The sequence below is a fragment of the Tamandua tetradactyla genome, chromosome X (assembly GCF_023851605.1).
Source record: "Tamandua tetradactyla isolate mTamTet1 chromosome X, mTamTet1.pri, whole genome shotgun sequence".
Lineage (NCBI taxonomy): Eukaryota > Metazoa > Chordata > Mammalia > Pilosa > Myrmecophagidae > Tamandua > Tamandua tetradactyla.
This window is the reverse complement of record NC_135353.1, coordinates 71,117,089-71,189,177: the sequence shown is the minus strand read 5'-3', so window position 1 is coordinate 71,189,177 and position 72,089 is coordinate 71,117,089. Positions and strand designations below refer to the sequence as shown.

At 38.0% G+C, this 72,089-nt stretch overlaps 1 protein-coding gene and 1 pseudogene across 2 annotated transcripts; both read right to left on the bottom strand.

The window, feature by feature from the left end:
• Window positions 1–26,834: 26,834 nt before the first annotated feature.
• LOC143671883 (T-complex protein 11-like X-linked protein 2) lies at window positions 26,835–46,586 on the bottom strand (annotated as a pseudogene).
• Window positions 46,587–59,502: 12,916 nt separating this feature from the next.
• Window positions 59,503–62,543, bottom strand: TMSB15A (thymosin beta 15A). Of its 2 annotated transcripts, none has more exons than XM_077145267.1 (3): window positions 62,405–62,543; window positions 60,881–60,985; window positions 59,503–59,935 (listed from the first exon to the last, which is right to left on the bottom strand). In XM_077145267.1, the coding sequence occupies exons 2-3, from the start codon at window positions 60,978–60,980 to the stop codon at window positions 59,898–59,900; spliced, it is 138 nt and encodes a 45-aa protein (XP_077001382.1). In that variant the 5' UTR covers window positions 60,981–60,985; window positions 62,405–62,543; the 3' UTR covers window positions 59,503–59,897. The 2 variants fall into 2 exon arrangements, with proteins under 2 accessions (XP_077001382.1, XP_077001383.1); XM_077145268.1 differs by lacking the exon at window positions 62,405–62,543 and adding an exon at window positions 62,133–62,225.
• Between the last annotated feature and the right edge of the window lie 9,546 nt (window positions 62,544–72,089).

Genomic DNA, 72,089 nt, shown 5'->3' with positions numbered 1-72,089 from the left:
GCAGTGGGGCAAGCATCAGGACCCCTCCAGCCTTGCCTTAGGCTGTGCCTCTGAAGCCATAGCTGGAGGCCCCCAGTGGCACAGGGTGAGTGTGACCCTTAGCACCCCATGGAAGGGTGCCCCCTAAGGAACTTCCTCCAATCAAGGTGGTGAACAGAGATATCAGATTCTGAAGGAGATCTGAAAGCTTCAGAATAGCACAGATCTACTGGTAAGGAAGCTTCCCTTCAGCCTCCTGGTAACAGAAATATGTGCTAAATTCTCTTGCAGTGTGGATTTTAACTTGCAATCCCAGGCCCTGTTGACCCTACAAGAGGCAGCAGAAACTTTTCCAGTTCATCTCTTTGAGGATGCTTACCTCTTCTCTTTACGTGCAGTCTGCTCATCCTTTTCTGGAAGCATGCGCAACTAGCCAGAAGGATCCCAGGTGTTGAAGTACAATCTGCCAAACTCCTACAGCCAGTGTTTCTGTAAGCCTTTCCTGCTTTTCCAGAGAGCATGTGCTTTTTTGGGAGGAAAACACTTAGCTTCTCATAGCTGGAGTTAGAGTTTCTCAGAAGGAATTTTCCTGCTCCATCCTTAATCCCTTGTTGTCTTGTCTTCTTTCTGTTCTTGAGAAAAGGTTGGACTTGGTTTTTAATTTATGCATGAGTCACAATGGCTAAGGCCTTTTTGTACAATGTTAAAGATATTTTTCTATTAAGTAATGACCAGAAAACCTGAATCTCTGACAGAGTTGAGCTTCTCCATATTACAAGGACCAGATGTTCTCATTTTGATTAAGGTGAATTTTTCTTACTTTGTAAAAATGTCTTGTTAGTAAAATTTCAAGGATGATACCAGAGACCCTCCCTGCAGCCATGATAATATCCGCGGTGTCTGAGCGCTGTCTCTGGGCAGTATATGCATATTGCCAAGTTACTTTGCTCTTCTTTTGTTTTTTTAAAAAGAAGATTGAAGATTGCATGGCTTTCCTCTGTAATAGAAGTAATTGTAAGGGAAATAAATGTAGAAATGAGACTGAACTATAACCCAGGCAGGCAACTGCACATGTCTTCACCTCAAGTTACAGTTAAACAACTTTATCTCTGACAATGTACAGATAAAAATGGCTAATTAGACCTTTTGGCCTGGGTCTTGGTTAAAGATAAGCTACAGACATCATGGCACCTTCACCAGGAGAGGAGTATTCCCTCCTCTGGAATGCTTTGTGATACATTCATCAATAAGGAGACCATGTGCCCGTACGAGGAACTAGCCCCTCCTAAGTGCTGCACAAGAGCACTCCAACTCCTGGAATAGCCCAGATAAATATTGGTCCTTGCCCAGGCAGACTTTGGAACTTTCACCCAGGAGCGTACACTCTACCTGGGACCCTGAGGACTGACCAGGACTCTGATTAGCTGAAGTCTGAGACTTCCCCAGTCAGAAGTATCAGATGTGGGGACATTTCCCAGTTTGATGAGAATCTTTCTCTTTCTCTCTCTCTCTTGCTTTCACTTTTACAGTCTGCTGGCCTGGTTTAAAAGCGCCATATGTTTGCTTGTTTACTATACTTGATTATGTTGATGAATGCATTGTTTTATATAATAATTTTGAATTAAAAAGCAGAATATCCAAGGAAAAGCCTTTTAAATAAAAAAAATTGTTCATCAAATTATGCCTTCCACTCTTGAATATTACCTACATGAAACAGTAGTATATGAAACAACACAATTCCTAAGACCTCTGAGTTATTTTCAGATAAAAGACTCTAAGGTTGACTTCAATTCACTAATTATTTTGAAGATATCAAATTTTCTGATTAACGGAGAAAAAGATATTTATTTGTTGTTGTAGAGCTTTTTGTACTAATTACAATTTTTATCATGTGTATATTTCATTTTACTTAAATTATAGGGTAAAAAAAATTAAGAGACGGCCACTTCACTCAGTTGCATGGAATGGGGCATGTCTAGCATGCAAATCTCTATCCACCAGATTAATCTCATCTTTATCATGACATCAAGTTATTGAGTGGACTGTGCCTGACAACTAGTTTCTAGCTTATCAAAAACTTCATTTGGGTTTGAAATAGAAAATATTCAAGACTTGATATTCTAGTTACTTCCTGTAAATGTCTATCAATGTTATCTAGAAATTCTAAACTGTAGAATTTAACATTTTATTCTTATTTGTAAATCAAGGTGTCTAGTAATCTATACTTTGGAATTTTTTATAATTCTTTGTGGAGACATAATAGAAATAATTTTTCAATGAAAAAATTAAAACAGATTACTACTGCATACAGAGATCATACTTTTTAGTATGCACTAACATTAAATTTATATTTATACATTATGTTTGAAATTTAAATGAGAAAATTGTGGGATGCTTGTGCCTCCAATGAAGTAAATATGAGCATATAAAAACCTTGCCTTACTGCAGCTGGAAGTAGTTTAAAAGATTTCCAGAGAAATGAGAAATGCTACTCAAAGATTTTAGAGTTTGTGCATGGTAAAAATGATTAGTGATAGGGGACTACTACTTGTAATGTGTCAGTTAACTGAATTCAAAGACAAGTACTATTGTTGAATAAACAAATTTTAATCCTTTAGAAAAACTTTTACTGTTCCACATTGACTCATATTTATGCAGATGTTAAAGTATAACATCTTACCATGGAATGTATTTTTAAATAAAACAAAAAAATAATTTTAACAGTTTTATTGAGGCATAATTAAAATACAATGAACTGCTTATATTTAAGGTGGTCAACTGAATACATTTTGACATGTATGCCCATGAAGCCATAGTCAAAATCAAGGTAGTGAACAGATCCATCAACTAAAAAAGTTTCCTCTTGCTCTTTTTTAAATCCTCCCCACTCCCTCACACATACCTCTCCCATCCCCAGACAACCAATGATTTGCTTTCTGTAACTTCAGATAAGTTTGAATTTTTTAAAGCTTTATATTAATGGAATCATATAATGTGTATTTTCCTTCTGGATTATTTAATTCAGTATAATTACTTTGAGATTCATCCATGTTGTTAAATGTATCCTTAGTTTGCTCCTTTTTATTCCTATGTGGTCCTGCAGAAATTGTTTTTCCATTCACCAAGTGATGGATGTTTCAGTTTTTTCCAATTTTTGACTATTATGAAAAAAGCTGCTCTGAAAACTCATGTAGAAGTCTTTGGATGAGCTTATGCTTTCATTTCTCTTGGATAATTATGTAGGAGTGGAATGGCTAGCTTGTGTTTTAGGGGTAAGTTTAACTTTTTAGGAAACTGTCAAATAGTTCTTCAAGGCAGTCTGTAGCATCTTAGATTCCCACCCAACCCATAATTATTGAGGTTCTACTATGTTCTTGGCACTGTTGCAGATGCTTGGGAAATAGCACTGGACAAAGCAGACAAATATTCAAGTTCTCAAATTTATCTCCCAGATGCATACTCTGAGATGAGGATCTTTATGCTGGATGTTTATTTGGGAGTTTCCTTGGTATCAATGCCTGGAGAATGGAGGGAGAGAGAGCATGATTAGGCCAAAATAAAAGTCAACCTACATTGCAGGCCTAATGACATCATTCACCAACTCCATGGAAAGGAATTCTGTGGCAGAAATGACTCACCAGAGTTGGCTTTGGGCCAAAATGGCTTTTATATCCTGCTCCATCAGTTGTTGAATGTGTACCACCACAGGAAGTGCATTACCTTTTGCAAGAAAGATCTCTACCTTGAAGGAATTGACGTCTGAAGGTTGTCTACTGACGTCAACCCCAGCAGGAAGGCCAACAAGACCTTCTTTGAAAAGGGATGTAGGCAGCAGTTCACTGTGTCCATCACATTTTACAATTTGCACTGATTAGATCTAATTCTCCACATACGTTCAGGGAGTGTCTTCTCCAGGATCCAGTTTTTCTGTTACTGAGGGAAACCTAGAAGATGGTTACTGGAAGGAACTGTAGCTCTGATGGCTGTAGTTAGTCTCTTGGTCACAACTAGCTATATCCTTCTTCCACTATCTACTCTGGATTCCCCTCAATCAGAGCTCTTAAGTCTTATGATCTTAATGGCTTACTGGGTGTCATTGTCCAGACCCTCATACTTCATCTTGCCCTTCTCTCATTTGGATTGTTCTATTGTTTTATTACTGTCACAACTAGCCAGGGGAATATCAAAAAACACTCAATGGATCATTTGGGGCCAAATATATTCCTCTAGACCTACAGTGGTTAATGGAATCCCTAGCCTGTCCTGATGACCATGGAAGGCCATTACCCCTGCCAGGATGGTGACTCCTTCCTCTGCTGGATGGCTAAGGGATACAAAGTGTGCAAAGTGCTCAGATGGCATTTTTTATGTCTCTGATGGAAGTGCTCCTCCTTTGGGTCCCAACACCTGTATCCTTGCAGAGCCCAGATTTCTATGGACCAGACACACTCACTTCTCCAAGTGGTTCAATTGCATGATGGTAAGAAGGGCCATTCATGCTTATACCTCATTTCTGGCATCCACTTATTATTATGTTTGAAGACACAGAATGCTATAAAGGTCTTTAACTCAAGGTGTATACTGATGCCTAGAGGATGATTCCAAATTCTACTAAAATATTCCTTCCAAAGGAGTTTCAGCTGGACCTTTAGCAGTCTTTTACAATGCTGTAGACAGGCAGGTTCTGGGTGGTGTTTGTTCATGGATCTTTTTCTGTACCTCATTGCTGCACAGTAGATATGTAGGTATGATGTGATATTTTGTGGGAATACATGACACTGAATCAAAGACTCTAAGTTCTGGGATAGAAGTGATGGCTGAGTCCTTGAAGGCAAACTAATATGTGGAATATATGTCTACTTCTCCAAAAGGAACCATCGGTACTTCCGTTGTGAAGAATTCCAATTTTCAACTTATCCTCACATTTTGAGCTCACTATCAGCCTAATTCTGGAAGACTGGACATTCAGCAGCACATAGCTATATATCATTAGTCCCAGACATAGCCTTCATCTCTGCCACCATGGCCACCCTGTGCACATTTCCATCAATATGGATAATTGAAGATATTAAAAACTTATTCTGTGTCTTGAAAAGCAAGGGTCCAAACCTTAGATGTGGCTTTCCAGTGGTGAAACCTTGGGAAAATTACTTTAATTCTCTGTTCCTCAGACACAACTTCCAAGAGAAATACTTGAATCCTCTCTCTCCCTCACCACACACCTGACTCCATCAGCAACTCTAGCTGACTCTATTTTCAGAGTGCATCCTCTTTCTAACCCCTTTGCACCACCTCCATTGCTGAGATCCTGGTCCATGCCACTGTAACATCTCACCAGCATTACTGCAATAGTTCTCCACTTATTATTGCTCCCAATGTCTCTGCTTTGTTGCTCTCTTCGGTCTGTGCTCCAGAGAGCATTCAGAGTGCGCATTAGTAGTACAATAGCAGGAGAACCAGGACTGTGTCTGTCAAGTTCACTCGTTATCACAGTGTCTGGCATATCATTGGTAAACAATAAATATTTTTCAAATAAATAAATGTATGCTAAGTTGTGACTCTGTCAAGCAGAGTCTAGGATAAGGGACTTTGTAGGATGAAAAAGCAAGCTCAGGTGTCTCTGAAGCATTGGTTTTGTTTGAGCCCATGAAAACCATGCTTGGAGAATTGGGCAGAAAGGACCTAATAATTGAGGTCTTCTGCTGTCTTGCATATAAATGTGTAGCAGATATTCTATACTAAATTCCCCTTCTTCTTTACTAAGAGAATCTCAGATTTATTTGGGGCAGTAATGTGCCCAAGTGCAAGACTTCATTTCCAGCCCTTTAGCAGCTAGTTGTGGCAACATGACTAACTTCTGAATAATAAGATGAGTGCAAGTGTTGAGCGGTAATCCTGAGACAGCAGTTTAAAAGGGAGATGCATTGTTCTCCTGTAATATTCAGATCAAGGTATTTCTTACACCATTGGTTAAAGGTTCTAAATTCTCACAGCTCATTAGAATTAACTGATGAGCCTTAAAGGTACTGATGCCTGAACCCCACCCCTAAGGATTCTTATTCATTTGGCCTGTGGTTGAGTCAGGGCACCCCAAGGCATTCTAGTGGACATTTGGAATTGAAAACTACATTACTAGGAGAATAAGTTTTGCATCCTATAGGGCAGGCTGAGAGTGATGAAACCAGCACCATTGACAAGGCTCTCCACCACCACCACATCTCCCTCTTTCCACTGCTCTAAAACTTCATATCTACTGCCTTCCTTTTATATACCCATGTCTCCATAGATGGACCCAGAGATTGTTCCACCTCTTAATACTGTTATAAATTCAAGGTCAGTGCTCTTTTGATGCAAAGCTGCCTGAGCCCCATTCCTTCCTTCCCTGCCAAGAAAAAGTCCAGAGGGGCTCACAGTCTCTCTTTTTCCTTGTTAGGCTGATCCAACACAGCTTTCCTGAGCTGCCATATGTCCTTTAAATTCAATTAGAAAAGGGCAAAAGCCATGAACAGACATTCCACTGATGAAACTATATAGATAGCAAACAGGTACATGAAAAGATATTCAATATCATTAGCCATCCCAGAAATGGAAATTAAAACCACAATATCATACATGTCAAAACAAGTACAATAAAAACAATTTGTAACAATATCAAATGCATAAATTGGGCCAGTTATATATTGCTGGTGGGAATATAAATTGGTATAGCCACTCTCAAAAGCAATTAAGCTGTTTCTTTCAAAACCAAACATGCATTTATGGAGAAGGAGACCAGTTCAGTGGTTGACAGGGTTTAGGCATGGGGTCCAGGAAGACAGTGGGTATAGGTTTAAGGTATAGCATAAAGGAAACTTGTCATGATAAAACAGTTTTGTATCTTTTGTGGTGCTGGTTAGATGAATCTATATGTTTGATAAATGTGCATAGAATTACGAACAAACAGACACTCTTAACATATAGGAGTTCATGAAAGCTGAGATCTCATAACGCCTTCTGGATTGTGCCAATTCTGATTTCATGGTTTTGATATGGTACTATCGTAATGCCAGATGTTATCTTTGGGTATATTGGAACTTCCTTATACATTTATTTTGTTTGGGTTTTGTTTTTTCTGACTTCAATGTCCAATACACAATAGTTCACTACAGAAAAAAATTGGGTTTATGGAAAAGCAAAGCTAGAGGGGCTGCAGACTTCCCACAGCAGACCTCAGCAGCCACATACACCTGGAGGATACCTTGTGTAGCAAGCAACCGTGCTGCAGATGTGTGTGTTTATGAACAGGAGGGTTTCAGCAAATACATGAATGGAATTGATTTTCTTCAAACCGATTATTTGGGCTACTTTAGACACAGACCACAGATTTTGCTCTGCTGTTTTCTTAATGAAATTGCAGAATGTGCCACAGAAACAGTCCAGTCCAGATCCATTGTACAGAAGAGGATGGCTAGATTTGGGACAGTGGGGCCATCATAAGCCTTCCAGGGAGAACAGTTTCCACTGTGATTTTAAAGGAGATCCTTAGTTAGTTGTCAATATTTTAAAAATCTCTATTACTGAATTTATTTAAAAAGTTGACAGAAGCCTGGTACCTATGGATGGCTTTCCCAGGAGCAATGATTAGGCATTACCTGTTGTTTCTCACTTGAATCTTCTCTGGTTCCAGCAGGCATCAGAGATGTGACCTCCAGACCATATATTGATCTTCTTCCTTTGGTGAGCCCCTGGTGGGTGACTGCCCACCCCTACCCTCTTTGACAGCAGCTTCTGGGCTGTGGCAGCCCACAAAGCTCTCTCACAAATGGATCTTTCTGTCTGCATCCAATGGGGATAAGATGCATTCTCAGACAAGCAGTGTGGATCTCATTGGTTTCCAATTGTTATAGATATACAAAATTGCAATGGCTGTGCAAGTCTCCCATCACACACATACATTTTTGCAACTTCTTGTAAATCAATAATTATTTCAAAATAAAAAGTTTAAAAAAACAGCGCTTGTGGGAACAATGGGGCTAGGGTAAAAACACCCAAAAATTTAGTTACTGACACATTAAAAATAAGATAAGAACCTAATAAAAATGTTAGTGCAGATTTGACTTCTTAAATGATTAAGAAATACATAAATACTACAATAAATATGGCACTTTCCTTGACAAAGACATGAAGTTTGCTTGTAGAAGATGGTACAGGAAAGTTGCAGCTTTGAATTACTATAAAATGATAGAAAGGATGCTATCTGAATTGGACCAAAAGTTCTAGTACTAGACGTGGATTTGGTGTGGTTCATACCACACACTGTGTAGTGGGAGCTGGTGCACATCTAATTTATATGCATGCATGTATTTTGTGTATTCTTATGCAGATTGGTCCAGTTTTTAATTTTGATGAAGTCCAATATACCTATTTTTTTCTTTTAACATGTGTTTTTGGTGGCATATCTAAGAAATCATTGCATCCCCAAGGTTCTATAGATTTACTTGTATGTATTCTTGAAAGAGTTTTATATTTTTAATCATTTCATTTATGTGTATGATCCACTTTGAGATTCTTTTTTCTTCAGGTGTTGTCTGTGGAAGTTTGTTCTTTTATGCAATTTTATTAAGATATTTGCATACCATATAATGATTCAAAATGTATCATCAGGGGTAATATCATCATATAGTTGTGCATTTATCACCACGATCAATTTTTGAATATTTTTATTACTCCAAAAAAATTAAGAATGAAAATAAAAAAGAACAGCTAAAACATCCATATCCCCTTCCCCCCTGTTATTTATTTATTTATTGTCTTTATTTTCTTACTCAAAGTCCATATATTGGATATAGGGAGTGTCAGTCAAAAGGTTTTCATGGTCACACATTCACCCACTAAAAGATATATAATTAAACAATTATCTTCAAAAATCAAGGCTATTGGATTACAGTTCAACAGTTTCAGGTATTTCCCTCTAGCTATTTCAATATATCAAAAACTGAAAAAGGGTATCAATATACTGCATAAGAATAATCTCCAGAATGACCTCTTGACTCAATTTTAAATATTTCAGCCACTAAACTTTGTTTCATTTGTCTTCCTCCTTTTGGTCAAGAAGTTTTTATCAATCCCATGATGCCAGAGTGAGACTCATCACCAGAAGTCATGTCTCACATTGCCAGGGAGATTTACAGTCCTGGGAGTCATGTCCCACGTAGGGGGGAGGGCAGTAGGTTCACCTGCTTAGTTGGCTGAGAGAGAAAGGTCACAACTGAACAACAACAAAAAATAGGTTCTCTGGTGGTGGCACTTAGGCATAACCATAAGCAGGCAATTTCAGTTTGCTAAAGCTACCGAAATGCAATACACCAGAAATGGATTTGCTTTTATAAAGGGGATTTATTTAGTTACAAATCTACAATTCCTCAGAGGAAAGGCAGCTAGCTTTCATCTGGGTAACTCTGTCACATGGGAAGGCACACAGAGATGTCTGCTGGCCTTCTTTTCAAGCTTCTGGTTTCAAATAGCTTTCCATGGGGTGTTTCCTCATAGATTCTAGTACAGAGAAGTGGAGTGCCACTGCGTTTGAAAGCACCAAACATGTTGGAATGGCTTTTGAAATGGATAAGGGGAAGATTCTGGAAGAAGTGTGAGGATCTTGATAGAGAAAGGCTAGATTGCTTAGAAAAGACTGGTGGTAGAAATATCGACTCTAAAACATTTGCAATGAGGCCGTAGACAGAAATGAGGAATATGCCACTACAAATTGGAAGGAAGGTGACTCTTGTTTTAAGGTGGCAGAGAATTTGGCAAAATTGAGTCCTGGTGCTGGATAGAAGGGAGAATTTGAATATGATGATCTCAGATACTCAGCTGAAGGGATTTCCAAACTAAAGGTGGAAAATGCAGCCTGATTTCTCCTTGCAACTTATAGTAAAAGGTAACAAGAAAGGGATAGGCTGAGAACTGAACTTCTGGGTAGAAAGAAACTAGAAACTGATCATCTAGAAAATACTGGGTTCCAGAAAGTGAGACACCAGAGAATAGGGCCCCATGTAAGTATTTAACCAAACATGAAACCAGTCAGCCATTACAGGGCAAGCCAAGATTGGAGACGGAGTTACTCAGAAAGCCCTAGTGTCTGATGGCTTTGATCTCTATATGCTACATGCCAAATCAATAAAATTTTTGCCTGTATATATGGAACCACTGCCATTCTGGATGAAAAGGGACAGAAAAGAGATAGATTGAAGGAGGAATGGCTAAAGTCTGAGGTCAGGAAAGCTTGGGCCAGGAGGGTGGATCCACCATCCATGTGGAGGGGATGAGTTTGCCTCATAGATAGAGGGCAGGCCTTTGGTTGCCTCAATGTTCAGAAGCATTCTGGTGTTCCAGGCCTCAGAGAGAGTGGGAGCACAGTCCTGGGGGAATGGGGGGAGCCTGACTGCCGCACCATATTTCTGGAGGGGTTGAGCATAAGCATGTGCCACAGAGATGGCAGGCAATCTGGATGCCTCCTAGATGTTTGAGGAAGGTGGTGCTTGGAAAAAGTGGTCTCTCCAATGTTCCCCAATGTTGAAACTCTGATCCTAGTGCTTGGAGAGAGCAGGGCCACAGCGTAAGCCCTTGGAAAAGGTGGGACTGCTGCGTTCTCAAGCCCTTGGATGAGTGACTCTCAGACTAAAATCTACTGGAGTTTGTCCTTCAGGTTTTCAGAATTGCCAGTTATTTCCTCTCTCAGCATCTGTGGGCCTTCACTTAGCTCCTCTGGGACACAACCCTGGGTTCTGGCTTATTTACCATTTCACGGGAAGGTATATGGTGACATCTGCTGGGCTCTGCCTATATCTAGGCATCTACTTTCTCTGTCAGTATTACAAGCATCTCCAAATATCCATGTTTCTGTCAGGTTCAAAGCAGTTGTTCTCCAAGCATCTGCATCAGAGTTTTCTCCACTTTTTTTCCCTTTTAAAGGACTCTAGTAAACAAATCAAGGCCCACCTTGAATGGGTGGAGTCACATCTCCATCTAATCAAAAGGTCTCACCCACAATTGGATGTGCCATATCTCCATGGAAACAACCCAACCAAAGTTTCACACCCTATACAATAGGTCTGTCCACACATTCTTGGATCAGGATTAAATCATGACTTTTCTGGTGTATATAATAATTTCAAGCTGGCACAAATGCTGAGAGAGGAAGCAACTGGCATCAGAATCTGGAAGCAATGGAACCAGGAACAAGGGCCAGTAGATGCCAGCCATGTGTTTTCCCATGTTACAAACATTGACGTCTCTTGAGTGAGGGTAACATTTGCTAGAACCTTAACTTGGACATTTTCATGGCCTATGAACTGCAAATTTCAACTTAATAAATTCCCTTTTTAAAAGCCATTATATGGCCCTGGCACCTGGGGATCAACAAAGCCACCCTGACAAAAAGTGGGCAAAGAAGTGTAACAAATAATGTATCAATGGCTGAGAAAGTTCAAATAGAGTCAAGAGGCTACATTGGGGGTCACTCTTATGCATGCTTCAGTTAGACATTGCTACCTATCATAACTTGCCAAATCACAACCAAAACCATTCCTGCCAATCCTAAGGAATACCTAGGGCATTATATAAGATTCTACAAAGGTTCCATGCACCAGGGCAACTTTCCAGAAAACTTACAACCTCTAGATGGGTCCTTGGTCCAGATAAGTCCTGAAATGCTGAGGGGCCAGCCTTTTCAGAATAACAACTAGTTCTATCCCTCTAGCCCATATTATTGACACCCTCCTTCCAACATGAAGAAAAAATGGGCATAGCCCAAATACCCCTGAGGAGTGGGAGAAAGATCAAGGGAGATGGTGGAGTTATACAGAGAAGGTTAGGTTTAACAAATGAGTATGAGCACTGAATCATTATACTGATATTTCTTTTAGCCTCCAGTACCTGAGAGCAGCTAGAAATAAAAACCTAAAATTGTGGAATTGTAACCTGTACCAAACTCTGAAATCTGTTCTACCACTAATTGCTGTGATGTATCTTGAAATTTGTTGCTTTTATGTATATATGTAATTTAAAGAGAAGGAGCAGTATAACAGAGAAGAAAGGATTTAACAAATCAGTATGACTGCTAAATCATTATACTGATATTTCTATTGGTCTCCAGTGTTTTGGAGTAGCTAGAAGAAAAACTGAAAAATCTTGGATCTGTAAATCATACCAAACTTGAAAATCTGTTCTACAAATCTGTTAAAATGTACTGGGAAATTTATTTTTTTGTATATATGCTATATTTCATATTAAAAAACAGTAAAAAAAAAAAAGCCATTACATTTCTGGTATATTGCATTCCAGCAAGTTTAAAAATTACAACAGGTCTGGTGACCCTGTTTTCCTTCCAATTTTCCCCATGGAAGTGTGATCATTTATTCTATGACTGTTCCCTCTTTGTATACTGGAAGCAGATAACTTGCTCTAAGTTCACATGACCATAACCAGAAAAAAATTTGCTTCAGACAGGCCATGACTGTAACAAATTTTGATGAAATGTTGTGCTAATTTTTAGTTTGTACTATTACTGAAATGACTTGAGGCTTTGGTGATATTGTGATGAATGTATTTTATATATGGAAAGAATAAGTGCATTGGACACAGGACAGATGAGCATCATTAGATGAAAAATGTCTTATTGTTTTCTATTTAGAGATAAAGTATGGTTTAAGGTGATGTGTATAGCTGCCACATTGACAAGCAGTGGGCACTGTGATACTTAGGGTCAGGTGTAAACTTGACCAGGTGATGGTGCCCTGCTGTTCTGTTGCTGTGGTCTTAAATCATTAGCATGTGAACTTCATCTATGGCTGATTATTGACTAAGGGGAGTGCCTCCCCAAATGAATGACATTTAATTTAATCAGCTGGAGGTTTAAAAAGAGAAGTCAGAAGAGAGTTGAAGAGCTCAGACCCAACATATACCCAGATGTTTGGAGATGCAGAGAGGTAATGCACCAGGGAAAGCATTTTGAATTCTGAAGCTGGGAGAGATGACCAGCAGACATGACTGTGTCCTTTCCATGTGACATAGGAACCCAGATGAAAGCTAGCTTCCTTTCCTCTGAAGGACTGTAAATTTGTAACTAAATAAATCCATTTTATAAAAGCCAATCCACTTCTGGTGTACTGTATTCCAGCAGCTTTAACAAACTAAAACATAGACTTAGTTTCTCCTTTGCAGGAATAAGTTTCATAAAGGCAAGCCCCAAGATCAAGTGCCTGGCCCACCAAATTGGCAGTCCCTAATGCTTGCAAGAATATCAGGTTTTTCCTAGGAGGGGAAGTTTAATATTTCCACCTTTCCCCCCAGTTCCTCAAGGGGACTTTGCAAATACATTTTTATCTTCTGCCCAGATCACTCTGGATGTTTCAGGACATTGCACTAGCCTGTACATAGTGACAAGATCTCATTCTTTATTCAAAGTTCCATGTAATTATGGTGTTTGAAGAAGATGACCATATAAGTTAAATGAGATAGTGTGCTATTGAAAATATAAATTTTGCATCAAATAATTGAGATTCCTTTTTAGTCTGGTGTGAAGTATGAATCCATTTCATTCTCTTAATTATAGAGAACCTGTTTTCCCATCATGATTTGTTGAAAAGACTATTCTTTAATTCCCTTGGAAGACACTCCAAAACATACTGAACAAGAATGATGACAGCTCCAAAGGTTTGTTCCTCCAATGAAGCAATGATTAAGCCAGCAAAATTGTCAGAATAAATTTTCAGACATCTGGAATCTAATGAAACACAAGAAACCAGGAGAATGTCTAATAAATAAAGAAACCACTAAATTTCTATGGCATTTCTACTTATCCACTTACCATACTGTATTCTTCAGCTTGGAGTTATCAGTGAGGATGATGGCCTGCATTCCTAGTGTGGTTTGTTGGTATTAGAGGGGTAATACAGATCTTGTTCTCAAAGAATTGAGGTTGTACATTTGACCTTGTGCTCAGAGCTGGAGCAGCTTCCCAGGTGGTATTTGTCAAAATCATTTAAAGGCATCGACTACTCAAAGCTGCCTCGGGCAAGGGAAAAGAGACAGGAAAAATAGCACACAGAATAAAACGTCTAGGATTGGAAGATTCTGGGAAACACGGAGATACAGGAAGTAAAAAGGGCTTTGAAAAACTCCACAGTACACTAGATAATGCATAATGTCACCTGTATGCTCAGAGCTACTGTTCTAGTTTGTTAGCTGCCAGAATGCAATATACCAGAAACGGAACGACTTTTAAAAAGGGGAATTTAATAAGTTGCTAGTTTACAATTCTAAGGCTGAGAAAATGTCTCAATTAAAACAAGTCTATAGAAATGTCCAATTTAAGGCATCCAGGGAAAGATACCTTAAAACAAGTCTTATAGAAATGTCCAATCAAAGGCATCTAGGAAAAGATACCTTGGTTCAAGAAGGCCAATGAAGTTCATGTTTCTCTCTCAGCTGGAAGGGCACATAGCAAACATGGCAGTATCTGCTGGCTTTCTCATGGCTCCAGTAAAAAGTACTCTCTCCAAAATGTTTCCTCTCTTAAAGGATTCCAGTAAGCAACTCCACCTTCAATAAGTAGAGACACATGTCCATGGAAATCATCTAATCAAAAGTTACCACCCACAATTGGGTGGGTCACACTCCATGGGAACAATCAAAATGTTCCCACACAACAATACTGAATGAGGATTAAAGGACATGGCTTTTCTGGGGTCCATCACAGATTCAAACTGCCACATTCCACCCTTTGGACCCCAAAAAGACATGCTCTTTCCAAATGCAAAATACATTCATTCCATAGCAGTATTAGAAAACCTTAAACCATTTCAGTAATCATACAAATACAATACAAAGTTAGAAAGATTAAAATCTCATCAAAGTTAGTTACAGGTACGGTCTGTCCTAAGGCAAAATTCTCCTCTGGCTCTGGACCTGTAAAACTCACAGCAAGTTATTTACTCCCAACAGACAAAAGAGGAACATTCATAGGATACATATACCCTTTTCCATAGGGAGGAAGGAACACAGGGGTCACAGGACCCATACAGTTTAGAAAACCTGCGGGGCAAAGCACATAAGATTTCAAAGTCCAAGAGTCATTTATCTTTGGGGCTTCTGAAAGTGGCAGCCCCACCCTTTTCAAGGGCCTACACAGAGGCCTGCCTATTTCTGAATGCAACTTCGGGGGACATTGGGGAGACCATGTTTTTCTCGGCTCCACCCTCTCCAAGCATTGAGGCTACACCAAGGATCTCTGCCTTCTCCGGGGCACATGCTCAATCCCTCCATGTGGTGGCAGCCAGGCTCTCCCCAAATCCCAAGGAATGTGCTTCACCCTCTCCAAGGCCTGAGGTGGCAAGATTCTTCCACTGCAATAAGGCGGAAGGTCCATCCTCTGCCTCTGGGGCAAACTCACCCTCTCCACATGCTTGGGTGGGTCTGCTCTCCTGGCCCAAGGCTTCTTGACTTCAGACCTCAGCCTCCGTGGCATTACCTCTGAAGTTATTTTTCCTCCAACATGTACCTTCTCTGAGCCCCCCAGTCCAGACTGGCAACAGCTCTGTTTATACAGGTCCCACAGCACTCTCATTGGCTTTCTATGCAGTAGCCTTGGATCATGCCCATCAGACATAAGGAGTTTCCATAAATCCTTCTGGATAACTCCATGTCCAATCCTGGCTTTCTCTAAAATGGCTGACTGGTTTTACATTTAGCCAAGACCTCATGTGGGGCGCTATTCTCTGAGGCCTCCCTTCCTTAAAGACCAGAATTTTCCAGAATATCAATTTCTAGTTTCTTTGTACCCAAGAGTTCAGTTCTCAGCTTATCTCTTTCCTGTAGCATTTCATTATAGACTGTGAGGAGAAACCAGGCTGCACTTTCGACATTTAATTTGGAGATCTCTTCTGCTAAATATCCAAGTTCATGGCTTTTAAAATCTGCCTTCCAGACAAAGCCACTAGTCAATTTTGCCAGATCATCTGCCATTTTAAAACAAGGCTCACTTTCCTTCCAGTCTACAATAACACCTGCCTCATCTCTGTCTAAGGCTTTATCAGAAGTATCTTTAGAGTGCACATTTCTACCAACAGCCTCTTCAAAGCATTCTAGGCCTTCTCTATCAAGCTCCTCACAACTTCTCCCAAATCTTCCCCTTATCCATTTAAAAAGCCATTCCAACATGTTTGGTATCTGCAATCCACAGCGGCTCCCCACTCCTGGTACCAAAATCTGTTCTAGTTTGCTGGCTGCCAGAATGCAATATACCAGAAATGGAATGGCTTTTTAAAAGGGGAATTTAATAAGTTGCTAGTTTACAATTCTAAGGCTGAGAAAATGTCCTAATTAAAACAAATCTATAGAAATGTCCAATTTAAGGCATCCAGGGAAAGATACCTTAAAACAAGTCTTATAGAAATGTCCAAGCAAAGGTATCCAGGGAAAGATACATTTGTTCAAGAAGGCCAATGAAGTTTATGTTTCTCTCTCAGCTGGAAGGGCACATGGTGAACAGGGCAGCATCTGCCAGCTTTCTCATGGCTCTACAAAAAGTACTCTCTCCAAAATATTTCCTCTTTTAAAGGATTCCAGTAAGCAACTCCACCTTCAATGGGTGGAGACACATGTCCATGGAAATCATCTAATCAAAACTTGCCACCCACAATTGGGTGGGTCACATCTCCATGGGAACAATCAAAATGCTCCCATCCAGCAATATTGAATGAGGATTAAAGGGCATGGCTTTTCTGGGGTCCACCACAGATTCAAACCAGCACAGCTACTTCTGAAAATCACTGAGAAGACCCTAAGCTTTCACCTCTGGCTGCTTTTTATCCTCCATTTAAGCAGAAGGTATAGTCTAAGGCAGAATTGAAAGCAACATGAATGAATATTGAAGAAGTGCCCAACTCAGAGCCAATCTGTAAAGAGATGGAGAGTATTTTATTCTGTTTTAGCCTTTGGGGTCCAGTCATTTAAGGAATATCTGTGCCAAAATAATAAAATAAAAAGATTGTGGGAAAATGGCACAGGAAGAAAGTCTAGGAATCAGTCCCTCCACCAGAGCCATTAAACAGGCAGGAATATCTGAATCAACTATTTTGAAACTCTAGAGTACAGTAGACCACTGTAAAGCAGCCAGAGAAGAGCAGGAGGAAGAAGCTGTTAAATTATAGCAATTATCAGTAAATTGCTTTCAATGCATTACTGGTGCCCATTTCCCTCTCTCACGGCAGGCAGCAGTGAGGGCTGGACCCTGGAATCACTTATGTGGAAAGGGACATAAAAATCTACTTCTCCAAGATCTGTAGTGGGCATAAGTCAATCACTGATCATGGCTTTTAATTAGCAACTTCAGCTTACTGGGGGTTGGCTCTGAGGGTAGCTATTGTTCCAACCCACCTGGACCAAGGCATATAAAGATGGTACACTTCCTCAGAATTGCAAAGTACTATAGATGTGCTGCATTTGCTGAGCAGGCAAGGAAAGCACAGCTTTGGGGAGCCATGGGAAAAGATCCTGACACCCTTCCTGGCCCATCTGTCACTCCCTCTCCAGGGCAGTATGGAGCAGGCCAGCATTCCTTTTGTGGGTCCCTGGTCTTGTTGCAACTGGGCGAGATTGAATTGGGAAACTCCTCTTTGACTTGCCAGACTCCCAGAATTTGCCCTCCAGGCAGAAGCAGTCTGAGACAATTAAATGAGTGTAAGAAACAACAGGTAGACAGCCTGAGGCGAAGGCTGGTTAGCTTTAAACACCTGGGAGTGAAAAATTTCCATGAGGGTTTCAACAGTAGACTGGAGCTCATGGAAGAAAGACAAAACAATTGAAATGAGGCAGGCTGGCACAGAAAAAAAATAATTGCAAAAAGCAAAAAGAGCCTAAGATAACTCTGGAATCTAGGATGGTTAAATTCATATGTCAAACTGGCCAGGTTATAGAATCCAGTTGTTTGGTCAAGCAATCACTGGCCTGATTGTTACTGTGAGAATATTTCATGGGTTTAAATCATCAGTAAATTTGTTACATCTATGGCTAATAACATCTACAATCAAATGAGACTGCCTTCAACAATGAGAGAATTCTCACCACACAGTTGAAAGCCTTAAAAGGAGAAGTGAGGATTTTACAGTCAGAATGGAAAATTTCCATCTCTACACTAACCTGCCAGCTTCTGCTGGGGAATTCATCAAAAATCTTCATCAGAGTCTTCAGCTTGCAGCCTGCCCTACTGAATTTGGACTTGCCCACTTCACATAAGGGCAATTCATATAAAGTTGTATAAAAAATTCATATAGGTGAGGTAATTCATACAAAAAAACTCACCTTTACATTATGTATAGGTATGTGTGTATATATACACATATATAAAATTTGTTGGATCTGTTTCCCTAGAGGATCCTGATTAATACAGATTTTGGTACTGGGAGTGGTTCTTGACTGAGAGAATCTTAAGTATAAGATTTCTGAGTTGGTTCTGGGGTTTTTGGAATTTGTTCTAAAACCTGATTTACCATTGCTAAGAGGGAAATTTTATAGTTCTAAATGATTATATTAAAAATGAAGATATCAGATCAGAAACCAAACCTCAAAACTGGAAGAACTAGAAAAAGAGGATAAAATTAAACACAAAACAAGGAGAAAGAAAATGGTATAGAGAATGAAAAAGCAATAAAGAGAATCAACAAAACCAAGTTTCCTCTTTGAAAAGATCAATAGAATTGACAAATCTCTAGCTAGACTGACAAAAAAAGAGGTCACAAATGACTAAAATGAGAAATGAAAAAGGGGACATTATTGCCAACCCCCCTGAAATAAAAAGTAGTATGAGGATACTATGAACAACTGCATGCTAACAAATTAGAGAACCTAGATGAAATGGACAAATTCCTAGAAACACACAACCTACCTATACTGACTCAAGAAGAAATAGAAAATCTCCACAAACAAATAACGAGTAAAAGATTGAACTAGTCATAAAACACCTTCCAACAAAGAAAAGTCCAGGACCAAATGCCTTCACAGGGGAATTCGACCAAGTATTCCAAGAAAAATTAACACCAACCATGCTCAAACACTTCCAAAAAACTGAAGAGGAGGGAACACTCTCTGATTCTATGAAGAGGAAATCATCCTCATACCAAAGCCAGACAAAGATAATACAGGAAAAGAAAATTACAGGATATATCTTGTGAACATACATGCAAAAAACCTCAACAAAACACCAGCAAACTTAATCCAACAGTACATTAAAATAATTATATCCAATGATCAAGTGATATTTACACCTAGTACGCAAGGGTAATTCAACATAAGAAAATCAAATGATGTAGTAAAAAAAGTGCATTAACACAATAAAGGGGAAAACACATGATCATCTAGACCATTGTAGAAAAAGCATTGGAAAAAACCCAGTGCCACTTATGGTAAAAAGACTTGTAACATTAAGAATAGAAGGAAACATCTGCAATATGATAAAAGGAATTTATGAAAAAAACACAATTAACATCATCCTCAGTGGTGAAAGACTGAGAGCTTTCCCTCTAAGTTGTGGAACAAGACAAGGATGCCCACTGTCATGTTATTAAATACTGTACTGCAAGGTGTACCAAAAAAGTTAGGCAAGGAAAAGAAATAAAAGGCATCCAAATTGGAAAAGAAGAAGTAAAACTTTCACTATTTGCAGATAATATTATGTGTGCCAGTTTAAACATATTATGTACCCCAGAAAAGCCATGTTCTAATCCTGATACCACCATGTAGGATCAGTCATTTCTTTTAATCCTGATTCAATACTGTAGTGTGAAACTTTCTATTAGATTATCTCCACAGAGATGTGGCACACCCAATTCTGGGTGTGACCTTTAGATTAGGTGGGTCTACCCATTCCAGGTGGGTCTTGATTAGCTTATTGAAATCCTTTAAAAGAAGAAACATTTTTGAGAAAGTCAGAAATGACAGAAGCCTCAGAGCCAACAGAGGGAGCAGATATAGATGCCTGGATAACAGTTGCTTCAGAGAACATAGACACGAATGTTTGGAGATGCTTGGAGTCCAGCAGACATCACTATGAGATGTTAAGCGAGCCAGAACCTGGAGAGAGCCAAGGGAAGCCAAGAGATGAAAGCCAGCTCCAGAGAAGCAAAGTGAGGAATACCCACAGGAACAGAGGCTGAGAGCAATGGAGCCCAGGAACAAGGGACCAGTAGATGCCAGTCATGTGACTTCCCACCTGCAAAGGTGTTGTAAACACATCAACCTTCCTTGAATTAAGATATCTTTCCCTGGATGCCTTAGTTTGGACATTTTTATAGGCTTCAAACTGCAAACTTGTAACTTATTAAATTCCCCTTTTTAAAAGCCATTCCAGTTCTGGTATATCACATTCTGGCAGCTTGCAAACTAAAACATTATCCTATATATAGAAAGTTCAAAAAAACTACCACAAAGCTACTAGAGCTAATAACTGAATTCAGTAAAATGGCAAAATAAAAGATCAACATGCAAAATCAGTAGTGTTTCTACACATTAGCAAGGATCAATCAGAGGAGGAACTCAAGAAAAAACATCCATTTACAATAGCATTGAAAAGAATCAAATATCTAGAAAAAATATATAATCAAGGATATAAGCAAACTATACACAGAAAACTACAAAACATTGCTAAAAGAAAATTTTATAAGTCCTAAATAAATGGAAGGACACTCTATGGCCATGGATTGGAAAACTAAATATCATTAAGCTGTTAATTCTTCCCAAATGATTTACAGATTCAATGCATTCTTAATAAAAATTCCAAGAACCTAATTTGCACAAGTGGAAAAGCCAATTATCAGCTTTATTTGGAAGGGTAAGGGGCACCAAATAGCCAAAAAAATCTCAAAAAAACAAAGTTGAAGGACTCACACTTTCTGAATTTAAAGCTTATTACAAAGCTACAGTGGCCAAAAAAGCATGCTACTGGAACAAGGCTAGATATAGTAATGAATGGAACTGATTTGAAAGTTAAGGAATAGACTCTTATATCCTTGGCCAGCTGATTTTTTTTCCTTTTTTTTTTTTTTTGCATGGACAGGCACCGGGAATTGAACCTGGGTCTCTGGCATGGCAGGTGAGAATTCTGTCACTGAGCCACCGTTGCATTGCCCTGGCCAGCTGATTTTTGACAAAGCTGCCACATTCACTCAATTGAGAAAGAATAGTCTCCAAAACAAATGGTGCTGGAAAAACTGGATATCCACATGGAAAAGAATGTAAGAGGGACCCTACCTCACATCATATACAAAAACCAACTCAAAATGGATGAAAAACATAACTCTAGAAACAAGGACTATAAAACTCTTAGAAGAAAATATAGGGAAGTATCGTCAAGATCTTGCCTTAGGTGATGAATTCTTAGACTTTAACACCCAAAGTACAAGCAACAAAAGAAAATAGATAAATGGGGCTTCCTCAAAATTAAAAACTTTTAGGCATCAAAGGATTTTGTCCTGAAAGTGAAAAGACAACCTCCTCAATAGGAGAAAATATTTGGAAAACACATATTGGATAAGGTTGTGTTTTTTTTTTTGACAGGCAGGCACCGGGAATCAAACCCGGGTCCTCTGGCATCACAGGCAAGCATTCTTGCCTGCTGAACCACTGTGGCCCACCCTGGATAAGGTTTTAATATCCAGAATATGTAAGAAATTCTACAACTCAACAACAAACAGACAATCCAATTTAAAAATGGGGAAAATACTTCAATATACATTTTTCTAAATAGGATATACAAATGGCTAAAAAGCACATGAAAAGATGCTCAACTAGCTATTGGGGAAATACAAATGAAAACCATAAGATATCATTTCACACCCACTAGAATGGCTACTAGTAAAAAAAAATACAGAAAATTACAACTATTGGAGAAGATGTAGAGAAATAGGAACACTCATTCATTGCTGGTGGCATATAAAAGGGAGCAACTGCTGTGGAAGACAGTTTGGTAGTTCCTCAGAAAGCTAAGTACAGAACCACCATATGGCCTGGCAATCCCATCACTAAACATATGCCCTAAAGAATTGAAAGCAGGGACTCAAACAAATATTTGCACACCAATGCTCACAGCAGCATTAATCATAATTACCAAAAAATGAAAGCAATCCAAATGTCCATCAAATGATGACTGAATAAACAAAATGTGGTATAAATGTACCATGGAATACTATTTAACTGCAAAAAGGAATAAAGCCTTGATACATGTGAAAACATGTATGGAACTTGAAGACATTATGCTGAGTGAAATAAGTCAAACACAAAAGGATCAATACTGTATGACTTCACTCATCCAAGCTAATTAGAATAAGAAAACTCATGGAGTTAGAATCTAGAATACAGGTTATGAGGGGCTGAATTGGGTATAGAGAATGAGGAGTTAATGCTCAATTTGTACAAAATTTCTATTTAGGTTGACTGTAATGTTTTGGAACTGGATGGTGATGATTTTAGCAAATTACAGTGAGTGTAATTACCTGCACAGAATTACATATGTGAATGTGATTAAAAGGGGAAATTTTAGGTTATATATATATATTAATAGAATAAAAATTAAAATATAAAACATTGGACTGTATAATACAATGTACCCTGTGGAAGACAATGGACTGAGGTTAACAGCATAAGAATAGGAATCTTAGTTCATGAACTATAACGCACATACAACACTAATACAAAATCGTACTAATATGGTGATATATGGGGAAAATACAGGCAATGTAAACTATGGACTGTAGTTAATAGCACAATTTTAATATTCTTTCATCAATTCTAATGAAGGTACCACACTAATATAGGTGTCAACAATAGAGGTTATATGGGAATGCTGTACTTTTTACATGATTTTTCTGTAGAACTACAACTTTTATAATTAAAAAAAATTTTAAATATGAACATTATACTGGAAGTTCTAGGCAAAGGAATTGTGCAAGAAAAAGAAATAAAAGGCATCCAAATTTGAAAGGAAGAAGTATAATTTTCCCTATTTTCAGATGACATGATCCTGAAAAATATACAGCAAAGTTCTCAGAGCTCAAAAATGAATTCATCAAAGTGGTGGAGCAGAATATCAACAGCTAAAAATCTGTAGTGATTATATACACTAGCAATGAACAAACAAGGAAAATTCAAGAAGAAAATTTCATTTACTATAAGAGAATCAAATATCTAGGATCGTCTCTAACCAGGGAGTCAAAGGATACAAATAACAATTAATTACTGCTAAGAGAAACCAAAGAAGACCTAAAGTCAAAGGACATTCTATATGCATAGATTGGAAGACTAAATATTGTTAAGATGTCAGTTCTATCCAAAGCAATTTACAGATTCAACACAATCTCAATCAAAATTCCAACAACCTTCTTTGCAAAAATGGAAAACCCAAACATCAAATTCATATGGAAGGGTAAGGGGCCACAAATAACCAAAACCATCTTGAAAAAGAACAAAGTTGGAGGACTAACACTTCCTGATCTTAAAATCTAATACAAAGGCACAGTAATCAAAACAGCATGGAACTGGCACAAGAACAGATATATAGAAAAACAGAATCAAATTAAGAGCTCAAAAATCAACTCTCAAACATTTATAGCCAGCTGATTTTTGTCAAGGGAGCAAAGACCACTCAGCTGGGAAGAGACAGTCTCTTCAATAAATAGACCTTGGGAAAACTGGATCTCCACTTGAAAAATAATTAAAGTTGACACCTACCTCACACCATATACAAAAATCAACTCAAAATGGACTAAAGACCTAAATATATGACTTCTACAAGAAAATGTGGGGAAGCATCTTCAGGACTTTGTGTTAGGCAACGGTTTCTTAGACTTTACACCCAAAGCGCCTGCAACAAAAGAACAAATAGACGAATGGAACCTTATCAAAATTAAAAACTTTTAGGGGGTTGTTCTAGTTTGCTAGCTGCCAGAATGCAATATACCAGGAATGGAATAGCTTTTTAAAAGGCAAATTTAATAAGTTAAATAGAAAGTTAAGGCTCAAAATTTGTAATTACAGAAATTCTTTGGGTAATGGATGGTGGTGACTGTAGCACAACATTGTGAACACAACAGCACTGAAATCTATACCGGTATATGATAAAAGGGGAAATATTTGATTGAATATATGTTAGGAGAGTAAAAATTTAAAAAAGAAAATCCACAGGACTACAGTATACACACCTAATGTCTTAGGTTAAACCATAGACATTAATTAATAGTACAATTATAAAAATGTGTTATCATCAATTATAACAAACGTTACAATTATTGTTCTCGTAAACCATGTAATCTTCCTATTCCCTATCCCCACCCAATACCCTGGCAACCTATATTCTAGATTCTGACTCTATGAGTTTGCTTACTCTAATTGTTTCAAATCAGTGAGATGATATATTTGTCCAATTGTGTTTGGATTATTTCACTCAGCATGATATCTTCAAGGTTCATCCATGTTGTAACATGTATCAGGATTTCATTCATTTTTCTTGCTGAATAATATTCCATTGTATGCATGACTGTTCTGTAAACTCACAACTTCAAAAACACTTCCCCCAATAAAGTATTAAAAATAAAATCACTGATTTTATCCAATATATAATTTTAGAAAAGAAAAATAAACACAAAAATTAAATGATTTTCCCTTACTCACTCATCCAGAGGAGAAAAACAACCCCCCCCAAAAAACCCAAAAAAACAGGTTCTTACTTCCAATTAGATCTTGTTGCTATTATTGCACACAGCACTAATACTGGAAAAGTAGATTGGAGCCAAACTGCCACTGATTAAATTAAATGATATATACAAAAAGCCTAAAAGAGTGCCTGGCACACATGTGTTCATATAAGCATTAGCTATTACTATATGTGTTTTCATATACATAAAGCATCTATGGGAGGATATACACAAAAAACTGATAATAGTGGTTTCCTCTGAGTAGGGGAAATAAGACATATGGGTAAGAGAGAAACTGATTTTTCACTGTATGGGACACTGTCTTTGTTACCCACATATGTGTGTATATACATATATGCATATATATATATAATCCCTAGCAGTGGAGAGGATTGAGTAGAGATATTTTTCCTTCATTAGAATCAGAATTTCTCTCTACTCTGTGTGGAAGCACAAGAGAATCAACTCAAGATCCCTATGAAAACTATAATGCCATATTTTAATTATAAAGTGCAAAGTAAAGTTTCTTTTCATCCCGATGTCTGGATCCAGTAACATTTCTCCAAAGGATCCCCTCAGAGCATATATGACTCTAAGATAATCAGTCTCGCAAAATTAACATTTAAAAAAATCTATATTAATATGCGAAAATCAAACTAAAAATCCAAAACTCCCTCCCTATTATTTAATAACTAAACCAATTTTACCAGCCATCTTTCCTGAAATTATCTGGTCACCAATATTAGAACCTTGAATAATTCATTCCCCAGGTTTTCTATGTACTTCACTTCCAGTCAAAGTAAAAGTATCACTCTGTTCACCTAGTTGTATCATCCATCTGGGATAAAACCTTTTAAAAAGGTAAAGTAATTAGGAGGTTAGCCTGGGACTAATATTACTCCAATCCTCTTTCCTTGAGTTAAATATGTTATGCTCATTTCATTCCATCCTCTGGAACATTGAGAAATTATTTTTCACCCAGTTATGTTATCCCATAAGTGAATTTCTATTTTTCCTTGTCCATAACAAACCAGTGTCAAATCCAAACTAAAATTTTCCTCATTTCCTAGATTGTTGTGGGTCTGCTGAAGTTGGCCTGAGAATGATAGGGGTGAATCTTGATCATCTCAGAAAACAAGTTGACGTCCTTTCTAAACAACTCTCATTTGTGATGCCAACTGAGCTGACAACTATTCCCTAGCAGTCAAAGTCCCAGACTGGAGTAGGAAGAAAGATGGTGGTTGCCCCACCCTTGAATTCCCACATCACTTCTGCCAGGGGGAATGGGGTGTTCTAAATCTAGAGACGTGGGAAAATGAGATCCATTCAACTATAGAAAAGGACCAGGGATGAATTTGATCCAAGTCGCTCACTGACCTAACTTTTTGAGTTTGGTGACATTTTCAGAGACTGAAAGCCTGACTCCTGGACCACTTGGAGAGAGACAGAGAGAGATAGAGAGAGGGGGGTGAGAGAGAGAGAGAGAGAGAAAGAGAGATCATGGAGGTTGAGACTTGTCCTCAGCTGAGTTCTTATTAGCAGACAATACCAACTTTCAATAACTCTCAGGTTTTCATGCCATTTTAAACCTTACTCCAGAACAGGGGGATGGGATTCTTATTATTGCTGCATCTTTAAAATTACAGACAATTCAGTACTGGAAATGGGGTTCTATTTTCTCTCTTCATCAGTAGTGGTTCAGTGAATTTCTGACTTGTAGAAACGCTTATTTTCACACCCTGGATAATTCCACAAAGAATTTTCGTTGCACTCAAAAGAAATGATGTGCCACTGAAGAAAATAAATGCTCCACCTGTGTGCAGTGGCTGCTCAAACTTGCATATTGAAGCAGGGAAAACCGAAAACACACTAGTTTTTCAGATAATTTGGAGATAAGAGCACAAAACATGGTATTAGTTTCAGCACAAGAGGAACAGAAGTTTTCTTACAGTTCAGAAGTTTATTAGTGAAGGAGGTTTAGCCACTTGGTTTTTACATGCTTGATTCCTATAGCCCTGTGTCCTGGTGACAGAAAGGAGAAGGGCTAGCTACTCTGCGGGCCACAGGTTATGTCATCCCAGTATGCTGAATTCCTCTCTCCTTGGTCCAACATGCCATGGCTGAGATCTGGCATTATCAGAAAGATTCCACTTGTGTTTCTTGTGCCTGAGATTATGGGATGATATTTCTTAGGATCTTATCATAGTAGGGGCCAAATACCTGCTGATTGTGATTCATCAGATTGACAAACTTCCACGCCAGTTCTTCCAATTCCCTCTCAATGAGAATAAGGCCTCCAGGGAAGTCTAGCAGAGACTCCTGCATGCCGGGAATTAAACAGCATTTGAGTAACAAATGGATTCATTGATCTGTAAGCAGAGAAAAGCCATGAAAAAGAAGAAATGTAATTTCAGGAGAAAATTCACAATGCCCTTGAACTCTCTGTTTACCAAATTTTTAAGTGAACTGATATATCCACTGACCTACCCACTCATTTGGGTGAACTGTATAAATAAAGATTTTTAATTTTGGTTTGTTTTGAAGGATGGAGTGCTATTAAGCTACTAAAGGTAAAGCACAGTCAAAAAGTGGTGATCTAGTTAAATTTATGGTTGTTCCTAAGATTACTTTACGTGGCTATAAGTGAGATTCTGTTTTGCATTTGACCTAAGGAGAAGATCCTAGATAACATACCTGAAATTGTTCTAATGGTATATGTTGCAGCCAATCACCTAGTTCACGCCCATACACTCAAACAAGATTATATTAATATGCTAAGGTTAGAAAGCAAGCTGGTCAGGTTCACTGCTTCCTTTCCAGCATGGACGATGTCCTCCAGCTTAACTCAGAATTAGTTCTTTGGAAGAGAAGAGAGGCCCAGAATAAGGTAGAGAAAAAGTTTCTGATTCTAAGTTTCGGATAAAGGTTATAGAATGCCAAGGGGTGACTTAGCACAGTTCTTAGTACAGTGGCCCACATCTATAATTTAAATATGGCATTGGTTTGAAAGGATTATATGCCCTAGAAAAAGCCATGTTTCAAGCCCAATCCAGTTTTGAGGGAGCAACCATTTCTTTTAATCCCTATTCTGTACCATAGTTTGGAAACTTGATTAGATTATCTCTATAGAGATGTGGCACACCCAATTGTGAGTATTAACCTTTTGATTAGATGGAGATAAGTGGGTCTTAATTAGTTTACTGTAATCCTTTAAAAGAAGAAGCACTGTGGAAAAAGCTTGAGAGCCACGAGAACCATGAGAGCCCATGCAGCCAGAGATTTTAGAGCTGAAGAAGGAAAATGCCCCGGGGAGCTTTCTGAAACAAGAAGCCTAGAAAGCTAGCAGATGTCGCCATGTTTGCCACGTGCCCTTTCAGTTGAGAATGAAACCCTGAACGTCATCAGACTTCTTGAGTGAAGGTAACCTCTTGATAGTGCCTTAATTTGGACATTTCTATAGACTTGCTTTAATTTGGACATTCTCACAACTTTAGAACTGTAAACTTGCAACTTAATAAATTCCCCCTTTAAAAGCCATTCTATTTCTGGTATATTGCATTATGGGAGCTAGAACACTAAAACCTATACCCTAGGGGAAGATCCATCTCAGAACTTTTCAAACTGAAAAAGATATAATTTGATCCTGCAGGTTATAAATGAGGAAACTAAAACTGAAAGTTTTGCCCACTACTCAGACTTTTACATTTTTAAATGGTTCAGTAACTGACTTCCAGAATTGGCTCTACCTGCCTACCCCTCACCCTCTTGCCACCCCTCCCCACCAACACCCTGGGAACTCTTACCAATGATGTTACAAACACAGTTCTCCTTTCTTGGCAATGTTCTGGAGTTCACCTCTAAAAGATGCTGTGTAGTCACTGTTCATGGTAGTGATGCCCATGTCCTTGAGTTCTTGATGGATTTCATAAGACACCTGGTCACTCACAGTCAGCATAGCCTTTTCAGGTCTAGGCAATGAATGACATAAAGCTGGTACAAGAATGGCCCTGGCATGGAGACAAAGCCCAGAAAGCACCATACCATAGGGAGCTTACTCAAGGGAGATTTCCAGTCCCCTAACAGACTGTAGGACAATATTATACTGTATATAATACTCACTATATACAAATGAGTCTCTATATAATTATGTGGATTTCAGTATACTGGTGTTATATTTATCTGGGAGTTGATCAGTTATATTGATTTACTATCCACTGTGTGCAAAGCTGTTACACCATAGTAAAAAGAGGAATTAGAAGTTTAGGTCCCTTAAAAATAGTAGACAGCAGGACCCAAAAAACAAGCTCAATACTTTTATTATTATCCTCAATGTATCAACTAATTCACATGTAAAGTACCATATACTACTTCAAAGAAAACAAGATAAACTGGACAAGGTTTCTGCTCCATCCTTGAATTTATTAGTTTTATAAACTTTACTTAAATATTTATTTTAAGACTTTCTTGGATATTTTCCCTGTTGTTTTTCTTACTTCACCAATTAAATGGCAAACATTTTTAAGGTACCTAAACTTCTAATTCTTCTTTTTACTATGGTGTGACAGCTTTGCACACAGTGGATAGTAAATCAATATAACTGATCAACTGCCAGATAAATATAACACCAGTACACTGAAATCCACATAATTATATAGAGACTCATTCGTAGCAAATAAAAATATGAACTATTTATAGCATACTAACCTCCACACCCCCATTTTGGAAATAAGTTTTATTTTTATCTCTCCCAAGTCTCAACATAGCTAATCAGAAGAAAGTCTTTGCCAATGTGTCCCAAGGGCCTTTGTGTGGTTTGTGGTCAAGAATAAGAAATAACACATTACTGGCTTATGCCCAAATACCACATATTATTTTTCACTCTAAGAAAAAGATATAAAGCTTACCTGGAGTTAAAGTTCTCTGTCAGTGTCTTAATTATGCATTTCAATTTATCCACAAACTCACATGAGCTAAATAAAATATTACCAGAGAAACTTCTGGCCACTAGTAAGATTGAGGCCAGAATGGTTAACTGGTGTATCTGTGATTGCATCTCCTGCAGCTGGATTCTGTCCATCAACAGAATCTGGTGAGAGAGGGAAGAGTGGGATGTCAGAAGAGAAGGGTTCTGAAAGAAAGGTTGAATACAGAGTAATGAGACAATGCCCTGACACATATTCCTACCTCAGAGAACTCTTCATTTTCAGGATCCCAGAGTAGGAGGTTCAGGTAGACTTCATAGAGCACCATTGTAGGACTGGGGGTTCTGAGGAGTTAGCTGTACAATGTGCAGGTGCACAGGCCATGGTGGAGGAGCTAGGAGGGTCAGGATAACTTGGAGATGGTGTGGTAAGGTCTACTGCTGATTTGGTTAGCCATTTGGTGGTATACTTGCAGAGATCTATGACAGAGAAGAGAAATGTAAGTATCTTCAAACTCTAAGGATTAAAATTTAAGACACATTCTTGGCTAATAAAGAAACGCTTTTGCAAATCTTTCTAGCTTAGATACATGCTCTTTCTTCATACCCCTTACCCAAGAAAGAAACTTTCTATTAAAAAAATAAAAAGTATTCTCTAGTATTGTAAGAAGGTGCACCCAAGATTAAATCTCCCTTCTCCTGCCATCAAACTTTAAACATACTGGGCTGTTTATCAAGGAGTTCCTGGAATTTAGCTCTTTCATACTGTGCAGAATGTTCCTGCAAGTAGGGCCAAAGGCTCTGGATAGTGTAGTTCACCATGTCCATTTTCATAAGGTCCAGGACACGGAAGACACCTCTGTCATAGCATATTTACACTATGGGCTTTCTTATATGTCCTTAATCATGTTGAGAAAGTTGCCTTCTATTTCTATTTTTTAAAGTGCTTTTATCAACAAATGGCACCGGATTTTTTCAAACACCTTTTGTGCCTCAATGGAGTTGATCATGTATTTTTCCCTTCATTTTGTTAATGGTGTATTGCATTAATTGATTTTCTCATGTTGAACTGCCTTTAAATACCAGGGATAAAACCCACTTGATCATGGTGTATAATTCTTCTAATTTGCTGTTAGATTCTATTTTCAAGTATTTTCTAGAGTATTGCTGCATCTATATAACATTTATGATCAATTCAACTTTGACAAGCACAAAAAAGGCCGCTCAATGGGTGAAAGAATATACTTTTAAACAAATGGTCTGTCAAAACTGGATAGCAATATGAAAAGCATAAAATAGGACCCTCAACCTCACACCATTTACAAAAATTAACTGCAAATGCACAAAGACCTAAATGTAAGACTAAATGCAAATACAAAACTTTCAGAAGAAATAATAAGTGTAAATTTTCATGAATTTAGATTAGACAATAGAATTTTTTAGATATGACACCCAAAACACACGCAACCCAAAATACATAAATCGGACTTCATTAAAATTAATACTTTTGTACGTCAAATAATACAATTAAGAAAGTAAAAATGCAAGCCATGGTAAAGGAGAAAAAAAATTTGCAGGCCATATTATAACGAACTTTCATCTGGCATACATAAATAACTCTTATGCTCAACAATAAAAAGGCAATGCAATTAAAACTAGCCAAAGGTTATAAGGTTGAATGCCTGGAGAAGATTGCAGACTAGGGAGTTCCAGGATTCATTCCTTCCTCCAAAACAGCTAGCAAACAGGTAGAAACTCTCTGAAACAACTGTCCTGGGGCTCCAGGGGCCTACAGAAGAACACTGTACAGCATTCAAGGAAAAGCAGGAGGAGTAACATGAGAAACTATGGTAAAGAACTGTGAGTAGTTTGTTCTGAGCAGGGACTGCTGGCAAATATCACCCACTCTAGTGGCAGGCTACCTTGGAATCCAGTCCCTGGCTAGCTCTGAGGGACAAAAAGTTACATAAAAATCTTCTTTCCCATGAAGAGGGGTTGGCATGGCTGATCAGTAATCACAGCTTTTAAGTAGTGAAGTCTAATTGCTTGGTTCTATCTCTGAGCTACTGTTTCAACCCACCCAGAGCAAAGGTGGAGACAGCCATTGTTTTAGGCCTGTCCTGACAAGGGTGGAGGAAGTGGAGGTTTAAAGACACAGTGCCTCCTTAGGGTTGTAGGGGAATGGTTTCCTGAAGGGTGCCATATGCTGGCAGCCCAGAAAAGTGAAGCTCTGCGGAGCACCTAAAAGGCTTTGATATCTTTCCTGACCCTCTTCCCAGGACCCCTTGTTGCTTAGCTGAGCCTCTTTTTTGAGTTCCTGGTCCTGTCTTGGCTGGAAAATACTGACTTGGAAATGTTCTCTCTGAGGTGACCCTTCCCACAGAATTTGTTCTCCATAAAGCAACTAAAGACATTGAAGGGAGAGTAAGAAAAAAACCTAAATAGGGAAAACAAAAACAAACAAAACAGATAAAGATTCCTGGATAAGAAACAGAGGAAAGGAAGCATTCTCCGGGAGCTAAAACAATTACAGAAAGTGCAATCTTAAAAGTTATATCACATATCCAGAACAAGAATAAGATGAAGAAGAGCTAGAAAAAATCTGATCAGTTAAGCACGAGCAATTCTAAAGGTCTAGAATAAAATGAAACATGTGTCAAAGAAGAGCTTTAACACAAAGCCAATAAAAAATGAAACCCTAGGCAAGAGAGAGAAACTGGCATTCAGAGTAAACTCATCATGATATTTGAATGCCTAGGCATCAGCAAAAAATTACAAGTCATACTAAGCAAAAGAAATATATGGACCAGTGGAAAAAAACAAACTGCAACTATGGAGGATGTAGAAAATTTTGTTCAACTAATCAAAGATTTTCAAACAAATCTCCTAAATCAATTCAAGTACATCAAGGAAAATATAGCTAAAGAGATAAAGGGTATTGATCTAGTTTGCTAACTTCTGGAATGCAATATACCAGAAGAAGAACAGCTTTTTAAAAGGGGAATTTATTATGTTGCACATTTACAATTCTAAAGCCATGAAAATGTCCAAATAAATCAAGTCTATAGAAATGTCCAATCTAAGGTGCCCAGGGAATGATACCTTGGTTCAAGAAGGCTGCAGAAGTTTAGGGTTTCTCTCTTAACTGGAAAGTCATATGGCAAACATGGCAATGTCTGCTAACTTTCTTGTCAGGCTTCTTGTTTCATGAAGCTCCCCCAGGGGCGTTTTCCTTCTTCATCTCCAAAGGTCCCTGCCTGCATGGGCTCTTATGGTTCTTCTGGCTCTTCTCTCTTTCCAAAAAATGTTTCCTCTTTTAAAGGTTCCAGAAAATTAATCAAGACGCTAGTGGAATGGGGGGAGTTACATCTCCCTCTAATCAAAGGGTCATACCCACAATTGGGTGTTTCAGATCTCTGCAGAGATAATCTAATCAAATTTCAACCTACAGTGCTGAATAGGTATTAAAAGAAATGGCTGCTTCCACAAGATGGATCAGGATTAAAACAGGGCTTTTCTAGGGTACATAATCCTTTCAAACTGGCACAGACACCAAGAAGATACCAGTTGAACATAAAAAGGAATTTGACAATATGGAAAAAGGCATAATAGTAGAGATTAAAATACCCTAGGGGCATGCATCAGAAAATTTGAAATGCAGAAGAAATAATCAGCAAACTAGAAGACAAGGCAATTAAAATCTTGCAGGGAGAAGATCAGATAGATAAAAGAATGGAACAAATGAAAGGGTCTCAGAGAAATGAATTACTGTACAAAGAACACAAACATACATGTCATGGGTATCCCAGAAGGAGAAGAGAAGGGAAAAGTAGCAGAAACAATATTTGAGGAAATAATGACACAAAATTTCCAAATCTTATGAAAGACATAAATATACATGTCTAAGAACCCAACATATTCCAAACAGAAGAAATCTCAATTGAAGTACTCCAAGACACATATTAATCAAAATGCCAAATGCCAAGGATAAAGAGAGAATACTGAAAGCAGCAGGAGAAAAGTGATTTGTCACATACAGGGGAACCTCAATAAGACTAAGTGCTGATTTCTCATCAGAAACCATGGAGGCAAGGAGGCAGTGGTATGATCTATTTAAGATATTGAAAGAGAAAAACTGCCAGCAGGGAATTCTTTATCTTGGCAAATGTGTCCTTCAAAAATGAGGGAGAAGGTGGGCAATGGTGGCACAGTGGCAGAAGTCTCATCTGCTGTGCCAGAGACCTGGGTTCGATTCTCAGAGCCTGCGCATGCAAAACAAAAAGAAAAAAAATGAGTGAGATTTAAAAATATTCACACATAGAAATGGAGAGTTCATCAACAAAAGAGCTTTTCTATAAGAATTGCTAAAGGGAGATATGAAGGCTGAAAAGAAAAAGCAGGAGAGAAAGAGTCTTGGAGTAAAGTCTAGAAGTGAAGATTGTCAGTAAGGGTAAAAATCAGACAAAAATAAAACACACACATAAAAATCAAAGGATAAAATATTTATAGTAAGTACTGTCTTTACATTGAACCATAATCCCCTTCCTCCAGATTTTCTTACTCCTGCGCTCCTTCTGTGACCTTTAGTGGTAACTGTTTCTGCCACTTTTGCATATGTCCCAAGTTTGACAGAGGACTTATCCCATAACCAGAAAATCTCTTTCCTGTGACTGTCCCCCAGCTCACAGGAAATAGTCATAGCAGACAGTTGATTTGAAGAATGACCCTGGAGAACACCTGGAGAAGGAAGGGAAGAAAGGAGGTAGAGGGGCTGTTCTTGCCCATAAGGGCATGGCCTAGAAATTGCATATATCACTTTCACTCATATCCCATAGGTGGAATTCAGTCATATGCCATACTGATGTGCAGGGGAAGCCAGAAAACATAAATTTTAACTGGACATCCATTGATTAAGCTAAAATTTTGGAGCTCTCTTCCCAAATGAAGTGAGAACAATCAGTGCGGCCAACCATCAACTTCTGCCAATCATTTTTGCTGAGATTTATGAGAAGATTGAAATGACATCTGTTGTCACATATGCCTCTCTTCAAAAGGGATCAAAGTTTTAAGTTGGTGGTTTTCATCTGGCATTAGTCTTAACTACAGGAATGATTTGTTGCTTGGTAGACACAAAATAACACTCAATAGCAATCAACACCTATCCAACAGAGATTTCGGATCCCATCACCTGAAATCCTCCCAGAGAGATTTGAGCCTTTATTTTATAAAAGGCTCCCACAGGTGAGGCTATCATACCCTCCCTGCAAAGCATTTTACCAAGCAGAATGATTTCCTAAAGTCTAACTCGATACCTCTTGAGGCTTATTTCTATTTGATTCTGTTTTAGAGGGAGATGGAGCATAGGTAGGCCCAACAAACAAAAATAAAAGAGAAGGAACAGGAGAAAGGGAAGGAAGAAAGTGCATAGAGAGAAGAAAAGGGAGGAACTTTCCAGAATGTTTTTTTTTTTTTACATGGGCAGGCTCCAAGAATCGAACCCAGGTGTCAGGCACAGCAGGTGAGAATTCTGCCACTGAGTCACTGCTGCATCACCCCAGAATGTATTTTAATTGTTCATTTACTTGGATGTTTTCTACATTTGAATGTAAACTCTGTGGTGGCAGGAATCCAAGGTCTCTCTTTTATGTGTTGTACCCAGTGTTAGCAAAGTGCCTGATAATCGATCACAACTCAAAAACAGCTGTTAAGTTGATTGATTTAGGAGACAGATACATAGATATGGCCACTTTGCTTGCCATTTATGCACCCAAACCATGTTACTTATTATAATGGAGACACCAGTTTACAAGGATAAGCCTTCAAGCATTTATTGCTGACTTGAGCTGCGTCCTTTGTGTGAAGGACAAAATATGTATGTGGTCAGCTTGGGTTTCAGGTCTGCTATCAAAAATAAGCCTACTTCTTATTGAAATCTAACAAGAGACCTGAAGAGAAGTAGGAGAGAGCAGTAGCTGAGAAAATGCCTGAGGTCTTACATAGCTTGTGCAAGCAGAATTATGAGCACAAACAGCCTTAAGAGTACAGGAATTAGCAGCAATGCCCAGTCTCCAGGGTTCTGGATAGGGAACTATTTAAAGCTAAGAAATGTGAGATTTCCACCTGTTCTAGTTTGCTAGCTGCCAGAATGCAACACCAGAGATGGATTGGCTTTCAATCCATCAAAAGGGGATTTATTTAGTTAACATATAGTTCTTCAGAGGAAAGGCAGCTTTCAACTGAGGTTCCTTCTTATGTGGGAAGGCACAGGATGATCTCTGCTGGCCCTCTCTCCAGGCCTCTGGGTTCCAACAACTTTTCCTGGGGTGATTCCTTTCTGCATCGCCAAAGGCCTGGGCTGAGCTGCGAGTGCTGAGATGAGGTATGCTGAGCTGTTTTGGCTGTGCTACATTGAGCTCTCTCATTTAAGCACCAGCCAATTAAATCAAACATCATTTATTGCAGCAGGCATGCCTCCTAGCTGACTGCAGATGTAATCAGCAACAGATGATGTTCACATGCCATTGGCTCATGTCTACAGCAATAGAACTAGGCACCTTCACATGACCAAGTTGACATTTGAATCTGACTACCACACCACCTTCAAAAGGTGCCCCAATTTTTGTTGTGCAGACCCTCTTTAGCGCCAGTATTCTGGCAAACTCCCTGGATTGATTTCATAGTGGAGGCAGCAATGGTGTTATGGTCAACCTGTCATCACTGTTCCCTGAAAGGGGTGGGGATAGTGATGGAGGGTGCTGATGTTAATCTCTCCCTACTCCTTCTTTTCTCTGCTAGGCCACCAGAAAAGACTGAACAGATGGATTTTCATGGCCTCAGTTTACCTTTTGCCAGGGTAGCTGAGAACACTGAGGCTATCTACTCAAAGAGAAGCCAGCTGATCTAACAAAAGGGGTTGTGGAGCCAAAATAAGGTATGGAGACAGAGACCCTTGCTTCACCAGAATCACATCCTTTTCCCACTATGTTGGAATTGCTGGATAAAATACAGGATTCCCCAATTTTTCTCTGAATTACATGCATTTCAGATAAACAAAAAAATACTCTTTAGAGTTTGATCCAAATATTTCATGGAATATACTAAGAGTTTATTCATTATTTATTTTCAATTTATATTTTTATTCACTGAAAATAGAAATCCTATACTATTCTCCTTTAGATCATTTGCTTACACTCCCTGAAACATTGTTTTCTCTCCTGCATTGGAAAACAGAAAAAAAAAAAATCCCTCTTCCCTTTGCCCTGTTTCTTAGAATGACACAGGACATCATAGAAGGAAGAGTATTTTAAACCTTTAGGGTGAAAAAGCAATGCAACTAAGGTAAAACAAGCAGCAGCTTCCTCCAGTTGAGTTAATCTAGAAATGTTGTCCCCGGAGTTCAGAAAGTGAGAAGTTTGGTTTTGAAGTGTCATGGGGCTCCTGGCCTATACAAGACAGCTACTGAAACCACCATTCCGGAAGGCTATTGACTCACTCTCTTGTCCAATTACCCAACGCGACAACTTTTTCACATGCTGTAATGGTTAGGTTCTGGTGTCAGCTTGGTCTGGTCAGGCCCAGTTGTCTGGTCAGGAAGCAGTGGCCTGATCATTGCTGCAAAGATGTTTTGTGGCTGGTTGATAAACCAGAAGGCTGGTGTATTAAATCATCGTCAATTGCATCTGTGGCTGATTTTATCTGCAATCAACTAAGGCATGTTCCCCACCAATGACATAATCCAATCAGTTGAAGACTTTCAAGGAAGATATTTAATTTTTATTTTTATTCAGTTTTTTCGGAGTATGAAAATGTTCAAAAATTGTTTGTGATGATGTATGCACAGCTATATGATGATATAATGAACCACTGATTGTACACTTTGGATAATTATATGGTATGTGAATATATAATTTATCTCAATGAAAATATAAAAAAAAAAAATCCAAAAAAAAAAAACCCTTAGGGAGAGAAAGGCAATCAATAAACGGGAAATATTTCTTTAACTTTTTATTGTATATATAACATATATACAAAGCAAAGAAAGAAAAAAAGCAATAATTTTCAGAGCACTCTTCAACAAGTAGTTATAGGACAGATCCCAGAGTTTGTTATGGGCTACCATATGATCCTCTCAGATGCTTCCTTCTAGCTGCTCCAGAATATAGGAGGCTAGAAGGAAAAAACAAATTTATCATCACAATCGAATTTTTTTCTGTTTTTGAAAAATAACATATGTACTAAAAAGCAATAATTTTTAAAGCACAGCACCACAATTAGTTGTAGAACATATTTCAGAGTTTGGTATGGGTTACAATTCCACAATTTTAGGTATTTACTTCTAGCTGCTCTAAGATACTGGAGACTAAAAGAGATATCAATTTAATGATTCAGCAATCATATTCATTTGTTAAATCCCATCTTCTCTGTATGACTCCACCATCACCTTTGATCTTTCTATCCCTCACTTTCAGGGGCATTTGGGCTATGGCCATTCTAACTTTTTCATATTGGAAGGGGCAGCCAATAATATGAGGTACGGAGATGGAACTAGCTGATGTTTTAAATAAGATGGGCCCTCTAGGTTTCAGGACATATCTGGTCCAGAGACCCATCTGGAGGTTTTACGTTTCTGGAAAGTTGCCCTAGTGCATGGAACCTTTGTAGAATCTTATATATAGCCCTAGATGCTTTTTGGGATTGGCTGGAAAGGTTTTGGTTGCGGGTTGGCAAGTTATGATAGGTAGTAATGACTAACTGAAACTTGCATAAGAGCAACCTCCAGAGTAGCCAGCCTCTCAACTCTATTTGAACTCTCTCAGCCACTGATACTTTATTAGTTACACTTCTTTTCCCCCTTTTGGTCAGGATGGCATTGTTGATCCCACTGCCAGGGCTAGGTTCATCCCTGGGAGTCACCTCCCATGCCACTAGGGAGACTTTCCCCCTGAATGTCATGCCCCACATAGGGGGGCGGGCAATGGTTTCACCTGAAGAGTTGGGCTTAGAGAGAGAGTGAGACCACATCTGAGCAACAAAAAGGTCCTCCAGAAGTAACTTTAAGGCATACCTATAGGAATGCTAAGCATCTCTGCTACATATATAAGCTTTCCAAGAATAAGCTTCGAGATCAAGGGCTTGGTTGTTGATTTGGTGTCCCTAATGTTTGATACAGCATCAGGGGTTTCCCCAGTGGTAAAGTTTAATAGTTCCATATTTTTTCTCCCATGCCTCAAGGGATTTTGCCAATACTTTTTGATTATCTCCTTACTAAATTCTAGGATGTATCCAGGCATTATATTAAACTATACAGGATTAACTCATTCTTATTCTGTGCTTCCTGTGTTTCAATTGTTCAAAAGAGCTATCCAGGGAGGTTAAGTTAGTTTATGTGCTACAGAAAATTTAGGTTCAAGACAAAATAAAACTTTCTTCCTTTGGTCTCAAAGATGAGGTGCAGTTCTAAACTATGGACAATGTCTTCCTTACCCCTGTGTTCTGTATTACCTTAATCCCAACCTGATTGGTTTCATTCTAATCTTTAAATATCAGGTTATAGTTATATAAAACGGGTTCTCAAAATCCAGAAATAATAATTACCTCTCTGGACTAAATGTGTCTACTAAAAGAGCTTACAATCTAGGTCGCTGTTTTCTTGTAAGCATTTTCTAAAGGAGATCATACAATACTTGTTCTTTCATTTCTGGCTTATTTAGCCTCACCAAATGTCTAAAAGGGAAATATTTTTAAAATAAAAGGATATCTCTTTCAAAACTCTGTGATAGGCAGTGGTACGAACGGACATTTGTACACTGACATTCATAGTGGCACAATTGCCAAGAGATGGAAACAATCCAGGTGCCCAACAGCGAACGAGTGGATAAACAAAATGTGGTACATACATACAATGGAATATTATGCAGCATTTAGACAAAATGATGTCCTGAAACCTATGACAATGTGGATGAACCTTGAGGACATAATGCTGAGTGAAACAAGTCAGACACAAAAGGACAGGTACCATATGATGCCATTGTTATGACTCTGATAAAGCCACCAGTGTTTTGGAGCAGCTAGAAGGAAAAATATGAGATGAAGGCATGGTAGCCCATGACAAAATCTGTAGCTGCTTGTTGAAGTATATTTTGAAAATTAGTGCTTTTTTCTTTTTTTATTTGTATATATATGCTATATATATTTTTTGCATGGGCAGGCACCATGAAGTGAATATATGTTATATTTTACCAAAAAAATGGTAAGGAAAAATCTTTAGGCAGCTATAGTAATATTAGATAAAATAAATTCCTGATATAAAAGTTTTGAAAATATTTAGTAACATAGCTCACTACTATAGTAAAGTTAATATTTGCAATAACTTTTAACTTGATATTTTGAGAACACAGTTTTGATAGTTAATAAAATTCTATTTAATAGTGATTGATTAATATTTAGAATTTAAAAAACTCTGATATCTGTATCTATAGATTTTTTTCTTTCCTTGCTTTAAATTTAAATTGGTTTATGAAACATATTGTACAAACAGGCTTTATGATGATTTCTTAGATTTTTAAAAATATGCCTATGGATGAGCTAAGATATTCATTTTAGGTAGTTAAGATTTTCATATGTTAATTGCAAAAACATTTGTATCTTCACATTTTCCTGAAATCAAGAAAATATTTAGTAACATAGGTCATTACTGCTGATATTTGTAAGAACTTTCTACTTGATATTTTGAGAACATTCACAGTTTTGACAGCTGATCAGATGGTATAAGTTAGTGTTTAATATTTCAAATTTAAGAACTTTCCTATCTGAATTTGTAGATTTTTTCCTTGTTGCCTTAATTTTAAATTGGTTTATGAATCTTACTGCACAAACACAGGCTTTACAATGATTATATGGGTACTTTATTTAAATATGTCTATGGTTAATCTAACTAAGATATCCATTTTTGGTGGTTCTAAGTGTATTGTTTGTTTTTTAAAATAAAAAAAAGTTAAAAAAAAAAAAAGAACCAGGTAGACCATGGAAAGATACTTATGATATATTATCAAATGAGAAAAATTTGCAGAATAATATGAATAATACGATTCATACTTTTCTATTTTGTGAAAAGTAAACAAATGTATGTTTGTTTCTAGGTTTGTGTGTATGTCTATGTGTGCATATACACACATATATGTGCACTGAATAAACTAGATGAAACAGAGAAATATCAGTCATTCTGCTAACATGGTTACTCTTACTAAGTGGGAATTAGAAAGGCAGAGCAGCAAAGGCCTTTCACTCTATTTATATGTTTTGGTAATATTTGTTGTTTTTTTAAATGCATATAAACCTTGTGATTAAAAACAAAATTCAAAGAGGACTCTGGTCTGCAAGCCACAGAATGTATAATATCTGTTTACTTGCCACTTTTCCCTTTGGGGTCCCTCACACCTTGGCCTTCTTCTGTTTCCTGAAGACCTCAAGCATTCTCCTTTCTCAGAACCTGTTCCCTCTCCTGAGATGTTTTTACCCAGGTATCCATATGTCTAGCCATCTCACTTCCTTCAGGTTTCTGCTCAAGAATTTCCTCATTGGAAAGCTCTTCTTTGACAAATCCCCTTCAAATAGCTACTATGGCAATGATTTATCTTTCTTCATGGCATTTATTATAGAAAAAAGAGCAGTTTTATCACATGACTGTTTTCCACATAATGGTCATCACTTATCTGCAGTCATCAGTATTGTGAAAATCAAGAACAATTTCTTTTCTGAAGAGGAATTGTCAACCTTTTGAAAAGGGCTCAAGGTTCAATTTATCTGAGGAACTAGTGATAGCAGGATGTCCCAGAATTTTTTCTTTTTTAGTTTATGTCAGAAGACTAAATATATGTATATATATATTTCTAACCATGGAAGTGATGTGCTTAGTATAATGGAAGTTAAGGAAGCTGCTAGTTTTGCTTTCTCAACCTCTCCTTATGATTAAATCTTGTACTCAGGTATTAATTTGATGACATAACTGTGTTCAGTAATTTTATGTTTTATTATCATTAATTTGATCTTTTTATTTAATAGATGTTTAGGTTTTGATTAATATCGACAACTAGAGTAAAATAACACTAAAATTTTAGAATTAACTTTTTGTCTGTTTTCATGAAGTCTCTAAGGATGCATAACTACATATTTGTGCCAGATATAGTTTTATTTCTCATACCAAGGAACTCATTAACATTGAATTGTTTTCCACCAAGTTTTACCTACAGTGACTATAAATGTAGGCATATTCTCTTTTTGTTGAGATCCCCAAGCTTGTTAACACTTTTGCCCTTTCTAGAAGTAACGTTTTTGCTACTGAAAGGCTGGCATTTCATGAACCACAGAGTAGGAAATAAGTTCCTCCCAGGATTTTGTAGGCATAGGCAGCATTGCTACATAAAAAAGTACTCTTCTTTTTTTTATTAATGCAGAACTTATCTTTTGTTGAAGCATTTATTCTAAAAAAATCCAAAACATGGTTTTGGTTCTCTTCTCTGAAGGGTCAGCATTTGTTGAACTTAGAAGGACTCAACACATTAATAGAAAGGACTCAAGGATCAGTCATACTTAATTTAAGGATATTTGTTTTTATGCGACTTTTCTTGTGTTGTCATGGCAAAAAAATTAGAATTATTTAGTTATATCATGTTAAGGAAGATTATAGATTCTTACTGTACCTATGTTAATAACTATGTGTCATGAAAAATGAAAGGGTTCAGTAGAGACACTTTGTATAATATTTTGCCCTTGTTGTGGATGGTTTTGCAGACAAGCACATCAATATATTCATTATTTTCTACTGAAAAAAATCTATAAAAACACATTCAAAATTTTTCAATGCATGCATATAAAAAGAAAATTACAGAAATTGAACCAAAAATGGACTTTAAGATTAAGAAGAATTTAATTATTTGAGGTAATCAATGAGCTATCATTCCTAGTGACCAGGCTTCCAAGGGTTGTTTCCTATCAAAACTTTTTTTTGTATGCTATATGGCAGGGTCACACTTCATTATTTTTCCATGTGAGTATCCTATTATTTGTTGAATTTGTGTTTATTTGTTGTTTTGTTTGTTTTTGCTTATTTGTTGTTTTTTTGGGGGAGGGGGAAGTGCATGGACTGGGAAACTAACCCAGTCCTCCCGCATGGCGGGTGAGAATTCTACAACTGAACCACCCTTGCATAGCGCCCATCAGAAGTTTAAGGAATATTTAATTCTACTGCTAAATGCTTTCAGATTATGAAGAGGAAAAATCTCATATTTTTGTTTAAAGAAAATATAATATGGTGGAAAAAAACTATTAAAGAAAGCATTGTATAAATAACCTTCGGTAGTACCATTTATTAAAGGGGATTTTAAAATCCTAATCGAATTATTAGCCCACAAATCTAGTATCACATTAATATATAAATATGAAATGCCAAATTGGGATCCATCCAAGAACACAACTAAGTAAAATTCAGAAAACAAATGGAAGCATTAATAAAACAACATTACAAATGCACCATAATTGGACTGTGGTATGAAGATGGGGAGTGCAGGAGTGATTGAGATAGATGAAATCTATGAAGGAGAGTGTAAAAGCAGGATTCAATGTGGGAGATTAAAAATCGGCATGAGTACATCTGATTATTAATTCTGTGGGTGTATGGGCAGCACTGAGCCTAAATGAACAAAATGTTCTAATATTCTGCTTTATTTTTGTTTTTATTTTTTTTTTCAAGGGCAGGCCCCGGGAATCGAACCCAGGTCTCCGGCATTGTAGGCAAGAACTCTGCCTGCTGAGCCACTGTGGCCCACACTATTCTGTTTTATTTAAAGATTAAATAAAGAAATGGCTGTAATGCTGAAAATAACATAAGCATGAATCCAGGAGAAAACGTGTTAATAGAAAAAGAGTACCACTTTCTCCTTTCAAACTTCTTTTTAACGTAATTCATATTAAGGCATTCATTTTAATAAATAATTGAAGGGAAAAATAAAAGCACAGAAATAGCTTCATAAAAATTTTCAAGAAAATACTTTGCAAGCTGTTTGGACTCTGAAATTACTATTCTAATTCATTAGAAATTAGAAATTAGAAAAAGAATAGAATTCTTTTCTTTCCTCTATTCTTTTTCAGGGCATAATTTATTTTTATATTGTCAGGTCCCAGCTCAAGGTTCAGTAGTTCTGGCACAGTAGTGAATTGAAAGAAAGCATGAGTTGCAGCCTGTAGAGTGGGTCAGGCTTTATTTATTTCCCTCCATGCTGCAATCTATGCAGCAACAGGGTTTTATGGATTGTTACGCAAAGGTGGCAGCATGCCAAAAGATTATATAATGTCCTGAATCATGGTTATATAACAGATTGTGCTGGTTTGAAAGGATCATGTACCCTAGAAAAGCCATGTTTTAATCCTGATCCACTTGTGGAGGCAGCCTTTTCCTTTAATCCCTATTCAGTACTGTATGTTGGAAATCTGATTAAGTTATCTGCACTGAGATGTGACTCACCCAATTGTGGGTATTAACTTTTATTAGAGGGAGATGTGACTCCACCCATTCCAGGTGGGTCTTGACTAGTTTACTGGAATTCTTTAAAAGGGGAAGAATTTGGGGAAAGCTTCAGAATGATGAGAGCCAGAGCCCATGCAACCAGAGACCTTCAGAGACGAAGAGGGAATATGCCCCCAGAGAAGCTTCATGAAACAAGAAGCTTGGAGAGAAAGCTAGCAGATGTCGCCATGTTCGCCATGTGCTTTTCCAGTTGAGAGAGAAACCCTGAATTTCATCAGCCTTTCTTGAGTGAAGATAACCTCTTGTTGGTGCCATAATTTGGACATTTTTATAGACTGCTTTAATTTGAACATTTTCATGGCCTTAGAACTGTAAATTTGCAACTCAATAAATTCCCCCCTTTTAAAAGCCATTCCATTTCTGGTATATTGCATTACAGCAGCTAGTAACCTAGAACGCAGGTGCTGAATCATTTTCTCCAGGAAGTTCAGACCCAGAAGCTCTTTGGGCAGCCATCTTAGCAGGATGTTTACAACTTCAAATACCCTGGGCCCCACATATATCACAAACCTTAATGGCCTGTAAATATGTATCACTTGGTTGTATCCAATGAGAGAAGACCACATCTCATCCTCCACTGGTTTAGTCAATAAAGGACCCAGAACCACTGAGCCATAGCCATTTTCCTCAAGTAGCCTGAACTGAGCCAATAAGATCCTTACCATATTGTTTTCCCACAGAGATTGAGAGAAGGAAATTGGTGTGGTTCTTTGTCTGTTGTGGGTTTGCTTGCTTTTATTCATGGGTTTTTGTTTGTTTGTTTTTGGGCATGGGCAAGCTCCAGGAATCAGACCCAGGTCTCCGGGATCACAGGCAAGAACTCTGGCACTGAGCCACCATTGCCCGCCCTTCATTTGGGGTCTTAAGAACATGAATCCAGAGCTGGCAGTGGACATATCTCTTGCCCCTTGTATCAAATTAACAGCAAGATGGTAACCAATTAAAAGGATTAAGTTACCTCCTTCTCCATTTTTTTACCTCAAGCTATTTGATTGCTGAGTTATTTTTATTATATTTTCACTTTCAGGCACGTGTCTGACAAAATAAACCCCACCATGTTAAATTGGGACAATGAAATCACCTCCCCAGTACAATGGCCAATAAAAAAGAATATTGGTCCTGATTCCTGAACCACGATCACACTCCTCTTTAATCATGGACTGTCACTTGGAAATAAGAGGAGAATGGGTGGGGGCTGCAGAAGAACCTTGAAAATTACTGTTTGACCTAATCTCAGAGCTTTGCCCTAGCAGGGTGCCCATACATCTTTATTTTGCCTGTTGCCCATGTCTAATTCTTAATAGCATGGTCCTCATTTTCAAACATTTCACAATTTACCACTCTGCACTTCTCAGGGTAATCAGATCAGGTAGGAAGTTGTAAACATAGTAGCTCTCAATTCTTTGTTGAATGGACAGATAAATAATAAATTGAATAAGAACGTGACCCCATGACGCCCTGTAAGACCACTGTTATATTACATGGCTGGTCTGCATGACCCTTCTCTGGGCCCTCTTGGATGTTGTATTAGTTAGGGTTCTCTAGATAAACAGAATCAACAGGGAACACTTGCAAATATAAAATTTATAAAAATGTTTCATGTGACCGCAGGAACACAGAGTCCAAATCCACAGGGCAGGGTGTGAAGCCGACGACTCCGATGGAGGGTCTGGATGAACTCCGCAGGAGAGGCTCTCCAGCCGAAGCAGGAATGGAGCCTGTCTCCTTTGAGTCCTCCTTAAAAGGCTTCCCATGATTAGATTTAACATCACTAATTGTAGAAGACACTCCCCTTTGGCTGATTACAAATGGAATCAGCTGTGCATGCAACTGACGTGATCATGACCTAATCCTATGAAACATCCTCATTGCAACAGACAGGCCAGCACTCGCCCAATCAGATAAACAGCTACCACAACTTGGCCAAGTTGACACATGTCCCTAACCATGACAGATATTTATGCCTTCCTCCCTTTTACTGCACTTTTCTTTCTTCTCTTTACAAAGCTCTCTGATCCCCAGCATTAAACCCATGAGATTGGAAGCATATGTTTCTTCTATGGTCTGTTTGTCTCATTGACTTTTTCTAATAATGCTTTGTAGTATAGACTTCTTTTATCCTCAAGTTTTGGATGAGGAAGAAGACAAGTCACAAAGAGACTAAACAACTTGTACAAAGATTGTATAGCTGGTATATGGGAGAGCAGAGCTTCAGATCAGGTCAGTCTGAATCCAGAGCTTATGCCCTCAAGCACTCACCTTTGCCATCCTCTCTCTCAGACTGTGGTGATGGCACATTCAAGGCCTGGTTACCCAGGAAGATAGTCTCAGGTGGGGCCTTTTTCCAGCAAACATTTTCAAAGTTATATCTTTTCCTTGAAGGCATTGTGATCAGCTTTTTTGTGTGTAAAAGCAAACGCATCAAGTCATTCTTCCTGCAAAGGAATATACTGAATTCGATTTGCTTGTGCAACCACAGAAGTATTTTTTGAGTAGCAGTTAGCAAGTTCAACACTCCCTATGCTCAATTCCAAGCTGCAATAGCTATCATAAACATATGCAAAGGCATTTCTTATTTCATAACTGTGTCCCAAATACTGTGTTGCAAATTAGTGAAGGAAAGCATGGGAATCCAGGAGTGGGGAAGGATTTCAGGTTAGAACAAAACAGCAATTACTTGATCCTTTTAGCTCTCTACATCCACACATTGATGCAGAGACCTGAATGCTGTTCCCACCTGTAGAATATCCACTTATATAGCAAGCAGATATTTTGATGATACCATCAATCAATGCTCTTGCCTTTAATTAATGACCATGCTGTTATGTCAGCATTCTTACCTAGTTCTTTAGAGATGTTTCCTCACCTTTTGATATGACTGGGGGGTACAAAATATGCAGTGCAACAGTAAAGTTAAAGGCTTAATTATAATTATTATTGAAAATAACAATAACTTGAACATTGATAATCCATGTGGCACCTCTCTGTTGAATAAACCAGAATTTACATTTTCTTTGACCTTGTGAGTTTATTGCATCCCCTTTCTTTATCATCCTTATAGCTGACATTTGTGTTGGTTGGTGTTGTTTAGATAAGGCATTACTACAGTACTAAGGAAACTCACCATTGATTGAACAGTGACTGTACTCTGTGCTAAGTGCTTAACATTGAATATCTCAATTACCTTTCATGACATCCCTGTGAAGAAAACAAGTATTATTATTTCCATTTCTATGGATGCATAAATTGAACCATAAAAGATTAAGTCACTTGGCCACAATCATACAGACCGAGTTTCCAAGCCAAAAATCAAGCATATTTCAACACATTTGAAAGACCAGGGGTAAGATATTCTTACTAGGTGTGAATAAGCATTAATTAGATTCTAGGGTTCACTTACCTGTGATGTTTCATAAGGATTTTAATCATGATACTAAATGATATTTTTTATCTTTGCAAAGATGAAATGGACATGAATTTCTATTTGGCTGCTTTTCTCCTTTGTTTAATTTCTATCATATTGTTTCTTTCTGACATTTTGCCCTTTTCTGTCCTTGGTAACTAAGGTCATGTCTCCTCTTGTACACTGACCAGACAGATGTGTAAAATCAATCCCCAGTGATTTTGTAATCTTTGCAAAGGATGTAGATGAAAAGACAATAATTTAGCCTGTGGGAGTGTGGGAGTTGCTATTACAAAGGCAGATGACAGAAACAGATGAGCTGAGCTGCAACCTAACTTACCACACAAAGACACAATCAGAGCTGGAGCTAAGGGAAGGAGACTCTGGATTCCAATCATTGTTCTAAAGCTGTCCTTACGATCACAGAAAACTAGATCTAAACACCTACGTGTGCAATGGTGGCTACTGGACCAGAATGAATTAGGTTTAGGCCTCTGGGAAGCCATGTGCCAAGAAGCCTCCACATCCATGGCAGTCCTCTTCTAATAAAACCTACTTCAGTGTGGGAGATGTGGTGCCCTGAAGCAGGTGAAAACTAAGGGCTTGGTTCAAAGGACAGAACTACATCATTTCCCCTGATGCAAAGTAGAGGGCAGAGAAGGGACCTTTTGCATTTTCTTTATCTATCTGGCAGTGATGATGATGATGATGATGATGATGATGATGATGATGATGATACTAATAATAATACAGTCACTTCCTGGTCTCTCCTACACCTAACTCTGTCCGTACTAGTTCTTTGTTTACCAATTGCTTGTCTCCTTACAGATCCAGCCTCTGAGAAATTACATTCAAGCTTCAAAATCTGGCTAAATGAAAATACGTGATGGCTGGAGCGTGTATAGTACATATTTTCCTTCTTATGTACTAAGCAGAGTTTATTATTTTTTACTTGAATTCCCACCTCTAATAAGGCTACTCTGCCCATGGATCATTGTAGGCCAGTACACTTTGCAGGAGCAGGAGAATGTTACAACATAAAAGCCTGAAAAGTTTGAATGCCCGTCCTCAGATTTAGCTCTCCCTCCCTGGGTCCACTTTCCTTGGGACAATTCACGTAGTCTATTTGGTCAGAGTCAACTATCTGTATTCTTACACTATTGCTTCTATGAGACTGTAAGTTTCTGGAGAACAAGAACTCTCTCTTACTCATCTCCATATTCCCTATAGAGCCACTTAGATACTAACAGGCAAATGCCTGTCGAATTGAAGAAATAGCTTTCTCTTTCCCCAACTGTCTATCTTGGCTAGTTATTATAGTCCAGTCCTGGAAATGTTTTCAGTGGTGAACTATTTATCCAAAGCAGTGGTTCTTATACTTGAGTGTGCCTCAGAATTGCCTTGAGGGCATACTAAAACACAGATTCCTGAGCTCCTCATCCAGTTTCTGATTCATTAGGTCTGGGGTGGGGCCTAAAACTTTGCATTTCTAACAAGTTCCTATGTTATGCTGAAGCTGCTGGTCCAGAGACCATGGGCACAGAACCAGTGATCTAAGTTGAATGTCCTATAGGCTCATTACCCCATCTGTTTCCTCTCATGAATCAATAGTCACCATGTTCCAGGAAAGAAACATTCTAAATGAGAGAAACCCAGAAGACAGATAGTGGAAACAAAAGATTGACACATATCATAAAAGGAGATAAGTATTAAAATATACAGAATAATTTTGCAAGAATATGACAGGAGAAGATCCCTTGGCCTGACTGAATCTAAATCTCTGGGGCTGGGGCCCAGGAATATGCACTAATCACTGAGGGGATTCTGATTATCATGGATTAGGGATTATCCTTTGAGAAGTTCTGCTGGATGTATTCACAAATAATCTGACACCTGTGTGAAGTCCTGTACATTGTCCTAAGTTACTCCCTTTGCTAACTGAGTGGTAACTCCTCCTATGTGACTTCAAAAATATCCCTTTCCTTCTCTGGGATTCATTTCTTTGCTTAATAAATGCATGTAAGTACGTCATGCAGCATGCTTTAGTTCTGTTCTAGGCCCTGCCAGGAAATTTCCCCTTTTTCTTTCCTCATAAATGTAGCTGCTACAACAGACTTGGTGCTGTCAGTTTTATGATTAATAAATGGATTTTGGGCCCTAAATCTCAATTCCTGCTTATAGTGGGTTTATTGGAAAAAAAACTTGCCCAGGTTGGAACATGTACCTAGTAAGCAGAAGAGCAGCCCCACATATGTTTTAAGAAATGCAGGGCAATACTATTCCAGAAGAGCAGTTATTTTTCTCATCTTGCATCTGTATGATGCAAGCTACGTTGTCTTTCACCTCCCTTCATGTACCTTTCATCTTCTCTCACTCAGTTCAACACATACACAGCCCAGGGTGGAATCAATACTTTAATAAGAAGTGTTATTACCAGATGTGGCTGAACACTGGGGGATACTGTCTAACCCCAGCTCACCTGGCAATGTTCATCCTGTTCTTCTGGCCTTTTTAAATGGGCTTCGTCTTGTCTGGATTAATGCACAAATGCAGAGGTTGGTGAATCTATCATCGATGTATAGCATCTTTACCGAATATTCCAATGGCAACACTGAAAAGACAGCAACTGTGTTGGATGACAGAATCAGTATTCAAGGAGATCCAATAGTGAGCAAACTTGAGCACATTTAGAGTGCAACTGGAATGGTTCCCCATCCATGTAACTCGGGTCCAAAGAATCTGAGAAGCTTTAGCTGGAGAAGACTTGGAGGGATGGGAATTAGGCACACATAGCTGACTTCAAAGACTAGAGGACTAATTAAGTACACTGTATGGGGAACTAGCATGTAGTCCTATGACAACTGGATAGGACCTACAGGGAGACAGGTTTTGGTACAGTGTAAACAGCAGGCAACTGGAAGGTGCTAAGTAACTCTGACAGTGGTTACAGGCAGGTAGTAAGGTATTGGTGACCAGTTTTTGGCTAGATTGTCTTGTGACTATCTTTGACAGTTTTTTGATGTTTGATGGGAAATGACAAACTTACTGTTTTACTTATGGAAATTTACGGTGTAACAGAGAAAACAGCTTCCTCTTCCTGTAAACTCAGTGGTTATTTAAGGATATCAACCCTTGGAAGGGGGTGGTCAGATAATACTCAAAGTTGCATAACCCTTTTCTTTGTTGGAAAAGATACGTGTATTAATAGATCATACTTGGGACGGTTATACACCAAATAATACTTCTAATTGGTTATATTATAGGTGATTTTTAAGACTAAATTTAAAGTGATAAAAGCATTGTTTAAGAACAGGGATTAGGACATGTCCATTTACATGTATACCTTATGCTCACTATGAATATCAAAAATGCTTGGTTCATAAAATGGTAAATTTTGTTCAGTATTAAGAAAAGCAGCACAAACTAGAGGTTCAGTGTTATGGGTCATTAGCAGGTATTAGATATCTGAGTTTATGTTCAATAGAATGTGTGAGGTGATTACCACCATGTATGTTATTAAATGCTTCCTGTCTTCTTCCCCATCCAGCTCCAGCCTCAGGTGACCTGTTCAGTTAAATTGAATACTTTTGTTAGGTAGAAAATAAGTAGGGAGGAGTGGTGGAGGATGTCGAGCTGGGGGCTGTGAGGTTTGGGCTGAGACTGGAGAAAGAACATTCTGAGCCAAATCACTGAGCTGCACTGTTCAATCAAGGGACAAGATGACTAGGTCAATTATTTCAAGGGGGAGCAAAGGGGAACATGTACAGTATAGTGACATAAGACCTCCTCAACATGAGCATGTGCAGTATAGAGACATAAGGCCACCTCAGCATGAGCATGTGCAGTACATAAGGCCACCTCAGCATAAGCACGCACATTGTGCCCAACTGCAGCAGTAGAAAAAGGTTTGAATCTGGAAGGGGCCAGCCTGCACGGGCTGAGCCCACCTAAAAGGGTGCTATGCCTGTTGATGTCTGTCTTTGCTTAATAAAGTTAATTTCTGAAAGCCACCTGCAAGACCGATGAAATTCTTTCCACCACCGCTTCACCAAGGTATTTCTCCCAGGTAACACTTTCCAGTAGACAAGAGAGCCCAGCTTGATATCTAGTTCTTATTCATCTTGAACATATCACTTCAGACCTTTTCATTTCTTCTCTTCTCAGAGATAAGGGGATTAGTCCACATGACCTCCTCACCAAAGGTTCCCTAAATCTATGATTCCAACTCTAGGGAAAAAGCACCTAGCATACCCAAGTCAGTACATATGGGATCTGTACAGAGGAGAGCATTTCCCATGTGAATAACCTGTTAAAGCAGCTTTCCTTCAACCATTTTATTCATTCCTTACAACACCACCAATTCCAGTCAACCAAGATGGTGGTGTAAGATGATCTAGGGTACCATTCCCCCACACCACCTTTGAACAACTAGCAAAACTGGCAGAGCCATCTCCCTCAAAACTCCAGAAAAGTTAGAGGGGTGCAGTAACTGGGTGAGTGACAAATCAAGAAAATGCAGCTTTGAAAATATTTATGAATATAAATACAAAGCTCATGGTGTTCTTGCAAGTCCCTCCCCCACCCCTCTGGTACAGTGTAGAGCTAGCCTGTGCTTCCATTGTGTGTCCCTGACCCTGTTCTGAAAGGAGTAGAATAACCCCTGTATGACTACTGCGATGACTGAATAGGGATAACTCATTTTATTGTGCTTTACTTTATTGTACTTTGCAGATGTGTCTTTTAACAAATTGAAGGTTTTTAGCAATGCTACATTGAGCAAGTCCATAGGAATCATTTTTTGAACAGCGTGTGCTCACTTAATGTCTCTCTATCATATTTTTAAGGTACATACATTTTTTAAGATATAATGCCATTACATACTTAGACTACAATACAGTGTAAACATAACTTTTATATACACTGGGAACCATAAATAATCAAGTAATTCTCTTTATTGCAATATTTGCTTTATTACAGTGGTTTGGAACCAAGCCTGCAATATCTGTGAGGTATGCCTGTATGTCACTGACAATCGATCTCATGGAAGCTTGAAAGACTGAACCAGGGAAATCGTCTCTGGCTTGCCCTCCCAGAACTTGTCCTGTAAATTGAAGCAGCTTGCCAACAGCTAAAGCAGAATAAGAAACAATTAAATCAAAGTGTCATGAGGCAAAGGATTACCTGCATTAACTCATACAATAGAGCACCCAGGAGAGGGAGAAAGAGGGAGTAGAAGGGGCATACGAATTCCTGTAAATGAAGGAGTTCCTAAGGCATGAGAAAGCACAAGTCTAGGACAAGCAGACTCTAGGCAGGCTTGGACAAGATTGAAAGGATCCTGCACTTCTCATTCACCTCAGGCTGATCTTGATAAGAGGGCTAAACTAAAGGAGAGCACAAGCCAAAGCACAAATTTTTTGTGTTTGTTTATTTTTGTTACCTTCTGGCACTCAAGGAAATCTCTGTCATATCACTAGCTGGATACAAACTTATAGAACAAATAGCACAGGGAGTAAATGCCAGAGGTAACACTTTAAAATATTAACATTTCAGTGCATAACAAAAGATTAGAAAACAAACAAAGATGCAGGAAAGATGGCCCATCCAGAGAAACAAGATAAAAATCCAGAAAGCATTCATGAAGAAGAAAGACTTTGGACATACTGGGCAAAGACTAAAAAAGTTGATCCTCAGTATGCTCACCGCATTAAAGGAAAACACAGAGGAAGAACTAAAGGATATCAGGAAATCAATGAATGAACAATATGAGAATCTCAAAAGAAAGAAAAAAAATTAAAAGGAACCAAACAGAAATACTGGAGCTGAAGACAATAACTGTATTGAAAAGTCCTCTAGAAGAGTTCAACTACAGATTGGAGGTGGGAGAAGAAAAAATTAGTTGTCTTGAACACAAGACAATTGAAATGATTCAGGTTGAAGAGCAGAAAGTAAAAGGTGACAGCACCTAAGACACCTATGGAACACTGTCAAGCATACCAATAAATGCATTATGAGAATTGCAGAAGAGAGAGAGAGGTGGGCAGAAGGAATATGGAAAGAAATATGGCAGATCAGCTAGTTCCATCTCCCTACCCATTATTGACAGCCCATCCAACATGAAAAAGGTAGAGTGGGCATAGCCCAAATACATCTAAAGAGTGGGAGAAAGATCAAAGATGATAGTGGAGTTACACAGAGAAGGTAGGGTTTAATAAATAAGTATGACTGCTGATATACTGATATTTCTTTTAGTCTCCAGTATCTTAGACCAGCTAGAAGTAAAAAAAGAAGGCACTGGAAAGAAATATTTAAAGTACTGAGAGAAAACAATTGCAACCAAGAGTTTTATATCTGGTGAGACTGTCTTTCATAAATGAGGGTGAGATTAAGACATTCTCAGATAAATGAAAGCTAGACCCTGCTAGCAATGCTAAAGGGGGGTCTTTATCCTTCTGAGATAAAGGGACACTAGCCAGTAGAATTAAGTGGTAGAAATAAAGACCTCTGAAACATATAATCAAATGGTTAATTATAAATGCCAGTACTATTGTATTGCACTTTTTGGCATGTAACTCCACTTTTCAATTCTGACAAGTTCTAAAATGCAAATGCATGATAAGTAATAATAAATAAATGGTTTTGGACGTAAAATGTATGAAGATATAATTTGTAGCAAATACAAAAATATGCAGGTGGCAGAGGGATATAAGAACAGGGTATGTACATGCTACTAAAGTTAAATTAATATCAAATCAAATGTGACTGTTATAGATTTAGGATGTTAAATTTAAACACCATGGTAACCTCAAAGAAAATATATGCAAAACATATGCAGAAAGAAGTGAGAGGAGAGTCAGAATGGCACAATACGTAAAGCAAATAAATACAAATGTAGGAATTAATAGAAGTATTGAGAGACAAAAAAGATCAAATAGCAAAATGTCAGAAGAAAGTCATGCCTCATCAGGAATTACTTTAAATATAAATGTTTAAACTACCTAGTTAAAATGCAGAGATTGACAGAATTGATTAAAAAAAAGTAGGACCCAACTATATGCTATTTATAAGAGACTGATCTCAAATTAAAAAATCACAAAAAGGTTGAAAGTGAAAGGACAGTAGAAAGATACCATGCAAATAGCAGCCAAAAGAAAGCTGCAGAAGCTATTATAAATGAGAAAAATAGATTTCAAGTCACAAACTGCTTTGTAGGACAAAGAAAGTTGCTATATACTGATAAACAGCCAATTCAACAAGAACACATAACAATATGAACATATATGCTTCAAATGTCATAGACATAAAAATATAAAGCAAATACTGACAGATCTGAAGGAAGAAATAGATAGTTCTAAATTAATAAAAGGAGTCTTCAATAATACTTTCAATAATGGATAGAATACCTAAACAGAAGATCAATAAGAAAATAGAAGGCTTGAACTACAAACCAACTAGACCTAACGGACATATATAGAAAATTTCACCCAACAGCTGTAGAATGTACATTCTACTCTAGTGCACAAGAATCATTCTGCAGGATAATTTATGTGTTATGTCACAAAAGAAGTCACACTAAATTTAAAAATATTGAAATCCTACAGTGTATCTTTTCTGATCACAATGGAATGAAGCTAGAAACCAATAACAGAGGAAGGAATGGAATATTCACAAATATGTAGAAATTAAACAATGCACTCTTAAAAAACTAATGAGTCAGAGAAGAAATTACAAGGGAAATTAGAAAATATCTTGAGAGAAATGAAAATGAAAACACAACATACCAAAACTAACGGGATGCAATGTAAGCTATTATTCTAAATTATTATATTAAAAAAGAAGACTGATCTCAAATTGGACAACTAACTGAAAAACTGGAGGATCTAGAAAAAGAAGCGCAAACAAAATGCAAAGCAAGCAGGAAATAAAAAGATTAGTGCAGAGATAAATGAAATAGAGAATTTACAGATAAAGAAAATTTTAAAAGTTGGTTATTTCAAAACATCAATGAAGTTGACAAAGCTTTACCTAGACCTACAAAGAAATAAAGAGAAAGAATGCTAATAATTAAATCAGGAATAAAAGGGAGGACATTACTGACCGCACAGAAATAAAGAGGATTTTTAGAGGATCCTATGAAGAACTGTATACCAATAAATTAGATAACCTAGTTAAAATGAACACATGCCTAGTAACTCACGAACTATCTACACTGACTCATAAGAAAAAGAATATCTTAGGAGAGCAAGAACTAGAAAAGAGATTGAATCAGTATTCAAAAATTTCCCCAAAAAGAATGCCCAGGTCCAGATGGTGTTCTGGTTTAATTTTACCAAACCTTCCAATAAGAATTAATACCAACGCTGCTCAAAATTTTCCAAAAAAATTGAACATTCTAACTTATTCTATGAGGCCAACATCATCCTAATACTAATACTAAAGTCAGATAAATATACAAGAAAAGAAAATTACAGACCAATAGCCCTTATGAATACAATGCAAATGTCCTCAACACAATACTAGCAAACAGAATCCAAAAGCACATTAAAAGAATTATATACCATGATGAAATGGGATTCATCCCAGGTATGCAAGAGAAGTTCAACTAAGAAAACCAATTAATTTAACATACCATATTAACAGAACGATGGGAAAACATAATAAAACATGATCATCTCAATTGGTGTACAAAAAAAATTTGAGAAAATTCAGTACCCCTTCTTAAAAAATAATAAAAAAAACAGGAATAGATGGAAACTTCCTCAAAATGATAAAGGGCATATATGAAAAGCACACAGCTAACAAAATACACAATAGTAAAACACTAAAAATTTACCTCCAAGAGCAGCAACAAGACAAGAATGCCCAGTGTCTCCACTGTTATTCAGTGTACTAGAAGTTCTTGCCAGAGCAATTAGGCAGGAAAAATAAATAAAAGGTGTGCTGGTTTGAAAGGATGTATGTCTCCTAGAAAAGCCATGTTTTAATAAAAATCCCATTCCCTATTCAATACAGTATGTTTGAAACTGTAATCAAATCATCTCCCTGGATGATGTGACTTAGTCAAGAGTGGTTGTTAAGCTGGGTCAAGTGACGACATGTCTCCACCCATTTGGGTGGGTCTTGATAAGTTTCTGGAGTTCTATAAAAGAAACATTTTGGAGAATGGAAGAGATTCGGACAGAGCAGAGAATGCTGCAGCACCATGAAGCAGAGAGTTCATGAGCCAGTGACCTTTGGCTATGAAGAAGGAAAACGCCTCCCAGGGAGCTTCATGAAACCAGAAGCCAGGAGAGAAAGCTAGCAGATGACACCACATTCGCCATGTGCCCTTCCAGCTGAGAAAGAAGCCCTGACTATGTTCGCCATGTACCTTCTCACTTGAGAGAGAAACCCTGAACTTCATCGGCCTTCTTGAATCAAAGTATCTTTCCCTGGATGGATGCCTTTGATTGGACATTTCTATAGGATTGTTTTAATTGGGACATTTTCTCGGCCTTAGAACTGTAAACTAGAAACTTATTAAATCCCCTTTTTAAAAGCCATTCCGTTTCTGGTATATTGCATTCTGGCAGCTAGCAAACTAGAACAAAAGGCATTCAAATTGGAAAAAAAATAAAATGTTCCCAGTTTGCAGATAACATGGTCCTATATACAGAAAATCCTGAAAAATCCACATAAGAGAACTAGAGTTAGTAAACAAATTCTGCAAAGTGGAGAGGTAGAAGCTCAATACACAAAAATCAATAATGTTTCTATACACTAGTAATGAGTAATCTGAGGAGGAAATCAAGGGGAAAAATCCATTTACAATAACAACTAAAAGAATCAAATATCTAGGAATAAACTTAACCAAGTATGTAAGGACCCATACACATAAAACTATCAAAACATTGCTAAAAGAAATCAAATAAGCCCCAAATAAATAGAAGGACATTCCACACCCATGGATTGGAAGACTAAATATTGTTAAAGTGTCAATTCTACCCAAAGCAATTTACAGATTCAACACAATCCCAATCAAAATCCAAACAGCCTTCTTCAAGAAATGGAAAAGGCAATCATCAAATTTATATGGAAGAGTAAGGGGATCTGAATAGCCAAAATCATCTTGAAAAATAAGAGTGAAGTTGGACGATTCACAATTCCCAAATTTAAAACTTATTATAAAGCCGTAGCAAACAAGATGGTGTGGTACAGGCACAATTCCACCCAAAACAATTTACAGATTCAATATAATCCCAATTAAAATCCGAACAGCCTTCTTCAAGAAATGGAAAAGGCAATCATCAAATTTATATGGAAGAGTAAGGGCATTTGACTAGCCAAATCATTTTGAAAAATAAGAGTGAAGTTGGATGATTCACAATTCCCAAATTTAAAACTTATTATAAAGCTGTAGCAAACAAGACAGTGTGGTACAGGCACAAGGACAGATTTATAGATCACTGGACTAGAATTAAGTTTAAAAATAAACCCTTACATCTATGACCAATTGATTTTGACAAGGGTGCCAATCCACTCAATGGGGAAAAATAATACCTTCAACAAATGGTGTGGGAAAATTGGATATCCATATGAGAAAGAACGAATGAAGGTCCTTACCTCACACCATGTATAAAAATCAGCTCAAAATTGATCAAAAAACTAAATAAAAGACCTAAAACTAAGAACTACTAGAAGAAAACACAGGGAAAAACCTTCAGGACCTTGTGTTAGGCAATGGTTTCTTGGACTTTACACCTAAACCATGAGCAACAAAAGAAAAGACAGATAAATGAGAATTCATTAAAATTACAAACTTTTCTGCATGAAAAGACATTTCTCTAGAGAAGATATACTAATGGTCATAAAGTGCATGAAAAGTTCTCAATATCATTAACCATCAGGGAAATGCAAATCAAAACCAAAATGAGGTACCATTTCACACCTACTAGAATGCCTATTATTAAATAAGCGGAAAATAACAAGTGTTGGAGGGGATGTGGAGAAATAAGAATAGTCATTGATTGTGGGTAGGAATGTAAAATTGTCCAGCCATTGTGGAAAACAGTTCGGTAGCTCCTCAAAAAGTTAAATATAGAATTATCACATGATTTCTCAATCCTACTTATGGGTATATACCCAAAGAACTTAAAGCAAGGACTCAAACACATATTTTCACACCAATGTTCCTAGTGGCATTATTCACAATTGCCAACAGATGGAAGTAAATCAAGTGTCCATCATCAGATGCGTGGATTACAAAAAAAGATGGTATATGCATACAATGGAACATTATTCAGCCACAAAAAGGAATGAAGTTCTGATACAGGTGACAACATGAACGAATCTTGAAGACATCACACTGAGTGAAATAAGCCAGGCTCAAGGACAAAAATTTTATGACCTTACTGATATGAGATTAGAGTAAGCATTCATAGTCAGAAACTAGAGTACAGGTTATCAGAGCTGGAATAGGTGTAGCAGATTAGGAATTAATGCTTAATTGGTAAAGAATTTGTTGGAGTGATGGAAGATTTAGTAATGGAAAGTAGTGATTGTAGCACAACCTTGTGAACATAATTAACAGCACTGAATTATATATTTGAATGATTAAAAGGGGAAATGCATTTTATATGTTACAATAAAAAATTTAAAATACCATTGGACTGTACAACACAAACTATGAATACTAATATAAAGTACAGAAAAAGTTAATAGTACAATTTTAGTAACATTCTTTCATCAAGTGTAACAAAGGACCACACTAATACAAGGTATTAATAATGGGGAGGGGTACATTGGAACTCTGTATTTTCTGCATGATTTTTCTGTAAACCTACAACTTTTCTAAAAATATTTATATTAAAAAATAGGATACCACCAAGAATGAACCACAAGATCCTTAAGAATAATGATTATATTTATTATTTTATTGCTATGTTAGAAATGAAAGTAAACTGTGACAAACTAATAGGCATGCAACTTCATGATTATTATGGAACAATGGAGGTACCCATTGGAAAAGGTTTAAAGTGGATTATCCTGTAGGGAGCCCAAGGACCACATAAACAAAGGTCATCAATGGTAAGACTGTTGGCGGCATTGGCCATATGAATGATTACACATCAACGGGAAGTTCTAACACAAAGGTAACAGCATTCACGGCCCCTGCCTTCTTAACTACAGAGTATAGGTGAGAAGACATAAGAAGATACCTAAAATCTCTACACACACATAAGTTTACAATAAACAAACCCATAACCAAGACAATGAAATAATGCTGAAATTTGCTTTTGTGAGGAAATCCCCATTTTATGATGTTTGGACACATTCTTTCTCCTGCTGGATAACTGGGGAAAAAAAAAACACAAAAAGTCATTAAGAGGCTGTTTTCCTATGATCAAGTCCAGTTTCTCCTAAAAGAGCTCTTTGCCAAGCCATAGAAGGCTGCCATCTATGCTTTATAGTTAGAACACCAAGACACGATCACAAATCCTCACAGTGAGGTGCATGTGTGTGTGTGCACACATGCATTTAAGCAGGTGCATCTTAATCACCTGAACATGCATTACAATCTATATGAACTTTTAAAAATTTTTTCATGAGAGGTAGATTTATGCTGTTACTTCTTTTTCCATAGATTATTCTGAGACTGAGAAGCAAGTGAAGTATTTTCTTCAGATTTAGCCATTACTAGACAATTAAGAAATTACATCCTTTCAATTTTAACTAACTTTGGAACCCTCAAATACAGTGACATGACAAAAAGTGCCCCTTAGCTCTTACGAATACACTTTCTCCAGCAGGCTATAATTTCAGAAAGCAAAACTTTTCCCTTGAGCCTAGGAGCCTTGAGTATACCGAAGATGTAAACTTGCTCTTCCACCTTATCTTACTATCAGGCAGAAGATGCTAAAACTACACAGTTTACCTGGTTCTTTAGGGATCAGATCATGGACCCAAACTGCTAGATGCAGAAAAATGCCAAACAACCATAAAGTGGACAAAAGTGAGATTTTTCTAAGGCTAAGTCCAATATTTCAAGATAAGGTTTTAATGTGGCTTTTAGTAACTTTCCAACAAGAAACTAGTTTTTTTTTTATTCCCCCATTGTTACTAGGGCCTATTATTTGAGAATTGCTTATATAACCCAAGTAAGAAGACAATTTCATATGTTTTAAATTATTTTCTTAAATACAGTGGTACTCTATTGCATATTTTGTGGCAAAATTTACTTAGTTTATTTACCGAACTTTCACCATTGTCTGTTATCATTTGATACTCCCATGACTTACTTTCCTTCGAGGGGAGAGTGTTTTTTTCTTCAGTATTAGTTTTCTTCAGTTTTGACCTGTCAAACTTCTCCACTTCAGACAAGTCTGGCTTATCACTCATCTCGCCTAAAAAAATAAAAAATAAAACATTTAAAAAGGTTTAACTGGCATAACTATGATCAGTCTAAGGAGTCACAGCAAAAAATTCTCAAACTTGCTCTTGGTATGTATTTTACTTCTTGATTTTCAATAGGAAAATAGCAACGGATATTAGAAAAGCCAGCTTTTTATTAGGATACTTTCAATTTCACATCATCACTCCACTTCTAACAGGCAGTAACTGCCTTTTAATCAGGATGCACAAGAAACTAACAGGCTCTACAAATCAGCAGCCAATATGTCCGACTATTTTAAGATCACAGCAAAGGTAAAATGGAGGTGATAAAAGCCCAAAAGCAGATAGGGAAAAGAAAAAGAAGGACTCGGTTGAACCAGTTAGGGATTTAGCAACCTTACTTTCTATTCAGTGCTTTTGGGGGGCTTTTTTTTTTTAGGGGGTAGGGAAGCAGGAAATAAAAAGCATGGCTTAAATTGTACTAATTTCTTTCCATTTTACTTGTCCAAAGACAGTAGATGAAAAGAACTACACTACAACAATAAGAGAGGGAAGGGATTTGATCAAGTCATACACATGTCACAACAATTCCTGGTGGCACTGGTTTGTAAACGCTGTAAGGAACGGACAGCTAATTAGGATTAGACCTAGGACTACAGCAGAATTGGACAGGCTAAGTAGAGTTAAGTCTTATTGCATCATTTTTTTTTCTCTCGAAAGGGAGAGGCAAGATGAGGCTTAGAGGTGTGTGGCCGTGGACAGGATGAAATGCCTGGTGCCCCAGGAACATTCAGATTTATCCAGAAGTGACCATAGGAAATTCTAGAAACTGGAAAGCAGAGGTTTCCTGAGCGTGCCTAGCACCACCCTGGCGGGGTAAGACACGTCCAGGGCCCAGAGTAGAATGGAGCCCCCCCTCCCCCCCACCAATCATCTAGAGTCCTGAATGTGCCTCCATCCAGTCGAGGTCATCCAAAAAATCTCCTCTGCTGAGCGATCAGACTCCAATCTGCAAAGCTAGGGAAACCAGGACCAACCTTAACGACAGGGCTGGTGCACTGACTCTTAGGGGCAGTTTGCATACATCTTTTAAAGCCTACCGCTGTGAGCACCCAGCCTAAGGGCTCCGAAGGGGAGGGCGTGAGAAACGGCTTCTACCTAGCAGCCTCGGAGCTGTTGCTACGGAGGCGGCTGGTCCGCACTGGGAGTCCACTCCCTCGGCCTTTCCTAGGACACCCCCGCGGAATTCGGCTTCTGGGCCGAAGGCGCGCGGCACGAAGACAAAGGCGCAGACTCGCCCGGAGGCAGCGCAGATTCGCAAGGCCAGCCGGCCCCCGGCCCCCCCCCAACGCGCAAAGGCCCGACACGCCCCACCCGCAGCCCCGACGCGTTCGCCTCCTCTGGCTCCTGGCCGGTCCGCTGGTCCTCACCTGAAGACTTGAAGACACGTTAAGAGACAATTGCCCGGTACGCACACCTCCTCACTCTGGGCTAGGATAGCGTTCCCGCGCAGAGCTCTGCAGTTATAAGCCTCGGGCGAGAACCCTGGACCAGAGCCCCGGGCCCCGCCCAGCCTTTCCTGATTGGTCGAGAGACCGCGGTCGCCTCCGCGCCCTACCTGGACTTTTGTCTTGTGGGCCTCCGCCCACTCTCTCCCCAAAGCTTAAGACCTCACCCGCGCAAAAGTGCTTGATATCTTCAGGGCCCGCCTCCCAGACCCCGCTCCAGCCTTCTGATTGGCCGAAGGACCACGAGCGCGCACCCGGACCCCTCTCACAGTTTTGGTGCAGCTTACCCGTTTTCCCTTCATCCCACGTATCATCGCGGTCCACAATAATAGTAACCTACACAATAAGCATCGACATCTTGTCGGGTTAGCTTTTAACGTCTATGAACTCCGAGATCCAAACTGCGTGAGCTGAAGTCTGGCATTCTTGATTCCTGTAGCCATAGGAGTAGAAGTAGGCCGTGATGACCAAACAGTAGTTTAGAAGTGATGCCCAGTATTGTCTGTGGTCCTGAAGGAAGGATGCTCATGGAAAGGTCGTTCAGGGTCATTCACCCCCACAGCTGGACATTTCTGAGATAGTGATGCTCTCCTACGTAAAAATCACTTTCTAAATTTTATCAGCCTCTGAATGTGGTAGCGGTCGGTTTAGAACAGTCAGAGGAGTATCAAACTGAAGACCTTTATCTTTATATTCCCTATCCTTAGTGCTCTGCTAGGCTTTCTAACCGGAGGTATTAAATCTATGCTAGAGCAGAACTTTTGTACAACAGCACCACCAGCACTTCCCTCTTAGGGAAGAAAAGTGAGGATCCTGTAGTAACTTGAAAGGACTAGATGTTCAAGGTCATTTTTCTAGATATTCACGCAGAACCTTAGAGCACTAAGGTAAAATGGAGGTAGAACTATGTTTTTAGCTTAGACCTCACACTTTCCATATAGTTTATATATAGTGGTATGGATCTACACAGATCAGGGATCACACTGTCCACAAGGATTTCTCAAGCCTTCCCCAGATTTCCCCTCCACCTCACTCCATTCCCTTTTCTATGATCCTGTAGCACTTTGTGTTGGTTGAGACTTTTGTATGCTTTTTGGAGAAACTTTTAAGGCTCACACACACTCATTTAACAAATAATATTCACTGAGTATTTATAATGTCCCAGACATTAAATAGGATAAACACCAGTATTTCCACCAATCACATTTGAACGTTGTGAATATTTAGCTGTATTTAGTTTTTCTTTTTATTAGGAAACGAAAACATTACAGAAAAATTGAGATTTTCTTGACCCTCATTCCATTTCCCTTTGCCTTTCTATTTCCACAGGTGTAGTCCTATCCTTTTGTATTATTACAGATATATGTGATCTCTGCTTCCTGGAGCAAAATGACACATTGTCTGAACCATTGCTCAGGGTCCAAACTACACTTCCCCCATCACCTGGGGTCAACAAGAAGTCCCAGATACACACCTCTCCCTACCACAACATTCAAACCTCTGTCAACCCTGTCTGCCTTAAATCCATCAGAATTCATCTGGTGTTGATGTTTGCCCCCATTTATGCCCATCACCACAAGAACCCCAAGATCCCCAGGGACGCCTCAGCTCCTGCATTCTAACCTCCATAAGCCTGTATAGGCATACTTTTCTTGAGTTATCTTCCCTCATCCTTTCTTTACTCCTGAAACGCAAAGTGACTTCAGTAATTCCTCTATTCTCAACTTCTTCTCTAAATATGACCTTTGTCGCCTTGTTCTCACCATCAGTTCCTTTCCTTCTTTCCCACTACAGAGCCAGTCAATCAGGAAATCATTTTGTCTCTACCTCAAAAGCATCCAAAATTCAACCACTTCTCACCATCCCCATTGTTAATAATGTCTACTCCACCATTAACTTCTCATCTGGATAACTGCAATAGCCCTCTAACATGTCTCTCTTCTTCCACACTTGCCCCACCGTGGTATATTCTCAACACAAACACTAACGTGACCATTTTAAAATCAAAATCACATCATGGCACTTCTGTACTCAAAATCATACAAATACACCCCATTACACTCAGAATGAGAGCCAAAGTACCTATAAAAGCTTTACATTTTCTGCTCCCCATTATATCTCTTACCCCACCATCTGCTCTCTTCCTCACTCATGCTATACCATTTGTGGCCTCCTTGCTGTTCCTCAAACAAGCCAGGCTCACCAGTGACACAGAGTCTTTACAATATCTGTTCCCTGTTGCTGGTGTGCTTCCTTCCAAGATATCCACTCCCTATATCATCCATTTACTACTCATCCTGCCCATTCCTGTTCTATCTTCTTTACTCTGCTTTGCTCTTCCTTTATTCACCACCTAAAACACAACACAGTTTATCATGCTGGTTATTATTTCATTACAGTATTCCCCGATTAAATGGAAGGCCCATCAAGGCAGAGATTTGTTTTATTCACTGATAGCAAGCATCTAGGACAGGGCACACAATGAAGAGTTGCTAAATGAATTATTTTCTTCTGATTTTTGTATTACAATGAATTATTTTGTAAAGGCTGATTCCAGTGGTTTTACTTGTGAGAGGTTTTACTTGTATTCATAGTTGTAATTTTAGCTTATTCCTTTTATTTGCAATTGTAGTTACTTTAGCTTGTTATCTTATGTTAACTGGGCAATTGGCAACACTGTTGTAAACAGAGCCTTGCCCTCATTTACAGTGTGTTTAGCTTATTTCCATTCTTTTACTTGTTATTATAGCTTGTTATCTTATGTTAACTGAGTAATTTAAAACACTGCTATAACAAGATGCTTGCCCTTACCCCAGCTGTCTTTTGTCAGTTTTCAAGGGCTTCTGAGGCCCACAGTTGCACACTCCCTATTAACTATAGCCAGAACATAAGTATGAATATATGCCAACTTAAATAAGGTCATTATATCTCCCACCCTTTGTTTAAATCCCATGAAACCCTTATCTTTTTACACTTTGGGGAGACATTTGAGCTTTTTATTTTATTCTTCTTTCTCTGGGCTTGGTTATCCTGCAATAAGAACTCTTCTAGAAATCCTGGTGTCATTGCATTGACTTCTGTGTGCATGGGGCAAAGGGACCCATTTTCTTGGCCCATTTCGTGAATCTGGTGGGACTGAAAGTCACCCAGGTCCTTTCTTGGCTGAGGTTCTGAGTTCCCAGAGGGATGGGCTTGTCCAGTCACCAACCCTGCATGGCTACCTAGAACTGTTTGTACAGGGGCTTGTTGACCCAGGCATTTTCTCATCCCCGTCAGTGTCACAGACCCATCAGCATGATTTATTTTCAAGGCGAGAAACAGTTCCAGGTTTGGGATATCTATTTGGCAAGTAAGGGGGAAGAGAGAGTTGAGGCCAGGAAGGTTGCCTGGGTTTCGAGTCCCCAACTGGGATTAAAAGTTCCCAAGTCTCTCCTTTCTCCAAGACCCCTATGCCTATACCTCCATATCTGATCTGGTATGATATGGTTGTTGGGCTATTTGGACCTCTGTAAAGTATTGGGACTATGTTTGAAAAAGTACTTGTTAATATTTAAAAATTAGTTGTTGTTTTAGATAACCATGGGAAATTTTGATAGTATACCTGATTGTAGCCCTTTAGCATGTATATTGAATAATTGTTCAATATTCAGCTATAAACCCATAAAATGAAAGAGAATGATTTTATTTGTAATTCAACCTGGCCACAATATAAATTAGAGTCAGGAGAAAAGTGGCCAGAGAATGGGTCTGTTAATTATAATATCATCTGCAGTTAAACATGTTCTGTAAGAGAGAAGAAAAATAGGATAAAGTAACCTTACATACAATCCATCATTGCCCTCCATCAGGATAAGAATTTCCAGAAAAAAATGTGAGATCATACCAGTAAAAAATAAGGTCCTTCCAGATTCTAATCTGGAGGACCCCCTTGAAGTGCCTCTGCTGCCTCCACCTGTCCCACTGCCATACTCTAATGGCTCTCTATTAGGAGAAGGGCCTACAACATCTCAACCAGCCCTAATTTACCCTCCTGTGCCTAGCATACAGGAGAAAATGGCCTCTGTACTTAACATATAGGAGAAATGGACCCTTATACTTAGTATACAGGAAGAAATGGCCCCTGTGCCCAGCACACAAGAGAAACTGGCCCCTGCACCCACTATGCAAAAAGGAACAGTTTCTCCATCTCATACCTGTCAGGGTACTCAGTTTGGCCAGAAATTTACCCCGCCAACTGCAGAGCCACCAGCTAGCCTATTCCTCTCCAGACAAGTCCCTGCATGAGTAGATGAAATCCTCGTGGATTTGTATATGTATATTCACCATTTAAAATGTCAGATCGTTTAATGGGAAAAACAACAATCCTACCTATAGGAATGACCCTGAGAAAATACAGAATGTTTGCTTCAATCTTTCCTACACATAATCCAACTTGAGCTGATTTTATACAAGCCCTGCTTAATACACTATTAACAGGAGAAGAGAGAACAATGGTATTAGAAAAGGCGAAGCAGGAAGTTGATAGATTACATGTAGACTACCCAAATAATCCTGTATATTCAGGAGCCAATCAAGCTATACCAACCTCTGACCCCACTGAAACCCAAAGGATCTTGGTGACAGTCTAGAGCATTACAAAGACTTTATGATAATAGAACTGGAAAAAGGAGTGACAAAGCCTGCAAACCTAAAAAGAGTGCAGGGAACACATGCAACGGCCAAAAGAAAGCCCTTCAGCTTTTCTTGAAAGAATTTTTTGAGCATATAGACTGTCCAGAGAACAACTAGATAATGCAAATTTAATAAACATGACTTTCATCAGTCAGAGTGCACCTGATATCAGAAATAAGTTACAAAAACTGGATGGTTATCGACCTCACAATTTGTTGGGGTTGCTTTTTAAAGTTTACAATAATCAAGACCTTGTTAGGGAAACAGGTACCAGAATGGCAAGCAGCCTTAATCAGAGCAGTTATGGAACAAAGCAATCATAGACCAGGAATAGAGAAAGTTAGACCCCCTGGGTGCCCAACAGCTACCTAGAAACCTAGCCAGTCCAAGGAATCTAGGTTCTAGTCAATGTGATTACTGCAAGGAGGAAGGGCACTGGAAAAGGGATTGTCCCAGGCATCCAGGGGATACCCAAACTCCAGATGCCCGAGCAAGACACTGCTGACTGTGATCTAGAATGAAGGGGCCCAGGAGCTCTTCTGGGAGACTCGACACCCCTCTTAATCTCCCACAAGGAGCCTTGGGTAACTATACAGGTGGGAAAATGATTGACTTTCTCGTTGATACTAGGGCCACTTATTCAGTAATAAAAAGCAAAGCTCAATTTCAACTGAAACATTAGGCATAACTGGTATATCCAGGAAGAGTGCCCACCCGCTCTTTTTCAAATAATTAGAATGTCAAATTTGGAGTAAAAACTTTAAACATAGTCTTTTATATGTGCTTGAATGTCCAGTGCCTCTCCTAGGATGAGATTTACTAGCGAAATTAAATGCACAAATAATGTTTTCTCCAAAATGTTTAACCATAGAAGTATCTCCAGAACAGGTCTGTGTCCTATAAGATGTTCTGCTGCTTGCAGAAGTCACTAGAGCAACGTCCAAGATTCCAGAGAAAATTTCAGAGGAAAATTCACCAGTAAATGCAGAAACCTAGGCAGATAGAAAGCCACAATGACCGAGAAAAGCAGAATTGGTCCCTGCAAAGCCATGACATCCAGGTACAATTCGTCATGTGAAACAATATCCACACAAACTAGAATATCACCCTATTAGTAACACCTTGCACCAATGTGGTATATTTTACAATTCATGAAAAAAAATGCAATATGCATATAAGAATTCATGAAAAAACATTTTTTACAATTTTACTATTAACTGTAGTACATCATTTATGATAGGGTTCACTGTGCTGTACAGTCTTGTTTGTTTGTTTAAAAGTTTTATTCTAGTAATATATATGCAACCTAAAACTTCCTCTCTTAACTATATTCAAATATATAATTCACTGCTGGTAATTACATTCAAAATGTTGCACTACCATCATCTCCAATCATTATCAAAACTTTACAATTAGCCAAAATAGAAACTCTGTACAATTTAAACTTAATTCCCCTTTCCTTAATGAATCCCTCAGCCTTGGTAACCTATATTCTAGATTCTGACTCTATGAGTTAGTTTGCTTATTCTAATTATTTCATATCAATGAGATCATAAAATAATTGCCCCTTTCTGTCTGGCTTATTTCACTAAACATGTCTTCAAGGTTCATTCATGTAGTCACATGTATCAGAATTTCATTCTTCTCCATGGCTGAAAAATATTCCGTTGTATGTATATACCACATTTTATATATCCATTCATTGGTTGATGGGCACTCTGATTGCTTCCATCTTTTGGCAATTGTGAATAAACAAGAACATTGGTTCTCTTAAGTATATACCTAGAAGTGGGATTAGCTATTATTACCCGTTAGGTATTAGAATTACTGGGTCATATGATAATTTTATACTTAACTTTCTAAGGAATCACCAAAATGTTTTCCGTAGTGGCTGCCGCATTTTACAATCCCACCAATAATGAATGAGTGTTGTTATTTTTCCACATCTTCTCCAACATGTAATTTTCTGTTGTTGTTGTTTTTAATAGGAACCATTCTATTGGGTTAGAAATGGTACTCACTGTGGTTTTGATTTGCATTTTCCTAATAGCTGATGTTGTTGAGCCTCTTGTCATGTGCTTCTGGCCATTGTATATCTTCTTTGGAGAAATGTCTATTCAAGTCTTTTGCCATTTTTTAATTAGGTTGTTTATCCTTTTGTTAACTTTAAGGATTTAATTTTGTATTCTGTGTGCCAGTTTGAAAGGATTATGTTCCCTACAAAAACCATGTTTTAATTCTGATGTATCTCATGGAGGCAGCCATTTCTTTTAATCCCTATTCAGTACTGTAGGTTGGAAATTCGATTAGTTTATCTCCACGGAGATGTGACACACCCAACTGGGGATATTAAACTTTGGTTAGAGGGAGATGTGACTCTACCCATTCCAAGTAGGTCTTGATTAATTTACTGGAATCCTTTAAGAAGGAACCATTTTGGAAAACACTTCAGTGCCATGAGAACTGTGAGAGCCCACGCAGACAGACCTTTAGAGATAAAGAAGAAAAATGCCCCTGGGGAAGCTTCATGAAACAAGAAGCCTGGAGAGAAAGCTAGCAGATGTCACCATGTTCATCATGTGCCTTTCCAGTTGAGAGAAAAACCCTGAACTTTATCAGCCTTTCTTGAGTGAAAGTAGCTACTTGTTGGTGCCTTAATTTGAACATTTTTATAGACTTACTTTAATTGGGACGTTTTCATGGCCTTAGAACTATAAACTAGCAACTTAATAAATTTCCCCTTTTAAAAGCCATTCTGTTTCTGGTATGTCATATTCTGGCAGCTAGCAAACTAGAGCATTCTGTGTGTTAAAAGCTTATTGGATATGTGGTTTCCAAATATTTTTCTCCCATTGTGAAGGTTGTCACTTTACGTACACAATGAAATCTTTATCTCTTTAACAATACTTTATAGTTTTCTGCATACGTCTTTTGCAGTCTTGGTTAAATTTATCCCTAATATTTGATTATTTTTTATACAATTGTAAACGGAAGTTTTTTTCTTGATTTTCTCCTCAGCTTGCTCATTACTGGTGTATGGAAATACTACTGATATCTGTCTGTTGATCTTATATGCCATCACTATGGTGAATTCGTTTATTAGCTCTCGTAGTTTTACTGTAGGTTTTTCTGGACTTTCTTAGTATGGGAGCAATCTTTTAAAATTTATTGAGACTTGTTTTGTAACCCATATGCAATTGAGAGGAATGTATATCATGCTGTTTTGGGTTACAGTATTCTATAGATATCTGTTAACTCTAGTTTATTTGTCATATTATTCAAGTTCTCTGTTTACTTATTGATTTTCCATCTAGATTTTCTATCTATTGATGAGGGTGGTACTTTGAAGTCTCCAACAATTATAGTAGAAATATTTATTTCTCCCTTCAGTTTTGACAGTGTTTGTCTCATGTATTTTGGGGCACCATGTTTAAGTGCATAAATATTTGTGATTGTTATTTCTTCTTAATGAATTTCTCCTTTTATTAATATATAATATCTTTCTTTGCCTCTTGTAACAGCTTTTGACTTAAAATCTATTTTGTTTTATGTTAGTATGGCTCTGTTTTTGGGTTACTAGTTGCATGGAATACATTTTTCCATCCTTCACTTTCAATCTATTTTTGTCTTTGTTCTAAGGTGAGTCTCTTGTAAACAACATTTAGTTGGATCATGCTATTAAAAATCCATTCTGCTGACCTGTGCCTTTTGAATATGGAGTTTAATCCATTAATATTCAATGTTATTACTGTTAAGGCAATGCCTTGTTCAGCCATTTTGTCCTCTGTTTTTTATATGTCATATTTTTCTCTCTTTGCCTTTATTGCAACCCCCTTTTCTGTGAAGTTGATCTTTTGTGATGTATCTGACTGAATCCTTTCTCTGTTCTGTTTCTTTTTATTTAAAAATTATTTTGTTTACCCTGGAGTTTATATTACACAACCTACATCTATAACCTATGAATCTCAAATGATACCAACTTAGATTTGACAGCCTACATGTTCTCTGCTCTCGTAATCGGTCCTTTCCCATCTTCATGTTGTTTTTTTCGCAGTTTACCACTTTATATTTTGCACTTCCATTCTCAGGAAAAATGCCTTTTTCTTGTTCAATTGTATTCTTATTTTTATATGAATTAAAGAGTACAGTAGTATATTAAGAATACAGTACTATTAGATTTGCATTTGCCCTTTAAGTTCTCTTTACTGATGATCTTCATTTCTTCACGTTACTCCAAGCCTTTCTCTCCCATCCTTTCCTTTCAACTTTCAGAACTCCCTTTAGTAATTCTAACTAGGGCAGATCTCTAGTTGTTCTCTGTCACTTTCAGTTTATCTGTGAATATTTGAAATTTTTCCTCATTTCTGAAGCAGTTTTTTCCAGATAAATCATTCTTGGCTGGCAATTGTTTTTTTATGTACCTTAAATACATCATATGTTCTTGCCTCCATGGTTTCTGATGAGAAATCAGAACTTAGTCTTTTTGAGGATCCGTTGTGTATGATGAATCACTAATCTCTTGTTGTTTTCAGAATTCTCACTTTATCTTTGACATTTGACATTCTGATCAATGTGTGTCTCAGAGTAGGTATATTAGGATTTATCCTGTTTGGAGTATGTTGAGATTGTTGGATATGTATGTTTTGTCTTTCATAAGATTTTGGAAGTTTTGGTCCATTATTTCCTCAAATATTGTTTCTGTTTCTTTTCCGTTCTCTTCCCCCTTCTCCAGCATCCATGAAACATATGTTTATACATTTTATTCTGTTACTTAAATTCCTGAGGCACTGATCAATTTTTTCTATTCTATTTTCTATCTGTTCTTCTGACTATATGATTTTGATTCTTCTGTCTTCTACTTCACCGACTCTTCTGCCTGTTCAAATCTTCTATTGTATGCCACTACTGTATTCTCTACTATTGTGCCTTTCATCAT

What these genes read in the sequence shown, in the direction of transcription:
- TMSB15A (XM_077145267.1), bottom strand. Translation starts at nt 60,980, where the DNA reads ATGAGTGATAAGCCAGACTTGTCTGAAGTGGAGAAGTTTGACAGGTCA. An exon ending in CACTCTCCCCTCGAAGGAAA is followed by an intron (nt 59,936 to 60,880) that starts GTAAGTCATGGG and finishes TTTTTTCCCCAG; the next exon opens with TTATCCAGCAGGAGAAAGAA.